Raw genomic sequence first — 72089 nt, 5'->3', positions numbered from 1 at the left:
AGAGAATACTTTTTTCTGACCCAGCTCTTCCCATCTTTTACCCAATAAAGCATTAGTTAAAATTAAATGACACTGTGTTATTCACTTGGGAAAAATAAGGTAATTTATTTACATGCCTGTATAGCAGAACAGCGTGTTAGAGGAGGTAGCTAACTGAAGGAGGACAGTTCATGTCTCTGAAAGAATAGACTGCTTATTTAAACATTAAAAGGAAGGTAAAAAAAAATCTGCATTCCCCTTTACATGCAGCTTCGAGAAAGTGGAGTATTTTATGCTTAAGAGTCATTTTGTCAGCTGGCTGGCAATGTGTTAAAGATGCTTAAATGGAGGAGAGCAGAGCTGTGGTGACTTTTCCCCTAATCAAACAGCGTGGCGGGGAGAAAAGCACAGATGTAATTCTGGGTCTTTGAAATCAACAGAGCTGTGACAACAGAGGCTGCAGTTTCACCTGTAGCTGAGAGCAAGACAAACAGTATGCTGTATTCAGTGTATCTCCCTTTTAAAAAAATTGTTATTGCAGCAGTCTAAAAGTAACACAGCCAAATGTAGGCACTGCATCTTGGGGTGTTCCTAGAGAATAGGAGATCATGTTAATTGTCAATTTTTTGAAATAAGAGACTCCTGTGCTTACACAATGAAGTCTTTAATTACTGTGAAAATCAAGTACCTGTACAGAATAGCTTGGATTTCCCACTGGACCAAGAGAGGGTAAATTTCAGAGGGAAAACAGCTGAGTTTGGGTCATAGTCTCTGTCATGGTGACTTTTTCTGTTTTTTACAACTGCACCAATGGCTTGTCTGGTTGTAAGATCAGTCTTTGGGGGAATTCTTGCCTGTGGTGTCAGAGAGAACCCCGCCCAAGCCTTTAGAAATGCCCCTCCCCAAGCTTTACCCTCTAAACTTTGAAACCTGCCCTTTAAAAATAAAATCTTTAAAACCTGAAGGTGGGCTGGGGGGAGATGAAAGGACAAAGAAAGACTCTTCTGAAATGTGTCTCCTTTGAAGTAGCAACAGAGGTAATTGGATGGATAATTATCTTTCAATTCAGTACCTTTACTTGATGACTTTGAATTCAATATAAACAAGCAGCATACCTGGGTTTGCTGAGAGCTGCCAGTATTCTCTTGGTGCATGGAAAGGACAGGAATTTTTCTTTTCATACATCATTTACAAGTAACTGCAATGACTCCACAAAGTCGGTACAACTCACTAACAAAGCAGAAAAATGTACAAAGGAAAGAAAAAGATATTTTATTGCTGTTTTTTAAATAGAAGTCTCTGTAGGCAGAGTTCAGTTGCACTGGGATGGAATCAAAGGGCCAGTATGGAGGAATTTTTTTCACCTTCTGGAATTTGGATGTCTGGCTATTGTGTCAATTATCAGTACTCTTTATTTACTGAACAATGCCTCATATGAAGATAGCAAGATAATTTGATATTTGCTTATGAAAAGCCCATTTCTAAAGCAGTGGTACTGGAATTTTTAGCAGTTTTTCACAGGGACCATTTGCCAGAACTTCAAAGAAAACTGTTCTTGAGCAAACAGTCATTTGGAATAGACCTGTGTTTTCTATAACCTGGGGAGAGGAAATTTTCACTGCGAGGTGAAAATTAGTGAAGCGAATCTTTGGACATTTGTGGACAGTCAGAGCACCATAGCTTTCTCCTTGTACCCTCTCTCACATGCAAGAGCCACATTTTCTTCTAGCAGCCAGCCCCAAAGCACTGTCATTCCTGTAGCTCAGAAATGATTTTCAGATCAGGCTGAAAGCCAGTCTTCCCACCCGTCCTCACTATTTATTTGCTGGAGTGATGACAGGTCCAGCCAGTTATGGAGTAAAAATTTAGTTACTCTTTCTATGGGAGACAACATTCATACGCACAATTTCCTGCTGTGTGGGAGGGCTCCTGTTCTTGTCCGAAATGTCTCTATTATCTCTCCTGACTGTGGCATTCCAGGCAGGCAAGAAGGCAGATGAGATAGCCTCGCATCTTTCCCAAAAGTGCCCTAGGCTTGATGCTTCATGATTGAGAGATATCAGTGAGCAGAGCTTTGTCCCTACAGCTGAGGCAATGGGCCAAGCAGATATGCAGAGTTTTGAGAGGGACCAGTCACAGAGACTGAGCAAGGGAGAGATAAGAGGTATCATGTCGGAGAGAGAATAAAAGGAGAATGAGGCAGGCAAAACTCTACATGCAACAGAGTGGAGAAGGGTTTAGAAAAAATCCTTTGTGCTTGTTAATTTTTTTTTAAATCCCAGTCTTCTTGAACATGGGCTCATCCTTCAGAGAGCAAAATGGCTGACAGAGGAAGAAGTGGTTAGCAAATTACCTTCTTACATTAATTCCCTGGATAGAAAGAAATTTACTTGTAAAGGTATATTTTTAAAGATCTGCTTATAGGTCTTATCAACTACAGCTCTACCTACAAGATTGTGGAAACTTCAAGGTTTTTTTCACTCCATACCTCTCAGTTTCATTGTCAGTTGCCCACAAAGAGCTTAAAAAGCATTTATCCATTTTTCACCAGCATGACAGACCCTGTTGCTATTCTGTTGTCCTCCAAATACTTCTGCCTTAGAAAAACTTGATCTCTTAAGTGTTGTTTTCCCTTTCTTTTTGCAGCTAGGCGAGATGGAGCGATATTACACTGTGTGACACAAATCACAAAGTGGGTGAGTCCTCCCTTTCCTATCACTGCCCCTGCATACCTCTCTTATTTCGCTACTACATTGCCACATAAGTATTAATCAAGACTGTGTGTGATGCTCACACATATGAGCTTATTATGCAACCGATATTAACAATCATTACAAAAATCAGTCTGGCTCTGGCAGTCAAGTGGTGCTAAGCTGTCTGTGATGGGCTGAATTCAAGGCCACACAATTTCTGTTCTGAATTTCTGAAAATCTTAAGGCTGGCTGTCTTAAAACCTTAACTTTGCACACCACTAATCTTGGAACAAGCTGTGCAGGCAACCTTGTCACTGTAGTTTTCCAGGTTTTCCGATTTCATCTTAGTTAAAGCTTTATTTCTGCAGCCCATCACTTTTAGCCATCAGTATGTAGTGTATCTACGCTTCCTGCATATCAAAAAGGATATGCACATAGATAAATTGCCAAGGAAAGATATGTTCAAGGAGCAGAATTTAAAAGGCATTTAGATGGTAGAGGGGCACACTGAGAGAGGAAATGATCAGAGGAATTACAAACTGACACATGTTTTGGAATTCTCGGTCTTTAAAATCTGCCCCAAGCTCCTTAATTATGGAACAGGTCCGCAAGGAAAACTGTAACCTATTTCCCTTTGTTCAACTCTTTCTGGTTGGAAGGATTTATTAAGCCAATGTCAATATTCTTCCCATCAATTTTGGAATGTCTGAGTCTTTGTTGAAACAAGCTATTAGCAGCAATAAAAAGACACAGGACTAGAATAATTTGTCTAGAGTTCTCTTGTGTGAAATATTCGCTATAGTGTGAAGAAGCCGGTAAGTAATATTATACTCACAGCTTATTTTGGCTCACAGGTGGCAGCAAAATCAGTTAACTATTTCTATCCATAGGAATTGACTTCCACCCATTTTAGAAAGAAATTCAACTTTCAGTTAGTAAAGTTACAAAACGCTGCTCTGAAGCTGTGCAGTTTTGTGATGTGCTGCAAGATGTTCTTTGTGTACTAACCACCCTGGCTCCAGGGCAATGTGCTTCATCTGGTTATTCTTTCCCAGAAGGCAGAAGCTCCACCAGTACTGAAAATCTTCCTTACTTGAGTGAGCTGCTAATCTGCGTTCTCATTTGAAGTTTCTCAAGCTACTGGTTGGCACTGCTACTTACTTCTGATTACTTTTGCACAGAACTCGAGTCAGCAAAATTTGCAATGACTAGTATGAATGTCATAATACCATGAGCAGTGGGAAAGTGTGTTTTTGCAGATAAGGCACCCCACACTACCCATTTAACTCAGTATGATCCCCACACTATGAACCTGGCACTGTCCCAGAGAACGATATGGGAGAAAGAGGCCAAGCTATCATAGCAGGTAGATCAGTACACATAAATTTAGGCAATCATTTAATGGGAGCTCAGCTAAACAAGCTGTCCCTCACCTTTTGTTCCTTTATAGATGTTTATGTTACTAATTAAGCTGTGGGTTTAGGTCTGCAAAGTAATGAGGCTCTTCCACCTGCTGATGTCAAAATATCTGTTTGTTGATACTTTAAATAAAAACAGGTAGGAGAGCTGGCTGTAGTAATTGACTGGTTGCCTGCAAGAGTTATTTCAGGGTGAACACTGGAGAGGCTGGACTAGCCTAGAAATTCACAAAGAAAGGTTGATTTTTCCAGAGGTTGCTGACTGGACTGTTTTCCTGAGAAGTCTTAGCGTTTGGTAGTGTTCCTCACTCTAGGTGTAGTATGTACTAAGCCTACATCTGGGTTTTCATAAGGGAGCAGATTGTGTGTGTCTCTCTTGTATAGTCTAATTAAAATAACTTGCATACATATGTCAGTGTTCCCACTGAGTCTTATGGTATTTAGTTAACTGGTTTTCATTTTGTTGAATGTAGACTGGGACAGATTTGTGTTTCTAAGCTTTTGTGGCTGACAAAGTTTTAATTGAATATATAATGAGTGTTGTACATAAGTAATTATTTGAACCCTATGGCAGTGACAAACTGAAATCTAGCATACTCTCGTATTTTGCTTTATATTTAAATACCTCTGTTTGCATGTTTTGAAGACCTGAAGCTATATTTTGGGCTATATATTTTGATTCTTGACTACGCTTTAGAGGGAAACATCTGAGGAGCACTCCAAGTTTACAGAGCAAAGCTGGCAATGCTATACATTGCTCTTACCCTTTTCCGCTCCTTCAGACTTCGACCCTGAAACAAAGCTGTCTTTACACTGCAGTTGATCTCCTAGCTATCCAAGATGAGTTGTAAAACCTAGGTGCTGAACACTTGTTATGAAGTTTTTCAAGGGTAAGACCATTAACCTCAATCTGCTGGCCAAATTCCAGTCTTCGTATTTAACTTATCTGAGCTCCTCTGGTAGTTTCAGTTATCATGATCTTCACCCTCTCTCATCTCTGCAGCTGCCATGTGACATTTCCCTTCTTACTTCAGCAGAAGCTGCAGATTACCCAGCTCTAGATTTAATTCAACAATGAAGCATGCATTGTGGAAGAACACATTGCTGCTAAAAGATGTTCATGTTATCTTAATCATATGTTAGGTTAAAATCTGGATCAACATGTAGGAATGAAATAATATATTTGCATTGCTGAAAGGATAACATATTTTTTTGCCAACTGCTAAATCCAATCAGGAACTGCCATATAAAACTATCTGAAATGTATGGCTGTTAACAATTAAGTTATTAAAGCACTGTGTAATAAAAAAGGATTACATGTCCTTGTATAAGAAGGTTTTCAGTAATGGGTTAATATGGTCTGTATCTACTGTTTAAAAGTAGATAAAATATCATAGCAAAAATAAGGGTGATATGATAAAAAGGTGACTACTCAATGACTTAATGTGTGAAAGAAAGTAATGAGAGTGGAGAAATCAATATCATAATATATATAGGTTAGCATAGGTTCAAGCAATAGGTGATGTAGCTTTTTCTGAATAGCTCCTCTGGTTCAAATCCAGATTACAAGGCAAATTATGCCTTGACATATATCACTTATTTAACCCCAACGACTTTGGTTAGTAGAATTTGGGCCTGCCTCAGTGATGACATAAATTCTACTGCACGCAAATGAAAAATTGAGAATGAATATGTTATCTACTCAACTTTTACTTATTTTTATAGTGACAAACTGATTAAAAACTTCCTGATTATTTTTCCTAGTCCCCTATCCAAAGAGCTTTTTCTGGGATGAAGGGAACTGTTTTTTCAGTTGTTAGCTTTTACAGTCTAATACCTGCTTCATGGCTCATGAAAAGTGAATATGAACCTACTGGATTCACTGTACATACTGAAGACTTGCCTGGACATTTTTGTAAGCTATTGCTACTTCAAGCTGCTTTAAAGGAGAGACCATCTGCATCAGGAATCTCTACAGCATTTTTGCCAAAGTTTCTTCTGGGTCTCATCACTCAGATTTTGGGTTGTGCCCAGAAACAGAAGTTTGAATTTTCCTTAAAGACTGCAAAAAGTAATATCAAAAAGTTGGTTTTGCTACTGAGATCCTGATTCAGACTAAAACTGAGTGGTCAAAAGGAATTTTATGATTTATGATCTGTTCTGAATAGGGATGTATTTAAACACAGGATTGAGTTTCAGTATCTAAGAGGGAAGAACAAAGAACAGGAAGGGATGAAGAGGAGTGAAATGTGTCATATCCATGATTGTAGGCAAGTTCTACAAAACCCGTATAAATAGCTTAGACTGTACTGTACTATTAATCTCTGGGCCAGCTATTTAGCACATTGAATCTGAGGTGTCTTCATCCTTTATAAAGATAAACTCGCCATGACAAGATTAAGACCTGTGAGGAAAAGGTTTGTATGCTTATGTCTGCTAGAGAGTTAGAAAAGGCAGGTTGAATTTAGTTTAGCCTTAAAATGACTTAAAAACCTGATCTAGTTACTGCATTTTTTCACAAATAATGCATTCTTTTAGCGTGTAAAAATGAGCTGCAGCAAAGCTGCCACACAAGCATGATACAGTAAATAGACCTTAATCAATATTTCAATCAGCCACCTGTAGGTGACTGAGAATTGCTAGTTAGGGGTCTCCCAGGCAAATAAAAAGCTACTTGTTTTCTTTCTTTGAAAGAAGAGCTGTCAGGAAGTTTGCTTCTTTGGGAATTTCTTTACTTATATAAGCAATAGTGTTCTCCAAAAAAGTGAAGTATTCAGTGAATTCAATCCTAGCTTTCAAAAAACCCAAAACCCTGTTTAATTTTGACTGCTAAAGGGAATGCTAGATATTTATGTATCAGATCCAAGCTGGTATTAAATAAGTACAGCCCCATCAATTATCATGGGGCTGAGCTGAGTGATACACACCATGTGATAATCACACCCCCACTTTTGCAGAGAAGATTGGTTTGGATATTTTTATTCTTTTGTTGTTCAGAAGTTCTTATCTGAAGAAAACAAGAAGCTATAGTTTCTTGGCGTTGACACTGCTATGACCTCATTGATTGAATGAAGGTTGCTATGGTATAACTGCAGAATCTGTTCGGTGGTGTATACGGTATCACCACTGAAAGCCCATCATCTGCCAGATACCACACAGTGATAACTGGGAGCCTGCATTTTCCCTCCCGCCTCCCACCTTCGCAAAGTGCCATATGGTAACTGTTGCAAACACTGAGCTTTAGTGGCTATAAGTGTGTCTTCAAACTCTCCTCTTTTATTTATTAAATCATTCCTTTTTTCAACTTCAGGACTTAGTTGCACACCAAACTTAATAGGATCATTTACTACTGTGGATTTCTTCCTAGAAGAATTGACTGGCTTGTCCTTTGAAATCTGCTAAAAAATAATTACAGGCACGCTGCAGTTTTCTCTTTGGGGAGGCAAGGCCTCCCCAAGGCACCCGCTGTGCCAAAATGGTGGGGTCAGAGCTGCCTACAGGCAGAGCAGGCAACGTACCCTGCTACCCGTGGCTGGGATCCTGCTGGACACAGTTGGATGGCTGTGCCTGTACGGGAGAAGTGTCTCGGCATATGGGGACTGGTCTTATTTGCTTCCAGGAATGTTGTGTTAGGCTTTTTTGCAGACAGCTGTGAGTGTGGCTCAGACCTGTAACTAAAGGGTCCCGGTGACTCAGGAAGAGTCGGGGACTGTGGGCAGGATTACTCACGCATTGTCTGTCCACCAGGGATGGGGGCAATATTAACATCACACTAACAGCAAAGCTGTGAGCACTCCATGAGGCATGAAGTGATTCAGCTAACCACAACAAAACAGTTTTATGTAGAATGTGTCAGCCTTGAGAAGTGGGGGAAAATGTGTCACAGCAATATAAAGCCACATCTCCTGTGGCACTTTACCAGGGAAGTCAAAAGCAGCACATGAGGTGAATGGCCGGGGGCTAGCATGGGGGAGGTCCATGTGTACACTGTTGTCCCAGGGCAGGAGAAGATCTTGAGCTATGCTTAGTCTGCTTCTGGATATCAGGTGAAAGAAGAGCCAGTGTGTGCTGAGCAAGGATGGGTGCATGGGTGGTTAGGAGAGGAGTGGAAAAGAGGGAGAAATGCATTTGCTTCAATACTGAGGAGAAGACAAATGCCTGTAAAGAGGAGGAATAAAAGTCTGTTTGCTCTAATACAGCTAATAGACACTAGAAATTTTCCAGCTACCCTTTACCCCCCAGTATCTGAGTTTTGCCTTTATCATTTTATTTAAAGGCCAGTAAAACATAAAAGCAAAGCTTTAATTACTTCTGGCCACATGGCACTTAAAGCTTTCTTTGCAGGTTTCTCTGTCCTCTCTGAAACTAGTAGAGATGCCATCCTTCATATCCTGGATTTGAGCTATTAAGATCAACCTGAACTGACATCAGAGAGTGTATCACCAGTGAAAAAGTCCTGAATCCCTGGGTTTAGGGTTGTCAAATCTCTGAAACGCTTTCAGCGATCTAAACAGCACAGTATTGCTCATACATACTATATCTACATTAGAGCGTTCCTCCTAAATTTCATGTGGGATTTCCACTTTTATCTAGTGACATGCCTATACAATATGTAAAGCTCTTATTCTTTTGCACTAAATACACAAAACAGGTAGAGTGGTATGAACAAAAGTAATTGTCTAGTCATTTTACTGTATCATATGCAAAAGCCAGCTGATACATTCTAAGATGCAGAACAAAGGGAAAGGAGGAGAAAGAGATTGTTTCTGAAACTCCTATTTCTCCAATGATCTGTCAGCATATTTTTTTTTCTTAAAGGAAGTTTAGTATCAGTGCTTGTCATGTCCACTACATTTTGCCTGTGAAAATGGCTGTACTGATCCTTTGATTTGAAATTAAGTAGATATATAAAGTTTTCATTATAAAATAACAAGGTTTTTTGCTGGTAAAAAATCTTGTTTTCTCTGTTCCTGCTCTGTGACAGTTGGTTGGCAGAGAAAGGAGGAATAGTAAGTTTTAATTATATCTCCCCAAACAAGCAGATTTGAAAGCAATGCAGGGATTACATGAGAATAAAATCCCTTCAAGCATTAACTGTCGCTGGTAAAAGGATGTTAGATATAATCCTATAAGGTTAGATGTCCAGACATCCTGGTTTAACCAGGACAGTCTAATTTTTAATTTAACGTTCTGTCATCCTGATTATTTTCTTCGGAAGGCTCATGTGTCATGTTTGCCTTTGTGCCATACTCAAGAGTGGCACAATCATGAAAATAACACTTTAAATCATCACGCAGCTTTTCTCCTCCAATTTCATCAACCAGCATCACATGTCAAAATGCATTGAACATCACAAGCCAGGAGAATAGGAATTGTATTATCTTCTACATTAAAAAGGAATAGATAAGCAAGAGAACAAAGGAAAAGTAATAAAGAGGAGTGGGGAAAATAACTCCAGATCTATACATGCCTTTTTTTCTTTATGAGGAAAGATGCCCATGACAATACACAATACACTTGTCACTTGCTTGTTACGTAGAGCTTGAACTAAACCGGTTCCAAAAAGCTTCAGGTCCTGTCCCCTTCAGACATTTCTTGGTTGGCAGGAAACTAGTAAGCAAATGCCAGTGGAATAGTTAAGAAGATGGAAAGATTTTTTTTTATTCCACCCATGAGCTTTCAAACTCCCTCAGACAACAGATGGGTGATCCAAATTGGGTCTAATAAAGCAAGGATAGATATTTTTTCTGAGGCTAGAAGAAGTTTGGTCAGACTTAACAGAGTGTTTATTGTGCTCTTGTAATTTTTGTTTTTAGGCTGGAAGCAGAAAGATCTACTGAAATACAGTGTAGTTTCCAGCTGAAACCAGAACAGTATTGTGAATCACATGAGAGAAGCAGATCCTTTGTGATTTCTAGGCAGAACAGGTTGAGAAAAGCATCTGAACTCCTTCAGGATTTTCTGATCATCCAAGCCTGAGGCTTTGCTTTTCTCATCCCTCTATCCTCTCTCTGAGTCTCATTGTGAGAGTCGCTGAGTGCTCCCTTTGTCCAGCTTCACTGTCAGGTAAGAACATTCATTACCTCTGAGAAGGTGCCTGTGCTTTGTCGGATGAGATCTTAAAAATACCATGGTCAAGAGGTAATGCACAAGGTTTTAATAAGCATCTGACTAAACCAACTGGTTGTTTTCTTTTCAAGCCAGATTTTCTTTTATAAATTGTTTAAGTTTCATCAATGTATTGCTCTTACGCCCACATGTTCATCGTCACCTAAGTGAAGTCAGGACTTAGGTCTGTGATTCATTTGGAATTTCCCAGGTACTCAGAGGCTCTGTGCACAAAGCTGGCATCTCAGCCTCAGGAATTTCTTGAAGGTCTAACTACTGTACAACTTACTCTCCCCTTAGGGTAGACAATAGTAAGTTTAATAGATGTCTTGTTGGATAAATAGGACATGTCATCCGTAGACTTGGGCCAGGCACTGTGCACGGGGTCTGTTGGTTGTCACGTCCTGGCTGCTTTGCAAATATGCAAGCACAGGATAATGTGCTGAAGTACAGTGAAGCATGTTAGTCATGCTGAGGGAGGGTCCTCTGGGAGCTCTCTCAGTGAAAGAAAACACTGCTGCAGGAATTAAAGATGAGGTGTGAACAAAGCATTGCCACTCTGGAGAACTAAAAAAGCCCTTTCTTAAGTAAAGAACATTCCTGACCTACTGCTAAGGAGTCAGTAGTCAGTGACACTTGGAAACCATTGATCCTCAAGCATTCATCCACCTTGGATCCAAAGGTAGAGCAGTGAGAAGGCCAGATCAGTAAAGCAGTGGAGATCTGTTCTCTCTTCACACACTTGTGAAGTTCCACCTGTGCTAACTGGAGTCCTGACTGCTTTCACGCTGTGGTACATCTACAGCAAGCTGATGCAGTAAGAAATGGAAGGAGCTCTCTCCATCTCAGCACAGCCACATGGAAGGAGTTAAGTGCTGCAGCAGAGAGGGAGAAGCCAGTTACTTGTAGCAGAAAGATAACAGTAGGAGCCCTCCTGTAAGATGTATAAGGGTGGCCCAGGATGGAGGGATGGCCAGGCCTCTTCCATCCTGTCATGTGTTCTTGCAAATGCAGTGGTAAAATATCCAGGGTGGAGCCACAGTACTATCCACCTCCAAATAGGATATAAAGCGGATAAATGGTGCTGGGAACCATTAATCTCTGTTTCTCTCCTTTTTGCATATTCTGGCAGACTCTTGATAGTTGAATTTTGCTGTCAATTTTTATCATTTTTATTTTACATCAAAGAACGGAAGAAAAGCTTTCTGCTCTGTCTGAGCAGATGAGCTCATGGGTAAATGAGTAAAACCAGACCACTGAAATCTCAGTGCTCTGAAGTTTGATGGTAGCCAAAATGACAGGGGACAATCTTCCAATTGGGCAGGACACCCCCACCACCCACTGCTAATCGTGTTATTCAAGAATATAACTCAAGATGCTTTGGACCAGATTGTGATTTGAGATACACCTATTTAAATCTGGCATCAATCTTTCCTTCTGCTTCTATATTAATTAATGTCTTGTGGGCTGTATTTCTGCAGCTAGATAGTAGGCTGCTTTGGATCCGATTTATTTCACTGGATCAGGCAATTTAGTTCTCTTTGAAGTTTTCATTGTGATTTATATTTGGATGTGCCTTTATATAACTGAGAATTAAAAATGAGTATTTATGTCTTTTTGTTATTATTACGTCTTTGTGATTAAATGCTTGTCTTTAATAGCGGGTTATAACCCAGGAAGTCCTTCCCAGTCCTGCATTCCTCTACTGAAGACAGGAGGATTCTGGGCCATGCAGCGTGACATGGATACAGAGCTCACAGTGCGGTGGCATGGAGAGGAGGAACAGATTTTTGAAGAGACCTTCAACTGAGATTCCCTGTCAGCCACTGAGGGTGTTCATTGCGGTGAGGGCAGTGCTATCAGCCCTGCTGCTGGTGACTCAGCTATTGCACTGTTGGCTGCAGTTTGGCTTCAAAACAAATGCCTCTTTTGTGCTTCCCAACTCCATGCCAGCACTGAGGCAGTGTCCTGGGGCAGAGTCAATGAGGATAGTTTTGTGAACCTTTAACTATGAAAGGTGCTATGCAGAAAACCAAAAACATATCTCCCAGCCTCAGGCTGGACTCAGGCATGATAGTTTGTATAACCACCAGCAGCTGTTCCTTTGCTGGCTGGAGCTCAATCTTCATGGAAGGCAATGGAGGGAGAAAGATTAAGTAACGCTGCAGGCACAGCTGCATCTATTTTTCCCCCCCTGTGGCATCACCACTTTACCACTTGTTAAATGAATAGCCTTTGCTGATTCCTTCTCCCTTCTGTGCAGTACAAAAGCAGGATGGACTTGGACTCTGCTCTCCACCCCAGAGCAAAACAAACAGTCTAACTTCTTAACAGCCAAGAAATTAAGCAGGCAGTTCAGGCCACAAATTAGTCTGTTTTATCAACTTACTGAACTTTGGGTTGTTAGAGCATTCAACATTTTACATGTGCAAAGAAAAGGCAGGCTTCCCTACCTCAATTCAACATGTCCAGCTCAAAGCCCTCTGTTAGTACTTTTTAAATCAGACCTGGGAGTATGTCTTCAGCATGTTGAGGAGAGCTTGGGGTACCAGACAGTGGCTGTGGCTATAACCAGGGCCAGATACCAGTCAGACATGATTCTGTGTGTTCTGAATTTGACAGTGATAAAGAAGAATCTATGGGGGATGCATGGCACACTTGGGAATTCACCCAAACAATCACATTCCCAGTTTCTTCTCCTTGTCTGCCCTCCTCCTCGTCATCACTGTTAGCCCAGCATTGCACTCAAGGGCATGGCCAGCACTGGCAGCAGCACGTTGTTCTTGAGAAGTAGTGCTAATCTTCACTGTCCCCTCTGTGTTGGTTGGGAGGTGCAAGGTCATCACTTTAACAGAAATCAGCAGTATTAATTAGGAGAAGCCCGCAGTACATTTTGTTATGTACAAAAAGAACTTGGTACAACCTTTCTCATGACAAACCTTTGGCTAAAGTAATGAAAATGTTCTGGCAATAGCTAAAAGGAGCAGTGCACGTTGGGTAAGATGATTTCTGGCTACTTAGTCAAGGTGAAGTTCTCTCTGAGTGTCTGCCCAGTGTAAGTCTCACTTTCTCTCATCCCAAAGAATCCTTTGAGATTCCTGTCCTGATACTCACATCCCAGTTCATCCTCCAGCAACCAAACAACCCAGTGAAACTGTGACACTACTGAAACCAGTAGTTCTTGTGCCTTTCCTGAGCTAGCATTTTACCTCCATGTTTTTCTAGGCCTTCCAAAACATTCGTTTTATAGATAAGAGTAGCCACTCTATCTCCCCATATAGGATGTTGTGTCTTTTGCCATCAGGCTGCCACATATGCTCATATGGTACTTCTTTATTTGCCAGTTTGTTTTACCCAGGGGTAAACCTTTTGACTGTAAGAGCTGTTGCTCTTGCTGATTTACCCCAGAGAAGGGTAAATCAGATCCACAGGTCATGAGTAATGTAGCATAAGTACCTTATCTTCTATTTACCTAGGGAATGCAGTGCTGTTTAGGTGCTAAATAATGAATATAATTAAAAAAATGCACTGCTTCGGCTGGTGGCGTGTCCCCAGGAAGAGAATTCCACCAAAGAGGCACAGAGGATTGAAAAGTACAGCACTTTGAGCATAGCAATATTTGGGATGATTAACTGGTACTGTAGAAGGTCGTGGCAGAAGCATAAAGAACAAGCTGTGGAAAACAGTGATTCTCTTCCATAAATAAAATAACATTGTGATCTTAAAGAAGCAGGACTTGGAAACAAGCAGACGATGTAAATAAGTAAGTAGCAGGGGGAATGTGAGAATATCAATCAAGAAATTAAGCCGACAGCATAAATAAGCAGGCAGCCATAGCCTGGGGGGTGGATAGAAGAACATGAAGTCAAGCAAAGATGTCAGTGGAATAGTCGAGAGAAAAGAAAATCTGTGCTATGAAGACAAATGGTGCAGTGGAAGGAGTCTGAAAAAGAACTTCACCTCAAATACCAAATTCATGATAAGCAGGGCTGGCCAACAAACAAATTAATATAAGTGAAGCATAGGTCACAGTCAAAGAGACAGGATAGGATCCTTGCCACTGATAAAACTACATTAGCCTCAAAAAGTGATTTTGTATTTAAGTCACTGGTTTTATATCTCAGAATTTTTTTTAAATACCACATACTATAGAGGCTGTAAATGTGCCTAGGGAGGAATGCATTATGGATATAAAACTGTCAGTTATTCTTTACATTTCTAAAATCCTTCACTTTGAAAACCCATAAATGAACTGTAGGAGGGCATTTTTGAAGTAGGTAGCTGTAATTTTTGTTTTTGCTTTTAAGCTGTATCATTAGCAAATACTTTTCTTTTGCAACTAATAGTCCTTGTGGGATGTATCTGAATATTAAAAAAAGGGGAGAGAAGGTCAAAAGACATGTGTGGTAAACTCAGTTTTGTCATTTGACTTATTTTCTTCCATAAACTGTCAAAGTTTCTAACTAGTTCTCTTTGGCCCAGTGAGCCCATCTTAATTCTTCTTCATTAACAAAAGCTGTAGAAAATATCACCAGTGACAAATTAGGAGGTGTTTGAAGACACGTTCTGTGTTCATGAGAAGGCATAGGTTGAGAGGACAGTTTGGTGCAAGAGCTATATATGCAGTCAAAATAAAATAAACTATTTCTTTTTAACAAAGAAAAGGTTGCTTCTTCGAATTTAATGTAAAAATTTGCTGAGAATAACATAAGATAGGATAAAGCAGGCTGGGCTGACAGAGTACTGCCATGGCCATTGAAAGCAGTGAACATGATTCCGAATTTATTGAGACCCTTTCACATCACTGAAGCACAACTTTGTGGGTTTTGGCTCATTCATTGGCACCCCCTTGCAGAAACAAGACCCTCCACCTTTCTCCAGAAGCAAATTTCAGATTTTTTTCCCCTTCAGAACCACATACCATTCACAACTACACTCAGAGACTCTAAAGAATGGGAGAATTATGTTATTTCTTTAGATTTTCCTCTTACAAATCATTATTTTCCTGCATTTGCTTTGGGAAAACCTTGATTAGGTCTAGTTTGAGCCTAAGAAATTTCATGACCTTTCAGGGCTGGGCCCCGGGGTTCTCTTGTTCAGAATACAAAGCTTGCTAATAGGTTGTGAGGGCATTTGTTATATCTTTAGTTCTTGGAGGAGTTGTGTGTGTTGGAGGACGGATGCCTTTAATCAGTGCTCTGGAGGCTCACTGCTCCAAGGCCAGCAATCTGCTTGCTGTTTACTATGTTGGGTTTCAGTTTTGTTTTTTTCCTGAAGAAAACAAAGTGAAATGATCACATTATGTGACAGTGTATTTGAGCTTTTCAAATCAGCTTCGATATACTGGTTAAGGATCTTGTTGGTCTTTACCTCATGAACTTATCTGGCATGGTTAGAAAATCTTCTATTATTCTACTTTGAATTGAGTTTCATTCTCCAGAGAGTACACATCGCAGTACTTTGTGGAGTTTGTCTGCTAGCCTGTGCAATACAACTCTATGTTTTCAGTTGCTTCGTGCAAACTGCATCCCCAAATACAGACACAGAACAAAGCAGAAGATAGAATATGACATAAATTACAGAAAACACTCGCTCAGAGATAACGTTTGGAAGGAATACGTATAAGCAATCAATCACAAAGCTCAGGGGTAAGGTCTCTGGGACGCAGCCTTTTCTGTGTTCAGAGTTGTATTCACATAACAGCAAAGCCCTTGTCCACAGTGGGATTTCTAGGCATTACTACAATACAAATAATAATAATTAAAAATAAGGTGTTTAATTCATTGCAATTCCAAACAATTCTGCAGAGAATTCTATAGCAGTAGAAGATAAGCAACTTAAAAGGAAAGGTACTGTATACTTGATTCTGCTTGCTCACAGGTGGGATAAAAGCTATTACCAATTTAGACTGGTATATCAAGAAGGAGTATCGGATATATCAATAAGTAATCGGTAAAGAAAAAACAGCACTATTAATTAGCACGTATCACTTCTGCACAGATGACTTTGTTTGCAGAAGAGGCAGCCTTAGGGCCTGGCCAAATCCTGTCCTTCATCATTTATAGTTTTTAGATACTATTTTTTTGCTTTACCTGAGTGAAGTTTTTAAAATTCAGGGGGATTTTTTTCATTACTAATCCCAGCTTTTTCCTGTTCTTTTTACCACCATGTTAGGACTGAAACGTAGGTTCTCTGTGAACATGGCTTTCCACTGAAGTGTTTGAACCAAGAAGCTTGAACAGAGACCTCTCCAGGCACCAGGACAGAGCAGGAAAGGAGTTGTCCTGTTGGCTTGCCGGAGCAGCTGCAGGCAACATGTTTATGGGTCAGGTCAGCACAGGATAAGAGTATCTGCACCCTTGTTTTCTTTAGTCCAGTGCTTTGTATCAAGTCATCAGTTTTGTGAAGACATTAACGAGCATCTTTACACTTTTGCTGAGTGAAATGATGCTTCTATGGATCTAGTCAAATAGAGAAATTTTTTTACATCTTAAATGAGCGCTTTAAGACTCCTCATTGTAGTCCAGTCACTGTAAGATATGAGCTTTTTTAATAAAAATGCAGTCAATTCTCCTTCAATGTTGCCAGCAAACAAAGATTGACTGTTTTTAATGTACATTTCAATTTACAGTGCTTTTGGAGGCCATGAGGGAAATATATAGTCCTAACCGCTTAGCTGAAAGTCGTTGTTATGTCAATACAAAATCATTATAATAAAAAACTCCTGTCGTCTCTGAACTTAAAAAATCTAGAAATAATTTGATACGTATTTTATACAAATCCATAGCTTACCTCAGTTGGAAATGGTATTATGGTTAGCTCCATTATCATTATTAGAAACTTATGATCATAATCATGGCACCCCTGCAGAAAGAGTTCTGAAAGGCTCCACAGCCCCTCACTGCTGACAGGGTAGTTTCTATGGGAGGCTTTACAGCAAGGTAATGGATCTAGTTAATGTATTGTTGAACTAGCTGGGACTGGGATGGAGCAGGCGGTCTGTATGCCTGGGCTTGCCACTACGACCCGAACATATTGACTCTTCTGTCAAAGCAGTGGGCTCTTACAGTAGTGTATGTTGGAAGGGACCTCTGGAAATCACCTGATCAAATGCCCTGCTAAAGGTGGGCCAGCTAAATCAGGTTGCTCAGGGCCCTGTCTAGTCAAGATTTGAATATCTCTTTGGATGAAGATTTCATAACCTCACAGAGTACCTTTTCCTGTGTTGGACAGGTAAATTTTTTTTTCCTAACATCAACTCAGAATTTCCCTTATTGCAACTCTTGTCCACTGCCTCTCATCCTATCATCTGTGCACCTCCAGCAACCCAGCTCTGACTTGTCTGCACCCTGCCATCAGGGTGCACCCTTCAGTTGTAGACAGCAATGAGATCCTCTCACCCTTGTCTTTTTAAGACTGGCCACACCCAGTTTTCTCAGCCTCCCGTCGTGCATCACGTACTCCAGCCCCCTAAGCGATGTGCTGGCTCTCTATTCCCTGTTCTTCTGCACTCCAGGGACCAGGATTTGGGGTGGAAATTGAGGACTCCACAAGACTTGATACCTGGCAAATGAAATAAGGATTAGTACATCTCCTCCACAGAAAAACTCACGTTTGTATCAGGGATGCTGTCAGGGCCAAAGGCCTCCTGCTTCTCGGGGTGGAGAGCTCATGCCTGCTACTCTTGGAGGTTCCTGACAGGGTGCTTAACCTCCCAAAAGAGAGTTCAGCCAGGTTTGGGAGATGATATACGGCAGGCTAGCAAGCAGTTTTCAAGCTGGCTGGATCAGGTGATGTGAGAGGAGGGTGATGATGATCTGCCAGTTAAAGAATATAACAGGAGATTTCTAATATCTTTGAAAGATGCGCAGATTGGTTTTACTTTCTAGTAAGGAGAGGCAGAAGCAGAAAGCTAGGAGAACAAAAATCCCCTGCATTGCTGAGTTCCTGGTGAAGCAGGAAACAGGTCCTTTTAGTAATGAACTCCTCAAAGAGATTAAGAAATTTTGAAGGCAGCATCTATCTATCTCTAGATTCAGCTCCACACGTGACAAATGCTTTTACTGAGAGCGAGCATCTGACCTTTTCCTTCCCATCTCTCCTGCAGCTGCAGGGCTCAGCCTGCTCATTAGCAGTGCCTAGGTATTAACCTTAGAATAATCTAAGAGAAAAGCCCAGAGAAAGCTGCAGCCTCCATTCTTAAATACTCCCTTGCAGGCCAAATGAATGGAGCAGGTACCGTATTCCTCCACCCAGGAGAGTTCCCATGCAGGTCACCCATGTTTTGGAAACTACCAATATAATCCTTTTGAAAGCACTGATGTGAATATACCAGAAATATTTTGGTTGACCCAGTAAAGTCTGTGTGATGTGTGGATTTATAGCTTTACATGTGGTATAAACAGAAAATAAAGCACATCTTCCCACCTCTTTCTTCTTTGCCATGCACAGACATATGCTTAAAACATACGAAGCACAAAGCAAGAGTTTGAAGGGAAAGGTGCTGGCAGGAGGCTGCCGACATGTCTGATGCTCTCTGACATCCCTGGACGCTGGTTCCTCACTGCGGCTGTTGCAAGCACAGCTGCTGCTTGTTCAGTTGCTGTCAACACCCCTGTGCTGCTGGTGGAGAGCCTCTAGGAAACAGAACTTTGTTTTTCTGGTAGTTGCGTTATGAAACTTCCCGAGAGCTGTGCTTAAATACAGGTTGGAGTCAGGACTGGCTCCCAGAAAATACCTGCATTTTGAATGATAATGGGAGCAGAGGTTTGCAACTCTCTCAAATGAAGGAGAGCTAGATGGTAACAGTGACTGCTTACACAGCCTCAGGAGTAATTACTTGTCATCTTGGAAGCGCTAACATACCTAAGAAATTGTTAAGTTGTAGCTAGCCAGAGTACAGACTCGTGGTCCTGTCCCCTGTTTGTTCCCAGCTTTTGCAGAAGAGCTGCTTTGTTCTCTTCCTTTAACTGTTTGGTTTGGGGGAACAATAAAATCTACTTCTAAAATAAAGACTTTTACCTGATACTCCTAAGAACATTCCCCTGCTGTTTCTAATAATCAGTAACTATATTTTAATTCATACCTCCATATTTAATTGGTAAGTTAGGAAGTCTAGTTACAAACCTACTCTGCAGGCTGTGTCAAGGTGTGCCAGCACATCACTGAAGGGAGCAAGTAGCTGGCACACCACTGCACAGCCTCCAGACATACTGATATGACTTGCAAAAGCCTCTGGATGCTAGTTTCTGTTCGTTTTACAAGGCTCTTCAATAAATGATCAAGTACTGTTCTGTACTCTCCAGTAATTTGATATTCATCTTAAGGCAGTGATATTTGTCATGAGCTACCAGTCTCACTTTTTGCAGAAACAAAGGCTAAAGAGACCAAAGAGCTGCATGGCCATTTCATCTTCTTCGTGATAAAGAAATGTTTTCTCCCATAGCTTTTCTACATTCTGCAGCCACCTTCTGCTATGATTTTGCCACCTTACACAAGGTAAGGAGGGTTAGTCCAGGTTACTCAGATGGGTGGCTTCTAAGAAATAGCTGAGCTGCTGAAGGATAATATTTTCTTCGTGATTCAATAGGTGAATAGTAGCATATCTGTGCTACTAAAGATGCAGTCTTTCAAACAACATGGAAAGCAAGCTTCTGAGTATATACTGTCATCAGGTATCTGTCTGCACTTTTGAAAGAGGTTGTCCCAGTAAATTCCCATTTAGGTAACTTCCTGTGAAGTATGATTCAGGAAAAGAAATACGCTAAAATATACATCTGGCTTTTTGTGCGATCATGTTTCCAGTGTGTTTCTCCCCTGTTTGTATTTACTGTTTTTTCTCAGACTTTTGTAGGAAGTGGAATGGAAACAATAGTAACTTATGTGATCAAATATTACTAAGCAGTAGTCATTCATTTGCCAATCTATAGAGTCAAAAAAGAAAATTAATTAATAGCAGTCTGTTAAATAAGCTGAGGTTATTTTGAATTGCCAAAATTCCACAGAAAAATTGATTTTGTACTTTCTGCACTTTTTTCCTGTACTTCCTCCTTTCATTCTTTAAATTCCCTTGTGGCTTCAAATGGAAAAGATGTTTTCTCGTTCCTGTCAGGTGAGCTTGGATAGTGCTAACATGTGCCATAGCAAAACTGCGTCATATGTGCTGGATGCATGTAAAGCAGTGCCTCCAAACTTTTGGGGAGGTTGTTCTTTATTTCTCAGGGTTACGTGAGGATGGTCAGAAGAACAGAAAACACATGTTAAATTTCTGAAGTCAACCTGAAGGAGTCATGAGGTGGTCTTGTGCCTGTTAGAATTTACATTTCTAGTAATTCTATTAAATCACCCAAGCAAGGGATGCCCAACTCCAAGGCTCAGAAGAATGCTTCAGAAATGCTATGCTATCAGTGCCTTCCAGCTATACCTAATCCTTCTCATCATTTCTCACATGAACAATCTCACTGACTTCAGCTGGGCTTCTCCCAGGCCTTAGTTCAGGAATGGCATCTAAGTGAGCCTATCAAAGCGCAGCCTCTTGCACCTTCATTTGCCACTGAGCACTTCTTCCTGCTTTAAACAGGTAAGTCCTCCTGCTCCCCCTCTCCCCACATGAAATGTAGCCCAGAGTAAGAAAGGAAGAGGAAAGAATCTCTTGTTATATTAGGAGTGGTTTGGAATAAAAGGGTACTGTAGAAATGCATGATGGAGATCATTATCACTTATTTCTTACTGCCAAACATTCTCAGCTGTCGATCCGGTTGAGTCTCTCAGTTGAACGTGTCATTGTGACTTGCTGTCCATTTGAGATCAAACCAGTCCATCCATCCAACTACTCTATATACTTTTTTTGCCTATGACAGTAAAGCAAAATCATCCTTCTGCAGCATATCTCTGTCAATAAATTGTCTGCATTTTGCATTAACAAAAACAATCCTTTGACAGTTAGGGAAGGTGATTATTACTTAGTGCCTCTTTACTCACTATTCTGCTTCTCCAAATTCAGCCACATGTGTTAATTTAAAAGAGGAAAAATAACAACAGTAAGAAGAAAGAAGACCTCATGCTATATGAGGCTCAATTTGAGGAGTTTAACTTCCTACAGGGAGTTACATAGCAAAACCCCATCTAGATGCTCACCTACACTGTTAAACTCTGCACATTTTTGCAGGTGCCTGGTTTTACATTATGTGGTCAAGCCATCCAGGTCTTTCTAGAAACATGACACTAAAGTTGGCAGAAGAGCCATTAGCTCTTAGACATAATAGACCAGCCTTTCTTAAAAATTCTTTTTTTGTAGGACCCACCAATGCAATTTTCAGAGGTGTTTTTTAGGATTTGAAAATAATAGCTGAGCTTGCTTCTTTCTGCATGGGGTATTAGAACATGAGGTCTCAGCATTCTCCTTGGAAAAGTGGCTCTTCAGCTGTGTTACCTCTATGATGCTTAGGTCTCTTAATTGTTGCTTCTTTATTTTATTGAAGACTTGACAAGATGCTTCACACTCAGGTATTAATACATGGCACCCTAGCTGTCCCTGGGCACCAGTACCTGCTGATACACTTCCACTGAGTAGACAGTTGAGCTTCCAACCAAAATGCACCTGCTCAAGGCAAATAGGCAACTATGGGTCTCAGTTCCCCCTCTAAAAGTTCATCAACACAATCAAGAACAAGCCTGAAGGGGATCTCGTTAAAAACAAATTGTAGGTTCTATAAAGGGGCAACTAGTAATTAAAGCAGAGCACAGAATGCAAAAAAATTTAAGTTATTAGAATGAGAGCTTTTTTCTCTCCTGTGAATGGTAAGGAAAGGACATAACTCCAAGATCAGAGAGCTCCTTGATCATTCCATCATGCATCAGAAAGCTCCTTGATCAACCTTGTGATTGGTACATCAGTGTTCAATTGTCATTTCTGTGAATGTTTTCTTGTTAATTTTCAATTTACCATATAGAAGAATCAGAGAGAAAACACTTACTGCAAAGGTCCACTGAGGTTAGGTGTATTAGTGTAAAGGAGAGTCAGAGCACTTGGTCATTTTGTTATGAACAAAGCTAAAGGTCTCTGAGACCTTCACCACTTGCCTTTCCAGCAGCCTTGCCAGGCTTCTCCCTTACCCCAGCTGTCTTGTGCTGGCAACTGCTCAGTGTAACACGAGGTGGAATTTGGCCTTGTACCTACCCCTGTAAAGCTGTAATTTTTTGTTGTTGTTGTCCTTTTGTACCTGAAGTGTTTGGGAAAAATGCTGATATCTTGGCAAATATCAGGACATCTTTGCTGTTAAGAGAGCAGTGATTAATGTGCTTTTTTGTTCTCTCTGATTAAATTAAAACATGTATTCTAACATGTCTTGGAGACATTTATAATTGTCCTTGTGTAGCCCAGCTTATCAGGACGCAGTAGCAGGTGTTGTCAGCTCAGCCAGCCAGGATTTTTATTCCTGTATGCCAGCCTCTCTGCTGAAGGCCAAGGCCCAGATGCCACAACCCTTTGCTCATGCTAAGCAGGATTTTCACCAGCAGTCCTGTTGCGGGGGATGGAGGCTGGGTGACTCTGAGGACCACGACAAAGCCCTCCTGCAGCCGGTGTGCTGAGCAGCAGTGCCGTACGTGCCGTCTTGCAGAGGTCTCTCCACATTAACCCGCCTGGCTGCACTGGAGATTGGGGAAGGTGGCTTTTTAGATTTCTCAAGATCTGTGAGTACTTGAAACAAACTTTACTGGCTTTATCTTAAATAGAGCTTTTTGCTAGTTTATCTCAAAGTGTGTTTCTGTGGAGAGTAGTAGCTGCTTTGATGTGGGAAGAAAACAGTTTCTGTGAACAGCCTATTCTGTGCCCTGTGAAGAGCCCTCTCCTCCTCACCTATTGATGTAACCCAGAGAAAAGTGTCCCCCTCCATCACCACCACTGCTCCTCCTGTCACAGGGTACTCGAATGTAGGGGTTTGAGGAGGTTATAACTGCTGAGGTGGCTGCCTTCCCGGTCTGCCCTAACCCCTGCCACTACGCTCATGTCATCAAGGCTACTCAGTTCTCAAGACAACAAGTTTGTCTGTCTGGTGGTCACTTTATCCAGATCTGGGATCAGCTTTGTCCTGACTAAGCTCCTTCCCTTTTTCTGGTGAATTTTAGGCAAGTGGCGTAATCTTCTTTATTTCCAGCCCCTTTTGAAGGGGCTGACACTATAGGCTAACACTATAGGAAAGCCTATCCCTTGAGAAAAAAGTTTATAGACTTGGAGGTTATCCTTCTTGTTCTAGAATAAAGTTGAAATAAGTTTCATTTGTACTTGTGCCATCTTTGTGTGAGGAATAAAAGATAAACTGATTAATAGCATTTGCAGAATTGCAGGAGTTGTACACAAAGGTTCAGGTTTTTCTGCTTCTGCCATTTTGTCATTATTTTCTCTTAAGAAAGGTTAGGTCCATGGAGGTGTTGCCACGTACTACTTGTTGAATGTCTGAAAAAATGAGTATCAAAAAGTTTAAAAGGCAGGACAGTGTTCACTGTAATGTATTCAACAGCTGGAAAGAGGAATGCATGCTTGTGATATTGTTCTGTTGTTACAACTCCTTGGCAAATTCTTCCTGCGTAGGGAAAAGAACTAACAATCCCTAAATACAATACTTAGCTAGGGGCCATTTTTGCACTTGTTCATTTGTGTCACTTAAGTTTCCTTTGCCCATCAGCACCAGAGTCATGCTAATACATCAGTTGTGTTTTGGGGATGTAAATCTATTTACTGTTCTGAAATGCCTGTAGACAGGGATCTGGTAGGAGCTCTGTTAGAGCATTCATCAAAAAACATCACATAAATGGTGTGTCTGATCACAATAACGGACACTCAGGGTTACCATTGATTTGGTAGCAGATGTGTAACAGACAACTGAGATTTTTATCAAAGGTTTTCTGGACAGTGAGTTACCATGGCAGTTGCAGTAAGATGAAACACTGTAGGATCTTTGAGAAGGAGTCTGTTATAATTTTGTAATTCTATAGGGCATATTGTCCAAGAATTCAAAGCACCCCATTAAGTTTCACTGTGCTATTGTAAGGTGGGTAAATATGATTAGATCCATTATTAGACAGTCAAAACGAGACAGAGAAGTGATATGATTCCCCCACTGTGGCATATATACACTGCTGGTGTTGACTCAGTGTTCCTCTTCTGTCATGTAAGCCTGCCACAGCCCAGCAAGGCAACTGCAGGATATCTGATGGCTCCTTTATGCAGTTTTGCAGACTCGGGTGCAGCTGTGTTTTCCCAGTGGTGTCTATTCCTGGCCTCTCAGAGATTCACCCCTGGAGTGAATATTTTACATATTTTGCTTGATGTATCTAAAAGTAGAGTTCATTAAGCAGTCCTTAAAAAAAGCCCTACCACACAGTTCATGCCTTCATTAGCGTCTGTATGCTGTCAGTGCTTTTATCAGCCCCCTCACCCACTTGAAGTGTTACCCCATTGAAATCAGCAGTCTGTGCCTTTACTCCCACACAGTGCATTTGTGGCTGAGACCATACCTTCCCCCTACCCGCATGTCCTAGACCCTTATAGCCCTGATGTTGTACTCTCCTGTGTCCCTACCACAGCTCCTTTTGATTACAGAACAGCAGCAGCTGCCCTCCTGGGAGCCTCCACACAGACAGGTACAGGCCAGAACTTCCTCCTGAGCTGGGTATTTTTATTAAAAATTACTCCCATAGGCTGATTGTTATTATTATTCTTTTTAATCCTGGTATTGTCTCCCTTAGGCCAGTCAAACTGAGAAGAGACAAACTTTAATCTGTGATTGCTTTTACACTTGCTTGTGTTTCACACATGCTGGGAGGTGCGAGGCTCCTGCATGCACTCTCCCAGTGTGCTGCTTCTTCACATTCCTGAGATTCTTTTTGCAGTTGATTTTCTCCTTTTAAAGGCAATCTGTGCTCTAAAGGAGAAATCAACTCTTTCTTAATCCTGTCTTCCTTGCTAGTGTTGCTTTACCTTTGTCAAGACATGGATTATCCAGGGCTGAATATGATTTGGGCCTTTCCATTGGTAAACATTTGGGATGGGGGAGAAAACAGAACAGACACGCTTAGCTTTAAAGACAGCCTTAAAGAGATTCAGCTTTCTCTGGGAAGGGGCCAGCTGCAGTATTTTACATTTGAGCTCATTCCAGCTCTAAGATCTTGTCTAATCTGTGGACACAGGGAGTTCAGTGTAGTTGGGAAGGCCAACAGTGGTCCTTCAAAGGAGCCTCAGTGATCTCCATTCCATGCCAGCCCACCAGGATGGCGTCTGGTAAGATGCAAATGCAAAGTGAAGCTGCAATCATGTATAACAGCAAACTTTCAGCTCAGCCCCACAATCTGCTCTCTTGGGCACGAACACATAAACTCTGGTGATGGGAATACATGTGTGAGTGCACTGTGAGCCCAGACCTTTGAGACTGCAGAGCAAGCTCTTTGCTTCATGTTCTTTCTCAGAAGAGCATGCAGAAGGGATACAAACAATAGGTCAAACAACTTTTTAGCAGTTTAATTTAAAAAATCAGCACTGTTGCTGACTTCAGTATCTAGACTTCCAAACTCCTTGTTGTTTCCTCAGTTACCAGCCCCTGTATCCTTCCAACCCTGCTGCCATGTTTGTAGTGGCATCCATCAACCAGGGATGGTCTCTGAAATTCATGGCATCCAGCAAACCAGCCCTTCCTTCTTGGTTCCTCCTGCTGTGACATCTTGTCTTATCCAGTCTGGGCTCATATAGTTATAGTTTCTTATCTCCCCTTGCTTGACTGTTTTGTGATCTCCTCAAGGCTGACTTTTTGGTCATGTTTTTAGAGCATGCTAAAAAGTCCTTGCTCAAACCTTCCTAATCTTTTCTTTCTCAGCCTTTCTTCTTACAAAGGACTCCTATGTCTTCCCTGTGCTTCATTTTATAATCGTCCATCCTGATCTCAAATATTACATGATAGTTCTTGCTGATTCACCAATTAAATTGATCAGAATAATTCTGATTGTTTTAAAAGTAATTTTTAACACACCTTAAATCAGCCCTATTGATTCTTCTCTCATGTGGCCCCTGTAGGTGTTTTCTGAGAGGGGAAAAAAAAAGCATCACTTTTACTCTTTTTTTCTGACTTTTGGCTTTTGTGGCAGCACAATATTTGACTCTCTGCTCCTTGTCTTGCTCTGAAACAGTTTATCACATCTCCTTCAACAATTACTGTCTGCTCCTCTATTATTCACTTTCACTAGCTTGATTCTTTCCTATCAATCAGCCTTCTTTTCCCTCTCCAGCCTGCATTCTGTCAGCATGAAAGTCTCCTGCCTTGAACTGCAATCCAGGGTAAATGCAGAATTTTAACCCTTCCCACAAGTGCCCAGCCCTCTATACCTTAATGCCAATACAGCAATTAATTTTCTATCACCCTAGTTCAGCTGAAGCTCTTCAAACTCTTCATCATCTGCTCACTCTTCCTCTCCATTTGTTAGTGTGGGATTTCTGAGTCAATGAAATGGTCTTCTGCAGTTTTTGCTCACCACCTCAATGACATTCCAAGTTTCATCAACATTTTGGTGGGCGCTGTAAGTTTTTAGGAAAGCAAAACCTACTGCAATACTACAGCTTCTCACTGATTTCGGTGTACTTCAAATGAATCTTTGAAAACAAAAGTTGTCCATTCATTATGACCACAGAAGTGGATTCTGCTTCATGTTCTGCTGTGGCCCACAGTGTGTTCTTATCTTCTTTACCTTTGAACCTCCCTACGTCTGCCCTCCCCCTGGTTTCACCATCCGGAGTGTCAGTATTGCTGCGTGCAGTCACCTCAGAGCCTTCATGTGTTTACATTTTAAAGACTCTCAGAGAAATAGGTTTTCATAAGTAGGAAGTAAAACTCTGGTTTTATCATAATCATTAATAAAGCAATTAATTTGGTCTGTGTGCTATAAAATTCGAAGACCTTTGGTAGGTCATGCTTAGAAGTACATGTCTTTTGTATTAGTGAAGTGATAAAATGCAAATGGAAATGAGAAATGTTTTCTGCTCTTTACATAGAATGTGGAAAAAATGTGCTAGAATTGTACTGGATTATTGAAGGAAATATGTTAGGTGACTATTCTTAATAGTCTCAGAAAAACATGAAATATTACTTTTTTTCCATGAAAAAAGTAGTTTTAAGGTAAAACACTGCTCATTTATGAAAAGTATATAATTTTGTACAACCCCAAAGCCTGTCACAAAACTGTCCTTGCAGTGGCCTGCCACCAGTGGCAGCAGTCTGCGGGTAGCAGCATAAATCTGGTGTGAGCCAGTGGAGGGACGGACACCAACACTCAGCAGGTTAGTGGCTGAACGACTTGCTCAGATGGAGGGAACTGGAAAGAGAGTAATTCTATCTGTGCTTCCTATCAGTTAGGATCAAAGCTACTTAGCTGGCTGAGATATGCTTCCTCTGAATCCTCATTTTGGGTTTCTGTCATGCTTCTCTAATGTCCTACAAAGTTACATTTCCATAAAAACATTTCCATTTTTCCTGCTTATTTTTTTTAAGTGGAATGTCTCCTTAATGATGCTTTTTGGATTCAAAACCTCCTCATCTAGGTCAGCATTTTCAGAATGCCAGTTTCCCAGTTGTTATATTGCTACGCCTCAAATCCTTAATTTTAAACAATAAAAGTCTTGGAACTGTTCTTGCTTTTCTTTAATTTCCTTCCTTCCGAGAACTGAATTTTTTCTCTCATCACAGTCTCCATCCCAGCTTCAACCCATTTATCAATTTATAAGTCTCGCTTCTTCCAGAATAGTTTTTCAGATACGTATTTTTAGATGAGAGCTGTTCCATCTTTCCAAAATGATCACTTCAACCTCAGCCACTGGAGCTCAGACATACAATATTTAAGTTATTATTTATAGTTCAGGAACATGCGGAGACTTTTATTAAAGATAAGGCATTAGGCATGTGCCTTGATGAGTAAAGGCACAGTGAATGATAGTCCCTACTCTGAGCAGTGTGCACTCTTAAGCCTGGGTGGACATGCTGGGAGAATTTAAGCAGAAATTCAACCCAGACACACATTAACACCACCCAGGGTTGAATACAGTCTCCATGTGTTGTCAGAGTTATCCAGCCCTGCCTTCCCCATCAGTACCACCCCATCTCAGCATGATATTGCTTTTGTCTCAGCACCCGGTAGGCAAGAGAGACAGCAGGACGGGATCAAACAGAGGAATAAGGGAACTGAGTGCCATGAGAGCACGACCACCCAAGGGAGATGTGAGGTGAGCACAGATGGGCGCCTCTGCCTCCACCATGCAGAGGAGTGCAGTAAAGCGATCCCCAGAGTTGCAGTTGTGGTGGTATAGCTCTAGGGCACAGTAAGGAAATACTGCCTTGAGATAACAGATTACATATACAAACATGGACAGACAACTCCAGACTCCAGCACTTTTCCAGTCATTGCTGGAGGTCCCTTTTCTCCATTGTGTCCCTAATTCTTTTGATTCCTCAGCTAGTACCAAGTCACGATCTGTCAGGCTTCTACAGAGTCTGGTGCGTTTCTGTACTGAAAGAAACCTTTCTACTTGGCTTACCATTTATAGCTCCAATTTTTTTCACTAGGTAGTGTAAATTAGTTCTGTGTGACTTGATGGATTCTATCCCTCCCCCTTGACAACAGTGATAAAAGATTGGATCCCTTTCTGGGTGTTTGTAAAACCAAACATGCAAAATCTAATTTGTTTAGGGCCAAGCTTTTAATTGGTTTACCATCACAATGTGAAACTGAAAGCTTTAGCAATCTTGGGGATTGATCGACTGACTTATAATAAGGGACTTGACCTGAGAAGGGTTATTGCCCTTAGATGTAGTAATATAAACCTTTTTGGATGGTCAGGATGTTGGTGCTGACTTCTGTGGAGCACAGATTTGGTGTACAGCTTCTGAACCCTGCTGTGGTTGTTGATGAAATGTCCTAGTAAAATGGTCTTCCAAGCTGCACTTCTTATCAGGACTGAACACTATAACAGAGAAATGAAGCTTAACAACACTGTCCAGAGTTTTTCTCTGCTCCCAGGTGTCTGAAAATCAGGCCGTGTCCCCTGACCTAACAGGGAGGAGTGAAACCCCCTGCAGGTTTGATGGGGTTGGTTTTGGTTTTTGACTGCTCAGAATTAGGGTTGCAAAGCAAAACCAATACTTATATGCAGAACATTCCTGGTCTTAAAACTACCTCTAATTAATTTAGGGCTTTTTGCCCTGGACCATAGATCATAAAGCCTTCTTTAGCCTTTCAGAGGCAGCACTGCTTTAGCCTTCTGTTTGTGCTGATTAATATCAAGTCAGAATAATTCTTTTTTCCCTAGAGAAATCCCCTGTGTTTTACTCATAAATAAAAAAGAAAAGGAAGAAACATTCTTGATGGTATTTTTACGATTTGACTTTGCCATCAGAATAGAACTGCACACATACAGCACTTGTCGTCCCTAAAACTTACATTTTGAAAGTTCTTTGAAGATGTAAATTACAGATCTTTCATATGAAAAGTTAATGAAGGACTCTAAACAAAATAAAATAGAAATGATGACATGAAAGAGCCTTCTTATGGCTTCAATAACAAGATAAACAGTTTAATATTCCACATACTGCATTAAAAATAACAGCTGGGCTCTATGGAGACGAATCCCCTAACTCAACTACATTGGTTTTCACATTAGCCAAGGACAGTTAAGGAGACTGATGACTCTCTCTTAATTGTCACCTCCTTTTGGCCCCCAGAAACACTGAAGGCAGCCAACACCTGCTAAGTTTTAGCAGACACCACAAGTACTTTAGCAAATACAGTAGTAAAGTGCCATTACCACCAACACTTCAGTAGCCTCCAAAGTGATAGACACATACTGTATTGACAGCCTAGAATTTTAATGAGCTATAGCTGTTTCAGACTGTATTGATTGTCCTTTTTTTCTCTTCCTTCGATTCAGACAAGAGGAAACAAGAACCAGCGTTTCATTAAAAGGAGACTTTGTCCAGTGATTCATATTTCATGAATACTTGTGAGCGAGCACGTCCTGTAAAATAACCAATTAATTCAGCCATGTTAAGACTCAGGCTGAAAACTGAAAACTACACCACTACATTTACAGAAGACTGGGAAGGCACAAGGTTTGAAATTTCCTACTGTATAAAAAGTTCCCAAACAAGATTTTGATCTACATCCCTTGGTTCACTTCACTTCACTTTCTACTTCTTGGCTTTCCTGACAGCTTCTCCTGTGTATGTTGTTCTGTGTGACTATCGTACCGTGCTGTTCACAGCTCAGGATGTTTCAAGATACAATGCCCATTTTTCTGTGAGTGGTTTTTGGTGGTGGTGGTTTTGACAGCATCACAGATTCTAGTTAAAAATGACCGAAAGAGCAGGGGAAGGAGTAGCCTGCAATAATGATTTGCAAATTGTGTTAATTTCATAGTGGGATCCTGCTTTTTGATAGGATTTAATGCGTAATGAGCTCCTGAGACGTTATTTTTGCTTCAAAGCTTTGCTGAGTACTAGATCCTATTAAATTCTTGCAGTGAACACACCAAAAAATACTTTGTGCTAATTTTAATAATTTTTAATTGAAGGAATATTTTTATTCCAATTTGAGTATTCAAGCTGTTTAAAAGTTAACACATTCTCAAAGTATTCATCTGTCTTTTCCTTCCATAATATCTTTTTTTAGGCAGCCTGTGGCCTTTTTTTTTTTGTCCTGGATTTGTTTTTCAGACCCAATGGAAACAAATTTAGACTTTTTTTGCTATTTATTTCTTTTAAAGTGCCTGCATGCTGCAGTTTAATCTCCACTCTTTTTATTGCTATTTTATAGTCTACCATTATTGTTTGTTTGTTTCCTTTTCTTTTTCCTAAAAGCAGAAACAAAATACAAATTTCCCTGCTAGTCCTTTCTTTGTGTGTATGTGTGTCATGCTCAGTAACATATGTATTTCGTTGTTGGTAGCATTGTTATATTATGTTAAATCTTATGAACCCCAACAGAGACTGGCATCCCAGGTTGCAAGACAGCTAGCAGGAGACCAAACAACGTCGCAATCTACATATATAAGCGAGAAATGTGTATTACTGCCATGTTTCAGGAAGGGAAAGTACATGCTGAGAGATTCAGTGACCTGGTTCAAGCCTTCCTAAAGATCTGGGATTGGTTCCCATAGCCACAAGACTGTTTCTCTGTTTGATTTATCCTCTCAACCTTATTTCTGCTCTCCAAAATCACATGGAAAGCTGGAGGACAGCGGGCAGTCATATGACAAATGAAACACAGCTGTGGAGCTTGTCTCTTATGCAACTCTGCCATTTTAAGCATGGTGGAGACTAAAAAATTGATGTTAAAGTGACAGCTGTGCTGAAGGTAAACCCTGGCCAAACAAACCCTGTGCCTGAGGCCCTCCTACATGATGACTGCTCAAGCTATGGCAGGCGTGAAGCAGTCCCGAGTCCCACACCTGCCACAGGATTTGGGGCTAGCAGAGGTGAATGATGGTGAAGCCGACGTGCGTGATCCCAGCTTGCCTACCATTTCCTTACAGGTGTCAGCAAGGGCTGTGCAGCCAGACACTTTGGTGACAGACGTGTAAGGTAGCCATGGGCTTAGTTTGGTGAGGACCAAAGGCTTTTGGTTTGGTGCTGTGGCTGCCCAGGGCTCTGCTCCTGGTGCAGCTGGCACAGGTGTTTTTTTTGTGGTAAATGAGAGTGACCCTAATGAGTGAGTCATTCTTTCTCTCTCCATCTCCATGTTAATTCTTAGGAATCACAGACAGATGGTTAAGAGCTTTGAGATGTTTGGGGTGACCTTGGGGAGGCTCTAACTACAACGCAAAATTGCAAATGGTAAATGCAGTAAGCAGATTAAGAGTCTGGCACTCCAGTAAATCTCAAGACCTAGTCTTATGTTGCTATTTTTCCCCCATGGCAAACTTACAGATTTCAGAAGACTTTGCTGTAACAGTGACTTGAAAATTATAGTGAGTGAGTGTTCCCTTTTAAATAATGGATTATGAGGCAAAGATTAATTTTTGCTCAATTTTCACACTAATTCAGTGCCTTGCTGCCAGCAGAAGCACAAAGAAGGACATGAATTCAGAGTGGCTTTCTTTTCTTTCAAAGTCTTAACATGGTTTTATTGGATGGGACTGTTTGTAATAAAGTCCCATCATTCACATCTGGCTGCCTACCTAACCACAGGACTTTGACATTTCTGGAACATCCTTTGGTTAATGTCATCAGTGAAGATAGTCAAACCACTTCTCAGCTTGCTCAACGCCCGTCTAAAGGAAACCAGTCCTCTTCTACTACAGACAGAAGGTCATATACCAACAATCCCTATGACAGCCAACACTCTGCAGCTGCCAGGCGCTGCTTATTTTTAGGCCAACTGAAAAAGGGAGGAAGATGAGAGAGAGAAGGAAAGAGTGAAAGGCAGACCGCTGGGAAGAGGTGAAACCAGAAATGCTATGTCCCAGAGGCATTTATCAGCCCAAATTAAATGGAAATGGTGAAAGGGAAACACTGCTTTGCTTTTCTCAAAATTGTATTTCCAGTTGAATGAGTTGAAAAGAAAATATCCTTTCCTTTTCCTGTGATTTTGAGAGATCTGTTTGCTAAGTCTGGAGGCTTAATAGGAGAGACAAGGAGTATTTATTTTCCGTATACGTTGGTAATTTATGAGGTTGCTATAAATGCAGAGTTTATGGAAGTAAAATCAGGCCATGAAATAAAAAGGATTTTATTCAAATATCCCAGCTTATTAATTCTTTCTAATTCTTCACAGAGAAGGAGATGAGTGAGGATGCACAGAAGGTTTACTGAATTTTAAGAGGGAGAAGATCCAGTAAAAGTAGCAAATGCAGGTGTATTTTAAAAATAGAAAAAGGGGAAAGATAAGAGAATCTTATTAGGGTTTGAAATGTAATTGAATTTTCCTTTTCCTATTTTGCCATCAAAGATGTCAAAAAGAAGTTTACTGTTCTGGGAAAGGGTCTTGCATTGCTAACTAACTTACCTAAAGTGGCTTCACCTTCTTGTGCAGCAGGGTGTGACTGACGGGATGTAAATGCAGCTCTTATCTATGACACATGAATGGGTGGAGAGGAGATTTAGAGCCTTGAGCAAGAAATAAGATGCCACAATTGCTTTCACTGGGAATTAGTGTTCCACCAGGAGCAGAAATGGGACAAGCATATTGTTCTTTATGAGTAGTATTAACTACCAGTTCCACTGAGTGCCTGTCAGTATGCATGGCTGTGTGTTGTATTATTGTTCTGCCTTGACTTCCAGAAGCCTCCAATAGGTTGAAGGGGTGACGAAGGATCCTATTTACATGATGTGCTGTAAGAAACATAGAAAGATAGAGATGCTGCTAAAGTGTCACAAAGTCTAAGGCTAAGATGCTGTACCTGAGAGCCTCAAAAGCTTTCAGAAATCTATCCTTTTAAAATGCTTTTTGGAAGAAAAGAGTCAGCATAGCATGAACCTTCAGTATCTGCTGGCTTCATGTCAGCAGGCTCTCCCTAGGCATGACACACTTCCCAGTGGCTGCTTTACTCTGGTATTTGGATCTGGAAAGGGAGAACACATGGGAGTGAGGGTGTATTGAATGCTGTAGCTAATATGTCAGCTGATATTGATCTCACAGAGCCATTGTTTGGAGGACTTCTCCAAATCAAGTCCTTTCTATTAGCTAACTTTGGAAAAATGCAAATGTCCCAAGACATAATTCCTTTCTTGGCAGACCCAAAGGCCCTGCACTGCCTTCTCCCACCCCTTACTCTCAAATTTTGTAACGTCTGAGTATGTTTATTATCCCAGCTGTCTTTAAGGTATCTGTTAGCTTTTCCCCCCCAGACTGATACTCCACATGGTTTTGGACGTGAGGGATGGGGGTGCAAATAAATCCCTTATTCTTCATAGCTCAACTGTTTTCCTGGCTAAGAGGAGCAGCTAAGCCCCAGAATGTCAGAGCAGCTGGTGACAGCAGTCACCACACAGCTCACTGGGCTAAATGAGATGGGGAGGACAGAAGCTGAGATCTGTTTCCTTGAATTAAACTGATTAGGGCTCTGTAGTTGAGGCAAATGGCATAGAATGAGGAAAAAAGGTCATTGCAGTGGCTCTGAGTGGAAGCATAAGCCTCCTTCCCATCTTGGCATCTCCTGACCTTGTGTGTCTGCCTCAGCTACTCATCTCTGCAGGGGTTAGCTGTGATCCCCAGTGCTCCCGTGAATGCAGCTCTGGCAGAAGGTACATTAAAGCTGGTAGTGTGTGGTAGAGGAGCAGCACTGCTCCTGGAGTGTCAGCTGGCTGGATGACACAGAGCAGTTTCACAAGGCAGGAATAGACTGGAAGTCTGTGATGAGACCGTGGGACAGAGGGGTTTAAAGACAGACTGGCTCTGGAGTTCCTAGTCCAGCAGTACCCCACAGGGGGCTGTGGCTGGGGCTGTGATGGCGAGATGAGGTGGGCTGCCGTTTGTGTAGTGCAGTAGTGCACTAGTAGTATCACAGTTCGTGATACTTTGGTGTCTTTTTTTGGAATGCTTTTGATAGTAGAAGTGGCATATGACCTTCTGCATCTGAGATCTGACGGCTCAGGAGTCTCCAGCTATACTATTGGCCATCAGTCCCTATTCTTGTATACAGAACTATCGCCAAGCTAAGAAAAGCCTTAGAGAAAGCTGGCTTTTCTAAGAAGCAATTCCCATTGTTACATTCACTAAGACTTCTGGACCCCTGAGGTATACAAGGGAGTGTCTGAGTTGTAAGTATCAAAAGAAATTAATTATTCTATATTATAATTAAGACTTTTTTAATTAGTTGAATAATTAGAATTTTTCTTGCGTTACGGTGCAGCTTTTCACATAGCCAGATAATCTGTAACTTTAGAACTATTTACCTGAGTAAAAGAAATTTCTAGCATCAACAATTCTCTTTCTGTAATAAAAAGTAGTAAATAACAGCTCTACTGTGGCTGCAAGAAAGGCAGCTCTCTTTAAAAGAATTCTGTCAAGTCAAACTTGTCCCTCAAAATGTATGTTTTGTAAAAGCCTTCAGAAAATGTTGGGTCGAACTGTTTTAGTGTTATTGTGAGGAAATCAATATTTCCCTGCAGCCTTTGCAACCCCCAAATTGTAGCATGGTTTTTGTGCAGAAGAAGCTGAAAGTGAAACTGTCTAAAAATGAGAGTGAAGTAAACCAGTCTGTTTCTATAATTTGCCCTAAAAGCACCCAAGGTAAACAAAATGGCGCACTTGAGCAGTCAAAAATGAAAAATTCTCCTAATGTGAATAGCTGAAATGGGAGGGCATTGGTGGGGTTTTGAGAGGGGTTTTTTCCTTTTCTTTCAGCTTTTGTCCCTCTTCCCTCATCCTTCTCATCTCCTTCAATACCCTGTTACTCAGATGCTGTGCTAGATATTACCATGGAGCGTGTCTTCCAGGCTTTGTCCTCCAGTGAAAGCATCAAGGAAATCATGCAAGATCCCCACATGCTTCAACAGAGGAATTAGTTAATTGCCTGCAGCGGCTCCCCCACCACTGGAGAAGAGAAAACCTTTTCATATTGCTCTGAAATTCCAGCAGTGTGCATCAAACACAGGTGGGAGCAACAGCTCCATCAGATGTCGTCATGCTTTTGGGACCCTTGAGCTAAGCAAAGACATGGACAGCACTTCCGTGTATTCCTGATCGCCCGCTGTGAATTCTGCCAGATGACATGGCCACGGGTCAAAGGCTCTGTAGGGCTGGGGTCTGGTCAGGTGATGCCAGGAGGAACAGGGTTTATGGTCTTGGATACTGTGGCTGTAGATGGGTATTTTAAGCTGCTGAAACTGAGTTCAGAAAGGAAGCACATTGGTTTGGGGAGCTTGGCTGAGATGTCTGTCAAGAAAATGAAAAGGGAAAGTGTGGGAGACACGTAACTTGCTCAGAGATACACTGGTGTGGATGCAGCAGCTTTACAATGTCATATGTTCACCTGCATCAGACAAGAAAAAAAGGTTAAAACAGGTTGTGGGAGCAGGAGGGCAGAGAGCAAAGGACCAGAGGAAAGAAAATGCTGTGCTGACTGGTAAAGAGACTGCTCTCTTTGTGCTCTTTGTGCTTAGACTGAAACATCTTCACAGGATTTTTTTTCCTCTAATCTGGAAATAATTCTGATTTATTTTAAGCCTTCTATTAAGACAAGTCACGCAGCACTGCCTGGCTGGCAGCAGGAGGCTGTGTGTGTGTGCATGTGTGCGCGAATGTGTGTGTGTATTTCCAAGGGTGCTGCCTGCCTTCTTTAGTTGACACTGCAGTCAATTATTGTGTTTTCAATTATATATAAAAGGCAATGATGGAGTTTTTCAGCTTTTATAGCACCACAAATCACAGGGTCCTTCACTGTAGAAGCAGCATTGCTACCACAGTGTAGCCTGGCAGATCACAACTTTCATGTGCAGACTTGCAGAGGTATCAGTGCCATCAGGGACCCCCAAACTGCAAGAGGACCACCATGGGGCAGGCAAGCTCTTGCAGGCAGCTGCTCCTCCACACGGTCCTTCAGCCGCCAGACTCTGTCTGACAGACAAGGAAGGACAATGTGCTCCTTGGGCTATGCCGTGGAAGGGCAGGAAGACCTACTTGCTGCGTGCTTCGTATGTTCAGCAACAGGTTTTTGAAGGAGCTGTGCAGCTTGGATGTGCAAGGAAGGGTTACAAAGGCTAGATGAGAAGGTCATTCACGGGAAGTGTCATGATACAGAGAATGACATTGTCTACAGCACAACTTACCATGAAAACTTTAGCCACACAATGGGTCTCTTGCCAGCCCAAAGTAACTTGGTAGATCTGAAGTGAGTAGGCTGGAAAACTGTTGGAAACTATGGTCTGTTTCACAGAGTGATCATTTAGTTGTACATAATATAGTCACATACTCACTGCTGTATTTGCAAAGCTAACCTTGGAAAAAGGGGGTTTAGACAGGCAGGTCAGGGGTGTTTTCCCTTGAAACTAGGCTATATAAGGAAAAACCTGAGAATGTAATAGTGCACGGGCACCACAGTCCTCACCAGTAGCCAGAAGATGCCACCTACCATCCAGGGATCTGAGCAAGGTCTCGGCACTGTCAGCTTTGGTCTTCCCTCAGCTTTGGCATTTGGGCATGTTGATGCGCATGTAAACACCCCAAAATTGTCTGGTACAAGGGCAGCACTAGCAATTGTCAGCTTCTCTTGTTTAGTAAAAGAGATATTAGCCAAGCCATTTTTATTCTGCTCTGTGCTGGCAAGGAACGGCGTGTCTGAATGCATCATCAGACTGCATTTTACTTGTGGCATATTGGTGGTAACCCAGCAGTCAAGTCCATGAGAGTGAGGCTGTGAGAGTCTGAGCGGAGCAGGGATAGAAATCAAATCATTGCCACATAGGGCGAACAAGAACACTTGAATTCTGAGACTCCAGTAAGCAAGTAAGTGAGAAAAATAAACAGAAGTTGTCAGCTATACTGGATATATTGACTGCAGTAGAAACTGCAGGAGGAGTAGTGACCCTGATGACGGGGATGGAGACATTTAGAATGATCCCATTTCACACAGGCCATACCCTGGAAACATGTGCTCCTTCGCATAATGAGCTACAAGCATACAGGCAAGGAAGATCCCATCGTGGTAAAGAATACTGTTAATTCAAGGAGACAGGGACCAGTATGAGAGAGAGACCACTGAAAGACTCAAACGGAGTTGGTTACCACTCAAAGCTGAGCTTTCACTATGGAATTGGGACTTTAAATAGGGATATTCGTGTGGAGTGGATTGTGGCTTTAGGCAAACAGCCCGGTTAGACCAATTCTGATGAGAATCCTGGAGCTAAAGCTGGCTGAATGCCCACTGACTGGACTTTGCATGACACTGAGCTCCACGAGCCTGCAGTGGGAAGAGAGAATAGGCTACGGCTGTTGTGATGAATGTCAAGATTTTGAACTGGTTTGGCATCTAAGCTGGAAGAAAAAGAAAAAATGAGATGAGGGATTAGAGTCATGTATTGCTAGAAAACTACTAGTAGGATAGCTGCTGCATTATTGCTGGGGGAGACTGAGGTCCTATAGATAATGAACTGGGATTCAGAATTGCAATGCTAGAGGTGAGGCATGACTGCGGGACCTGGGAACTCTGCTAACATAAACGAGGGGCACGGATGGAAGGACATGCTGGGAGGGCTGGAAGGATTTTCTGGAAAGAAATGAAACCAGAAAGAAATCTAGTCAAAGCATTTGGTACCGGTAGTAATCACTTTCACTAATCAGCATCCTGAGGACAAACAAACCCAAAGCTCTGGAGGATGAGAGGGACCTTTTGCAGTCCTGTAATATGTGGCACTCTGCCCATGGGAAGGCAGAGGGTATTTTGTCTGGACTGGTTAAGTCTTGGAAATGGCATTTGAAGATATGAAACGGGGATTGGAAGGAACTAGAGAGCCTGGGAGAAGATATGGCGAGGTGGAATATAAAACCCATTAGTGTCTTAATGCATAAATTGGCAGAACTGTACAATAACAATGAAAAGCAAGATACTAGGAACCCAAACTGTTATTGGATTCTGGTGCCTCAGTGACTACTGAGATTACTATTTTGCATGAGTGTGGGTGCCTACAAGGTACACTATACGGACACGAGTGCACAGAGGTCTTCCATGGTGCATGGAGTGTATCAGCTCTGCTGCTACACCCATTTTCAGTGCAAACTGCTTACTGGAGGGTGTGATTGAGTTTTCTTGTATTCAGTATCATATTCAGAATTAAAAATGGTCTTTTCAGCAGCCTGTTCCTTAAACAAAATAGGTTACTTTAGATCTGACTAACTGTGGAAGGATAACGCAGAAATAGAAAGACTCATAATTATCTTACCTACAAAATGATATACTCCCATAAAGGCTCCTGAAATAGTCAGAACACCTCAGGATGAGGGTGAGTTACTTTCTACAAGTATAAGCTTGAGATAAGTTGGAGTATGGAAAGATTAATGCCTTTGCTTTAATAACAGGGCTTGATCCAAGACTGCAGAAACGATGTAAGTACCCAAGCGAAGCCCAGAAAGGATTGTTGTCCACTATTAATAGCCTGATGGATCAAGGAGTGCCAGTGCAATGACCCAGTGTGTGTAATTCCCCTGTGTGGCTGGTATTAAAGGGAGATAGAAAGATGCATCTGACTGTGGATTTCAGAGCATTAAATGCTGTAACTTCACAAACATCACCTCTTGTTAAAATGCCAGAAATTACGGCTGCAATACTACAAGGAGCTAAGTGGTTTTCAGTCGTAGATCTAGAAAATGCATTTTTTCTTTAGCCCTTTAGCAGAGAAATGTTGGTAAAAGTTTGTTTTACATTGCAGGAGAAACAAAATTGTTTCACATGAGTTCCTCAAGGATTTCACAAGCTCATGTGATTTGTCACATACACACCACCCGAATGTGATAGAAATTAGCCTGCAGGTCCAGGAAGCATGTAACATCATATGTGGATTGCACCTGAATTGGGGAATTCTGAAGAACAAGCGTGTCTGCAGACAGGAAGTTTTGGCTGCAGTCCAGGAGGAAGGATTGAAAGTCAACAGACAAAAGGTTCAATTAGTGCAACAAGAGGTAAAATATTTAGGAGCAATACTAGGTATTGAAGGCCAGACTCCTGATAAACAGAGTGTGGAATTAATTCAAAAGCTACCCAGCCCCACTGCTCTTCCTAGCTAACAGCACTGTAAGGCACATCTAATTGTATGCAGGATTTTATTCTGATGTTCACTGAAGTGAGTCGTCCTCCAGCTAAGCTTTTAGAGAAAACTAGGCAGTGGGAGCAGGGTACAGAAAAGCAGGCAGCATGGTCGAGCTGAAGCCAGCCCTAGCCCAAGCTGTGGTGGTGGGCTATCTGGACCCAGGAAACCTCTTCATGTGTGGTTTGCCCCTCTGTTAGCCAGGAAGGAAGTGCCAGTTTGGCACAAAAGAAAGATACTGTGTTACAGGCTACTGCCTGTGCATTTCAAATCTTATTGACACCACTACTCCTTGTCAAAAGGAATGAGTATCTTTAGTCTGGAAATCAGAAAAATTGGATTATATCATTGGAGGAAGGCCAGTGGCACAACACACCAGTCATGCTTCTTTGAAATACATTGCGTTCAGTTAAGCACAAGATGGTACATATCTAGCTCTAGGTTGGCAAAATGGACCCTCATGTAATGAGTCAGGGAGTCAGGCCTGGAAAAGGACACGGGACACAGGCACCTCCATGCCTTAATGGTGGAGGGTGCTGAGCATGAGTGTCAGATATTGCAACCTCCTGATGTGCAGCGGCCTGGGCAGGTTTAATTTCCTTTGTCAAAATACATCTGCATAAACCAGAAATCTGCTTTACAGGTCATTCAAGTTCCCATAGGATAAGACTTGCACAAGATTTGCTCCAGTCCGTGTAAAGAAGAGCAGGAGGTAGTGGGTCAGGTCTCACCTCACTCAGTACAACTGGCAGAAATCCCAGCTGCATTGTCAGGTGTGCTTCCCAGCGGCATGAGCAAACAAGGGTGAAGGATTTCATTTTACTGAACAAGTTTTTTGCCCAGCTAGGTATAAAGCAGCAACTACACATAACAGAATACCCACAAACCTCAGGATATGAAGAATTTGGCTTCTAAAGGAAGCTTTAAGGAAGTTAGTAAAGGTGAATGGCAAAAATTAGGATGTGGTGTTCTCGTCTAAATGGCTCCGCAAATTACTACAGCCAGCCATTATTATATTCCTTTTAAGACCATGATATGAAGGGAGATGTGACTGACAGTATCGGTGGTTAAAAACTTCCATATCAGATGAATAGCAACTGAAAGGTCTCACAGATTAATGGATAAAAGGATCTGACAAACTGCAGCAGGATAATCAACAAATAGCTGAGCAATTAGGGAAAAATGTTCATAGAATAGATAAAAAGTATAAAATGGTAAATAACCAGCATGAAGAATGGCAAGTAAGGGGTCAGGTAGTTTATCACGGGTTTCCTGGAAAGAAGCACAACTTTTGCTGTAAGTGGGATGGATCTGGCACCAGCACAGATAAAGGCATTTCCATTGTTTATTAGTTCAAGTAAGTTCTGACAATGTGAGGCAGTTTCATCAATCACAGCCAAAGCTCTGGAGAGGAGAAAAAGACTAAGCTTTATGAAAAGTTGTCTTTATTTTTCAGGGTCACATAAAGGGAGTGAGTGTTAACCAGTCACCAGACCTGGATCAGCACAGAAACATGGATTTGCTGTGGTGTGTAAGAATAGCTCTTCCAGCTGTTGTACAGGGCATCAATGTTATCAAAGTTAGGAACATGGTTGAACAGTGTCGGGTTCTTTCTGTTGTGCCTTCTCTATCAGGACAAGGTCTGCATGCAGCCCTGGTGTTGCCTGTGTTTTGCAGTAGGGTGAACAGGAGTGGAAGGAGCAGAGCTGTCAGGGATGCTGCCTAAGATAGCTGCATCCATCTCCTTGCTGGTTTGCACCCTCTCTGTCTGAGCAGAACACTTTCCGTGGTCAGTATGGGCAGTCAGTGTGATAAAACCATTGTACAGGCCTTGATACACTAGATGCTAGACAGCAGCATGGCCTGCAGACAGAGCTCTCTAGCCTGTATCTCTGAGACGTCCAAGTTCCCTGATCATCCACAACTGGATGCGTGCAGGGATGCCTTAAAGCTGCATTAGTCCCATTTTTCTGGAGCTAGTCATGCTTTGGTGTGGTTGTTAGAAGAACACAGTCTCACCTGACAGTGTGAAAGTCCTCACGTTTTTTTTCCTTTGCTCTTCCCTCTATTTTACAGAGTCCCATCCACTTTATTTTAAAAGTATTGTATTTAACAGGAGACATCCCTCTTTCCTGAGAGGCCAGCAAGCTGCTAACAAGTAATGTAGTCATAGCCACACACTATTGTTCCTGTCATCTCTAATCACTCAGTGATCACCATCACGCTAAATCCCTTCTTCCATCTGAATTATGTGAAATACTCCCTCACCCTTCAGTGCAGCCTGAGATTCTCTTTGCTTTCTCCATCTTTGGCCCTCCCCAAGCTGTGCAAGCAATCCAGTGGCTCCAAACAGGAAAACTGTCTCATTATGGTGGAGGGTCTCTAACTCACTACATTTTCCTGTCGGAGAGAGTAGTTTCTTCTGCCATGAACTAGAATCCCTTGAGAGAAAGCAAGTTTAAAAAGTCTTTCAGCAGCCTTTTCTGTTCTGCCCTCCTGGTGCAGGTTGAAAATAAGAAGAAAAGGGGGGAAAGATTAAAAAAAAAAAAAAGAAAGAAAGCAAAAATCTTCAAAAAGGAAGACTTTCCCAGAGCCCAAGCAATCAATCGGACAATAGGAGATAATGATTCCACCTCTGCGCCCTCCTCCTGCCGGACAGGAATTTTAAACCCTGCGTCTGCCAGAGATGGTAAAAGACCTAAGTGATCCGCCTTGGCTCTGAACGTGGCACCTTGGTGACGAGCTGAAAAGCTTGTTGCTCACTTTGCAAACAGACTTAGCAGAGGGCAGAGGTAAAACCAACTGGGACCTGGCCTTCTAATCAGGCCCATGCTGTGAGCTCATAGTATTAATCCGACAGCCAGTGACATCAAGGCAGGAGGCCTGCATGACCCCGAGCCTGTCCAACGGTGGCTTACACTACCCAGTACTGCATGTTCCGTTTAATAAACTCCATTGATATATTTAATAAAGACACCTCGTACTTCCACAGTTTCATGTGTGACCTCTCTGTGGTTGCTACCAAAAACACAAAGTAAGAGAGTCAAGGATCATTAGCTGACGAGGCAAAACTGCCCCTTCCCTTGCTCTTCTATTTTTCTTGTGAATATCAACTGCTTGGGAGGCAGCGATAGCTTGTAATCCTTCCTGTCTCCATTATAGAAGGGACAGGTTTCTGTGAGAGCTTGGGAAAAAATTACAACATAATTGTCTGCAGTTTGGGCAGCTCGCAGTCCCGCTCACTGCCTTCAGACTCCTCATGCCAGCAGTCATCTTCTGCCCAGAGGCTGTGTTGATGGGCTCCTGAGAGCCTGCAGGGATTGGGTGCTACTGTCACCCCATCTCCTCCCAATTTTGTGGTGAGAGAGGAGCATCTGCAGACACCAGGGGCCAGAGGAAATCCATTAGCAACCCCCAAGCACCTCTCTGAGGGCCCCTGGCTGCGCTGCACAAGCCAGGGGACTTTGGCTTCTGGTAAAGGTCATCTTCCTCAGCAGGGGACGATGGACATGTACGTTTGTAATTTTTTTCTAGACAGACTAATGAAAACCTTGTAGGAAAAATGTCTGGTTTAAAACCTAAAGAGAAAAGGGTTTGTTTGGTAGATTTTCCGTTAAGTTTTTGGCTTACTGTTTTTTGGTTTCTTTTTTTTAATTACTGCATTTGGTAGTTGGTTTTTTGCATTAAAAATAGTGTCAGTTGTCAAACAAGACTCCTGATTGATTTGGTTTTTTATGTCTAGCTTTCAACATCCTCAAAGGCATCTGATTGTTCAGGACATACTGAGTATCTGCACTTACAGAAATCAAGCCTCAAGTGGAACTCCCCTGAAAGCAAGGCACCGGGAAGCCAAGATTAGTTTTCAGAAAGTAAGTGGTTTTCATTTTTCGGTTTCTCAAGGACTCTCTCAAGGGCCAAGCAGATGGCTGGGAGATCCACAGAATGGAAACCTGCAGTTCTAATGGGGACAGAAAAGTGTGTGTGGAGGGGGTTGTTTGTTTGGGGTTTCTTTTAGCTAAAATCGTCTTTTTGTTTGACAGCAATTTATGCTATTTATGCAGCTGAAATGCCAGTGCATTTTTTGTGTGGACTCTTCCTTTTCAACAAAGCACTGAGGAAATTGCCACACTAATTCTCTGAGCTTCCTAGCAGCTCTCAAGCATAACGAGAAGAGCAATTTCCAACTTAAAAATACAAAGGCAAACAAAAGAATAAAAGCACACACAGACCGGTTCAGTTCAGAAGCCTCTTGAAAACTTTAGGCAGCTATGGCTATATTCTCATTGCATTTTGAGTGGAGACTTGGGCCTGTGCTGAAGACCAAGCCAGCCTTAGCTGCCCTGTGGGTTTCTCAGGAACACTTAGGGTTGTGTTAGTCTTTTGGCCAGCCCAGAGTAACCATCAGCCTGCTGTGCAGCTGGACGGGCTGCCTCCATGCCCTGGCAGCAACGACATGCTTTGGAGAGGCTCTAAACCCTCGCCACTGCAAGGCGTGATGGCTGCAGGCAGGCAGAGCTTCGGAGAGGCTCTGAACCCTTGCCACTACAAGGTGTGATGGCTGCAGAGCGCGTGGGATGGGCAGCACAAGCCACAGGCATCCCCACGGCACCCAGCCCTGAGCCTGGCCAGCCGAGATATGGCACTGCTGCACCCCGAGGTCCCGGCAAAGCTTTGTACCCTGGTAAGTGGAAACAAAACTAAAAGCTGGCACATTAACTCTTATCTAGTGCACGCCATCTGGACCTACCAAAATGCCTTGTTACATTAGAAAAATAATGCAGATCTTGCATCTGCGAATGGGAAAACTGAGTCTTAGGATAGGGGTGGTCCCTCTCCATGGGGAGCCCCATGCATTCTTGGGGATCCTGCGCCCACCAAGCATGGGCTTCTCTGGAAAAGTGCACACACACCCCCTCTCTGTGTCTATGTTTGCATGTATTTGCTATATAGCTGTCCCACACGTTTTCCTTGCTAGCCTGTCATAACCATTACTAAAATATGCTTATCTCATATATGCAAATAGCAGGATATTTATAAGGTTCTTTGAAATTTCCATAATTGTGTAAAAAAAAAATCTCTTTGCTTATCTTACAAAGTGTTGTAACCACAATGTTACTTTTATTGAAATCCAAAAATCACTCAGCAAAATAAGAATAGTTAAAAAACTGACAGTTTTTTTATATTTTTGAAATAGAAGGGAAAGAAAGTAAGCAAACCAGGCTTTATTATTTTAAATTAGAAAGTTTAATGCTCACCAAAAAGGATATAAACTGTAAATGTATTTTAGCAGTTCCTAGAGAAAAAGGGAGAGGTTTTAATAATAACACTGTGTGCTCCTATATCATTTTCATTAGAAAAATTTCAGAGCACTTTCTGCTTATTAAAGAATGGAATGCCTCAGAAGACTCTTGGGAGGTACTATAGAAAAGTAAGGTAACAAATATAAATCCACATTATGCTCCATACTGTGATTACCTGGAACTTCCTAAGCATCTTGGGGATATACATGTCCCTGCTATGGCTCAGGATTATAAATCTGCCCTCCACGGCACAGCCTCACCCAACTGTGACAGTAGCTGGCTGTGGCAACTCAAGGGGCTTCGCTGCACGTATCTGCTCATTTCCTGGGTGAGTGAACCAACGCCTGGAAGGTTTTTCCCAAGCTCAAAGGTGAGGAACCAAAATGAGCAACAGGGCTAGGCCAAGCACCTTGCTGTGCTCATTGTGGGCTCCTGTCACCTTGTATCCTGCCCTGTGGGGACATGCAAGGAGCTCTGTGGGGATCTCAGGGAATCCTGGCCGGTCTCTGCCCTCACTCGAGTAGGTTCCCTCACGGTGTACAGGAACATTGCCAGGCAGACTCCGACCATTCACCTTGGGAATGATCTGGAGAGGACAGAAAAATAAGATATTAGCCTAAAATTAGCAAGAGTCACAAAATGTTTACTGGAACAACAAAAGGAGGAAGAGAGGCTGTAAAGGTAGAGGATATTCCCTGGGCTGATGAAGAAAATAATATTAAAAAATCCCTGGTGTTTAATTTCAGAAAACGCAATAGACTGAGTGCCCAGAAGAGGAACAGCATGTTAACATATCTTAGATAAACAGGAGCCAAACTGTTAGCCTGACAGAAAAACGAGAAAGCCCATCAATGCAATGGGGGAAAATAATAAATTAAAAAACAGATGGTTCAAAGATGTGATTGCATCTTCAGCTTCAGTGAAAGGAAAGAAGGGGAATACATATGTATTACAGGCAGGCCGGGAACACAATAGCTGGAAAAACATACACGAACAGAAGAGGCAGACTCATCATAATGAAGTTAATTAAAATAGCAGGACCTCAAGTTATTTTAGGTCCCGGTGGTAGAAATCCCAGAATTCCAAGCCCCATTCTTCATTAATACAAAAAGTTTCCTATTTCGTCCATGCTCAGAAAAGGGACCTCTTCCTTTCTGCGCTAGATAGTGAGTCAAGGCAGATGGGAATTATTCTGAGCTTAGAGAAAACAAAGGAACACAAATTAATGGCTTACTGGCAGAAAGGCAGTTTAAAACACTTTGCCAAGGCACATTTTATTCCTACACTTACATACATATTTTTTTCTTTAATTCTGTTTAGATCAGAAGTGCATGACCAAGCAGAGATACGTATCTGTGTTGTGTGTATAGGCTGGAGTGGGCATTAAAACAAACAAGCAAACAAACAAAAAGCAGACAAAAGAAAGGGGAAAAAAAATCTATAATGGCTGGTGCAACAACTTAACAACTTGCTTCATGTTACTCAGCACACAGAAAATAGAACAGCCCCATCTTGCCAGCTTGAACTCATAATTTCTGTGTGGGTTTATATGCATCTGTACTTCTGTCACACATATATACAAATGTGTATGTGCACACCCATATATTGCTGTTTCATATGAAGAAGTACTGATTGTTTGCAGGGGGTCCTCATGGCCATAGGGACACTGGCCAGGATCCTTATTCTACCATAATAAGCAGTTTTGCCTTTGGCTTCCAAAGCGGCAGGGTTTCACTCCAGCTTCCTTTGCAGCAGTAAAACTTTAAATCTGTAGCTAGACTTTCTCTGCCCAGGACTGTACTTCAACCACCTCTGTGAGAAATCTGGAAATGGTTTAACTGTGCAAATTAATCATGCATAAACAATTTAAGATATGATACCAATATTATTTCAGTCATAATTTGGCAAGATGATGGAGGCAGAAACTCAAACTGTACTTGTGTCTGAATAGTGTTGATTCTTTTGTAACTATTAACTCTCACAACTTCAATTTTTTATCCCTTGGGAACAGATTCTGTCTGTATTTAGGGGCTTAGAAACAGGAGATCAGGAGATGTAGGTTCAGTTCTTGTTACATGACTTTTAACTACTTTCTTAACTTCCTGACACCTTTTTTTTTTCCCTTGTGTAAAATTAGGATAATGACATTTCTTCATATGACAGCAGCTTAATGCATTTATGTCAAAAATGCTCAGGTGAAAGTTGCTATACATTTCAGAGATTTATTGTTTGTTACCACAATTGTTATTACTGATATTTCTGAGAGTTTCACTCTCACATATATAATAAGGGCAAAATATTATTAACATTTTGCCTTATTTTGAACTTAACACCAGTTTTGTTCTGAATTAATTCCTTTGAATAGAATTATTCCTGAACTACATCAACTGGGGACCAGCTGCTGACCCCAAGTGTTTAAGAACTACAGATAATCATGGATGAAAAGAGACAAAAATACATTTTATCTAAGAAGTGACTACTGTTGTGATAGAGGCTGAAATTAAAGTATAATCCAGAGAGAGGAGGGAGAGAGAGTATTCTTTAATTAAAATCAGCTACCTCAAAAGATGGATATTCTCAGGAGTGAAATTTGCACTGTGCTGAAGGCTTTCCACTTAAACCCTTGATGATGCAAAGAATAAGAATTCTCAAGGAGTAATATTGGCATTAGCAGATAGCCACTTGCCACTGCACAATAAGGCAAAATTTGCAGCAAAAAAATATGAGGACAATAGAATGGAAAGATGGACAAAATAGGAAGCTATCTGAAACACAAACCCATGATTTTCCAGCAACAAATGAATACTTTGTCAAAGAAAGAGACTGAAGATAGAGACTTGGAGATAGAGAAAGAAAAATTAAACCAGAAGCAGCAGAGATCAATGAAAACAATCAGCACTTTCTGCCAGGAGATATGTTAAAAAGTCTGAAACAGAGGTTTTAGATAACGTGTTCAAAATGATCCATTGTCCCACACACCATCTTCATAGCAATTAATGGTCCCAGCCAAGGAAAAATTATGGTACAAGCCATGAAGATTGTATGGATCTCCCATGAAAGGCAGCAGGTGAAAGGCAGAACATCCATTTGGGGTAGTTCTGGGGCTTGTGGTGATAATGCCTTCCTCACCTTCGGAGAGATGCTGCTTCTGGCAACGTGGGATCCACAGAGTGTGCGCTTGAGGGGAGTACTTGTGACGAGCATTTCATAGTGAATCCTGTTCTGTTCTCATTTTAGTTACCATCACAGATGGCTTCCTGCAATACAGAGAAGGCTCCTGGCAAGGCAGTTTGCTGGATAACGTTAGAATTGGATGTGATGGAAGTATTACCTCACAGAAACACCCATTCACCAGCATTTATTTCATTGTGTTCAGCACAGTAGATTTGAGCAGCTACTTCGCTCTGGCACTGGCTTCCTCGCACTGCGCTCACATACAAATCTCTCTTGCATGAATCTTGCCTAGCAGTAATCTGTAACCAGGTGGTCTCTGTGAGAAGTGGCTATGCTGCTGTGAGGAAAAATGTATCCTTTTTTTTTTTTTCCTTCCTGTTAAAAAAAGTATTTCAGCAATAAATTGGAGGAGCTGCTGCAGTGGTATCAGAGGCTCTCTGGCTATGTCTCTGGGGACTGTGGGCAGCAGCAGAACACCCTCCCTGGGCTCTGGGCACCTTATTGCTAGGGAGACCATGCATGTAGCTTCAGTGCCTATAAATACCTTGTAGCTTTGCTGTATGTGATGCAAATGTTTTTCTAGAAAGAGCCCAAAACCAAATTGTTAGTCTGATATTGGCCACACGATACTGCAGCCAGGAAGGATGGGATATGTAGTAGGTGACTTTTTTAATGCATCAGATTTAAAAAACCTGTGGAAATCTTGGCTGAGTCCATGTTCCCAGAGAGTCGTTGTGGATACAGGACAAATTTCAGTTCAAGCAGAAGGGTTGGCTAATCATTAAAATACATCATACAGATAATCTGGCTCTTAGTCCCAGACCTTTAAAAGTATTTTAATACCCATAGTATTTTAAGTGCTAAAATGGCTTGACCAAACTTGGCATTAGTTACCAGCATCTCTTGAAAGGAAAAAAGAATTCATGGCAGTAAAAGAGTGAGGCCTTCTTGGTGATGTTGTTTACATTGGAAATTGGTGGATCACACTGAGCTGAGTTACAAGTTCTCAAAGTTATGGTTTTTCATAGCAACTGTCCTCACTCCTCATTTGCCAGTTCTACCAGTCTTGCTCGCACAGATGCCACAGTCCTGTAGAGCCCCTCTGAGCACACAGGGCTGGGTGTTTCATGGGAGAAGAAAAGTACTGAAAGTCCAGCAATGGTCGTACATGCTGGCGAGCAGTATTCACATATTAACAGATTTCCACTCAAACTGGCAAATAGGAATGTCTATGTTAGAAATGCTGTGTGAAAGCCAAGGCAACAAAAGTCAAAATGTGCATATGAGAATATGTGGTACACACAGTATATGTCACAATGTTTACCATCACTTCAAAACATGCACCCGCCCACAGTTCTTCACTAGCAGCATCCTGGAACTTCTCCAATTGGGATTTGCTATATGAAGCAAAAGTCAATTAAAATCAGCCATTATTGTACAGATCATGAGATCCATAGTACAAGATACCATACTCATCCCAGATGCTCATTAATAGCAGTGTGTTGCAAACAAGTCCAGGACAATTGTATGGGTTTGTATACTTTTCTGATTGCTGTGTTTGCTCAGTTAGCACATAACACTTTCAAATGGGTTGGCTTAAAGATTTTAGCAAATAGCAAATTCCCCAGAAATGCAGTTCTGTTGCATTCCGGAACTATTGCAAATGTAGGTCAGAGTCAGTAAGTAGGTTTAGCTAATGAAAACAGAGGGGGGGAGAAAGATTTTGGGAAAAGGAAATTATGTCCATCCAGCTTGATGAGGAAGACCTGTTAGCCCCAGCTCACCCACCTTCTTTTACCAAAGAGCCTGCTGCTGTATGAGGTGTGGTGACTCATCTTTGCATCACACTAATCCTACATTTTTAGCCTGGAAAGTAACCACCTGCTAAAAGCGTGGTATGCTTGGTTGGGTTCCCTCAGTCGCTTGTGGAGCTCTTCCATGTAGTCAAGAAAATGTGATTTTTCAGGGAGGTAAACTGTGTAGTCTCATGTTCAGGAGCTCACATAATTGCACATCTCTAAAAGCCCAGTTCCTGCCACACTTTTATTTGTGAGGAAGCAGCATTTAGTGGCCCAGTTCTGAGAAACCCGCACAAAAACACTCTTGAGCTGAGATGGGTGGAGGCTTCCAGTCCTTCAGGCAGAGCTGAGCACTAACATACAGCTCCCAGCTCACAGGTTAGGCCTCACCAGAATTACAGACCAGCAGTGAATCTGGTCCTTCATTTCCTGCTTGGAAGCAAAACACTGACAGTTTTTTTAATTGAATAAAACATTCACTCAATAGGAAACAAACATCTTTGTTTTGGAAAAAGATTCACCCACCCCTGCACACACACAAATGCACATGCTAATTTTTAGGGCTGATTTATAAACCAAAAAATCTGTAATTAGCACAATTTTATTTGTAATTAGCAGGGATAAGTTGTTTGCTTTAGTGCCAATATTAGTAGCAATGGAAGTGCACTCACTGTTTTGTTTTTAATTCTTTCACTGCCTCTTTGCATTTAGTTTCAAGGTGGGATCAGTATGTGGAAACATGATGTAATTTATGCTGTAACCATCTCATGAACTTCGGCAAATCCACTCCCAATAATGTATTATAATTATACAGATGATCAGAATTGGATTTGAAAATGCATGAAGGCTGGCGTCAACTGCTGCTGTGTGTCTGACCAGACCAGAAAATGAAAACAACAGTTACTGGCATTTATTGTCAGAGGAGCTCCTACTCAAATTTGCAGACAGATATGGACTGCAAAAATTAAATGGCTATCCACTTCATATATATACCTAATTTCTGTGGGTTTTGAGACTCATGTCCTAATCTCTGTTATGCTTGTTCCCATTTTCTTCTTCCAACAGTACCCCTTTAAGAGAAGCTTCCCTACTTTAAAGCCAAATGCAGTGCTCCCTGCTGTGATGGATTCCTTCTTTTTCCTTCCTAATTGGAGCCATTTCATCAGATCGAATTTTGACAAAGATAGTAATTGTCATCCAATTTTAAGGCAATGACAAGATCAATATGAATTCTCAGATGACAAGTATTATTACTGGGTGAGCACAAAGAAACAAAGAAAATGAAAAATCCATGTTCTACGGATCAAAACAGTTAGAGGCGCATGCTTGCCTTGATCCACGTGTGTGTGAATCCTGTTGACAACAATAGACGCTGTGCATGTGGATGGATGGGGTAGAACAGATGGCCTTTGCCAGTCAAATAGCGAAGGAAAACGAGCACCCAGTGCTTTAGTACATTGCAGTTTCGGTAATATGGGAATCAATTAACTTACCACCAAACAGACTTACAGGGAAAATTACCCACAGCCCCATCTCAGAGAATTCTGCTTCTCCTTAACGTTTTGTACTCCTTCTGTTTCCTGAATGTCAGGAGTAAATACCCAAGAAAATCCTGGTTCTTTAAGGTAGATACATTCAACATATATTTATGTAGGCAGAAGTACTTGATTATTTTTATAACATTGTTTAAATGAGATGATCTGATTAGTTAATGGTCCAAAGAGTTCAGCTAGGGTTCAAATAAGGATTTAAAATGTGTTGCAACATCTTTAGATGTTTTCCCAACAACAGTGGTTTTGGGACAGATTCTGCCATGTATGCGTAACTGTTGCCAAATACTGTCATTTTATTTTAGTGGGTTTACCCTGCAACAAGACACTTCTTCTAGGCGTTTGACCCTCAGAGCTCAGCTCTTGTTCCACATTTGCTACTCAGTGTGCATTCAAGTTACCTCTGCAGGACTGCTATGCACACATTCATCTTGCTATTAAACCAGGCATCCTGCTTTCCCACCCCCAAAATGTTAAATCCAAAGAAACAGACACTGTTTTTTTTCTTTTGCAGTATTTATATTCAGAATACAGTTTAACTGAGGAAAGGGATTTTGGCAAAATAATACATGATTGTCATACTAATTGGCAGCTGCAATGATAACAACCATGACAAGTTTTAGCTCTGTCCACTTCAACCCAGCCAAGTCATTAAAGGTTTCCAAGCAGAGGATTGTGTTATGAAGCCTAATATACACTGGTAGCTACACTGGTATCACTGGATTGCTAACCACATTTTTAACCACCCGAATGCAGGTCCAGCAGGATTTTGATCCATGGAGGAAGGTCTCAGCCAAGCACTGAAAAGATGTTTGTTAGCCTCCAAAATATAAATAAAATATTTACAAAGAGAATAATTGACTTTTGATGTTTACTTCAGGCTATGGTTAAGCAGGCAGTGTCTGTACTAAGCAATGCAGTGACCACCTGCCACAAATGCTGTGATATTTGACAGATCCCTTTCTGCCAAGAACTATAATTCCTATTTAAATCTAAATAGAGGAGCCATGAATGCAGATTTCTCATCACAAAGACGCTGATGTTAATCCCCAGTACAGAAAAATAAGAAAAGCCAGAACGTTTTATTGGATTTTATATGGAAGATAATTAAACAGTATTTCTTCTTTACTTGTTATACAGCATCCCATCAACATTCCTGCTGAAATTTGTTTATAAGAAAGCCAGAAAGTTTTATTACATTTTTATGTAAAAGAAAATTAGCATTTTGTATATTTGAACTTACATTAGAATAACAAAAAGCAGGTAAACAAAAAATGACCAAAGAATGATGAAAATAAATAGAAAAGAAATGTAAGGAAAGCATAACACTGTTCTCATACACACAATTTTATATTCTAAGCATGCAAAGAAAATAAATGTTTATGTGCATATGTATGTATTGTATATATTCACGTACCAAGCAGTTCTGAAAAACTAAGCTCCCAAAAGTTAGGAAATGCTAGAATTAGATACGCTTGCACGCCCTTAATTTGGCCTTTTTTGAATGTATACACACGGACGTATGCTATTTTTTTTCCACAAGCACACACCCCCCATACAAAATGGTGCAGTGTAGGCAGAAAATTGGCTGGGAGAATGATATAATCTCTGAGAGAGCTGCTTTGCAGAAGCCTGTTTCTTTTCTGCCCACAACGCAGTTTGGTATTTTGGATGTACCCAAGGAAGTTATCTTAGTATGTTTCCCAGCAGGTGGGTGCTGCCAATCTGAGTCTGTAAGAGAATGTGTCTAAGTGTGCATTTAAAGCGTGCTTATTAATAGAGGGGAGGCGGGGGGCAGGGGGAGCTGTATCCAAGGTTGCATCCTCGGCATTTAAAAATGTTTCAGTTCAGCCTGGTCTGCCATTTACTGCATTATGTGATGCATGTGGATTTTCCAAACAAAAGATGTTTATAAGGAGAGTATATTTTAAGATCCTTTTCATGACTGTACAGACCCCTCTCCAAGCAGATGGCCTGACAGTTGCAAGAAAACTATTCACAAGCCAAAAGTAGCATTTAAAATTCTTTTTAAAAGACAGTTTGTTCTCCATATACATGTACATTTTAAGCAGGTACTAATTCTGTTCGCAGCAGCACCTTCCCTGCTTTCCAGCGCATTCCAGATCTGACAGCACAAACTGAAGACGCGCAGGCTGCGGGGAGCGCAGCCTCCAGCAGCACCAGCAGCGCGGCACAGGACTGCCATGTCGCATCAGCACCCTGAGCCGCTGTCTCCGAGGCTACTTTCAGCAGTGGTTGATGCAGAGAACACCATTAAAATTCAGACTCCACTCACTGCTAACTTGGAGTAATATTGGAGGTACAACAGTTTCTCTTTTGTACTCAAAATAGGCTATATCCACAGTGGAAATATTTACTTAGTGTTTACAAGTGCATAGAAACAAGCAGCATTAGCAAAGAACTTTCCAAGGACATGAATATATTTCATTCCATTTTCATTCACAGCCTTGACTGTTACTTAGGTGTAGTTGAAGTTCATTGGGGAGAATAACCAGCTGAGAACAAAGTAACTAAACCTGAGCCACTTGACCAGTACTAAGTTTATGTATTCTGGGAGAAATCTATTGGCAATGACTTCATACCCTGCATTTACTGACCCTTTTAATTGCCTTCTACAGAACCTCCTGCTTGAAGGAAGCAGGCACTCCCATATCATGCACTTGATAAATAAATAATGCCGTCCCTCTGGAGACAAAAATTCCATCTCTAACCAATCTAAGCACAAGGACAGGACTAACTGTCCTTACGGATTGGGGGGATTGTTTGTTTTTGCTTTTCCTTCACCTAGGTAACTGAGGCTTATTATTTGTAGTGTCTAATGCATTTAGAAATATTTCCGAAAAATTTGCCTAATATCCTGCAGCAATGAGTTGCAGGGTTGATTATACACTGCACAAATGTTTTCAGAATTTTTCCTTCACCTTTCCATGCATATTTGTTCTTGAGAGAAAAGAGAATAGTCCCTTCTCCCTGCTTCTGTTATATCATCTTTTACTCTTGTGTTTTGCAAACTAAATAATGCTAGTCTTTTTAATCACCTTTTAGATGGAAGCCTCTTTCCTCATGTGTTTAATCACTTTTGCTGCACTTTTTTTACTGCAGAAGTACATACATGTGAGAATATACACCCCTGGAGCAATCAAAAAGTCTACTAAGAACAGGTTTTAAGGCTTAGCGGAGGTTTGCTCTTTGCTCCCAAAACAATCCCTCTTCATCTCATTCTAAATTCACTTTTAGAAACAGGGTCCCCCGGTGCAGGTGCTGAGATGTGTGGGCGGATGTGCAAGTTTAAAAGTGAGGAACAGGACAGAGAGGGCAGGAAGGCTTCATATCGCATTCAGCAGTGCGGTCACCAGGCCAGTCCTGACTTGCTGCAGGAATGGAGCCAGAGACTGGTGCAAGGTAAGAAATTGTTTCTTCTGTATGAGGATGAGCTTTATTAAGCCCATACTTTTCAGACATGATAATCTGTAGATGATGCTCTGTTTCGTCTTCCCGAGGCTCACCTTTACTCCAGTCTGCCTTTGTCCTTCACTCGCACTTTGCGGCACAGAATCTCTCTTTGAACAGTGATAGTAAGTTCAGGTCTGGTGTTACAGCTCCACTCAGTCCAAAAGGGAACATGAAGGAGAAATGAGATGCTGGTGAAAAGCCTCTTGAGGGACAAATGTGCTCTCCAGGTGGGACCAGCATCTTCGTAAAGGTGCAGTCAAAGCAGTTGTTACTTCTCTTTTGGCAGCCTTGTGTTCTCTGTTTCAGTCCTACGGAAGATTTTTTCTCATTGCTTTCTGGATCCAAAATGCTGTGTGTCTTATAAAGGCCAAAACTTTTGCTCGGGGAAACCAGCATGCATTCCATCAAGGGGAATAGTCTAGGTGTACGTAGATTAGCTGAAAACCAGGCCCAAAAATATTTTGGGTGGGATTACCCTGGTTTAATTTTAGCCTTCTGAAGTTTGATTATCTAGTCCAAGCTTGTTGCTTAATCTTCTCCTGCAGTCAACAGAGAGAGGAGTTGATTCACCTCATTACAAAATAGGGGTCTGAGAAGGGATGGCTTCCTGCCCTGAAAGTACCTCCCCCTCCTTTGGCACAAAATTGTTAAGGTGGTGAACTAGGTGTTTCCCTTTATAGGCTGTAGAGCTGCATAACTAAAAACTATCCAAAAGTGCTTGCTCACAGATCCTACTCCTAGAGCCAGTTAAGTTGCTGTTATTGATCTTGGTATGAGCACTGGAGAACTCTGGGGTACAGGAGGCTCATACAGACTCAGGCTGTCTTACAGCAGTGGCTGGAAAGAGTGATTATGGGCAATGCTGTTACAGACCTATTGCCAATTGTGCTACATCGATAAGCAGTTAGATTTGTATTTACGATGGTGATATATGGTTACTAAATAAACTTTGCAATATTCAAATCGGTGTTTGGGGGAGAGGAAGGGAGCATTGGTTTTTTCCCCCATCTAGTTATAGCTTCTCTGTCTAAACCTCTTTTGAAAAAAAAAAAAAAAGTTAAGGCACTGAACTTTCCTTTCGGTCTTCAAATCAAATCAAATCAAATATATCTTGTCCTTGGAAAGTTCTTTGTTAATCCTGTTTGTATTTTTTAAATGCTATGCAAACATTTTCATTGTGGATTAATGTGCTGTTTCAAAGCAGTTGAGATTTTAAGATTGTCATTAATTCAGAGAAAGAGACTTCTGTTACTATTCCAGTTCTTTTGGAAACTAATTTCATTCAACGCCCTTTTTGAGGCTTTGCACTAGAGTGCTAACCGAATACTATCAAAGGCCATATTAAAGAGGATTGTATATAGTTGACCAGGGTTTATATCAGTGACTAGTTTTAGATAGTGTCTTACATTGAAAATATGATTCTTCAATTATACCTCCTATTGCAAAAATGAAATTACCTTGAATGCTTGGTCTAGTAGGCTTATTTCTTAGAATACAATAGTAAATGGTCAAATTCTTCCTCACACTAAAACATATCTGATTAAAAAATGAAAGAGAGAGAGAGAAATGTGAAAAGCAAAGTCAGTCATAAGAGCCCTGAGATCAGTAAAAGGACAACTTACACACTGGCTCTCCGTTTGAGTAGCCCAAATAATTCCAGGACTGCCTGAATGCTTCAGGTAGGAGTGTCTAAAGTGCCTAATGTTCTGCCAGCTGATTTAGGACGCTGCGAAGAGGGGTTAGAAGGCCAAAGCAAATGTGCAGAAGCTCTTAAACACATTCATACTATTCAGAGATAGTAATCAAAGCGATTTGCAAATACATCTTCTTAGCAAAACTTAACATCTTTGAGATCACAATCATAAAAAATAATTGATACAATTAGGGGACTGAAGCTACATTTGGTGTGACTGCAGCAATTCACACATTATGTTTCTAAGTGTTTTCTTGTCTGCTTTCCCGAGTCATAATGTACATCTGATTTATTTGGAGAATAATAGTGATTTGCAGTAGTTCCCTGTTCTTTTTTTCTCTTGTGATCTGTGCAGATGTTTTAGGCGTGACTTCACTGTGCAGAGGGTCTGACCCTGTGAGGACACACCAGGCCTTGGCCAGACAGCTCTGGCTGGCAATGCTGGCAGGTTGGTCTTGGTGTGTATTGAATTGAGCACCTCCTGCTGCTGAATGTACACGCAACCTCAAGGCTACCTACTGTGGTGTTTCTAAACACTCTGCTTTTCTAATTCCAGGATTACAGTGCTTAAAGGCACATAAGGATGATGAACAAGTGGAAAGGATCTTATGTCCTTACATCCGCAGGGAGTTTTGTGCCTCTGTCCTGTTGGCATTAGTCATGTAAGCCTCTCATTCATCTACCTTGGGAAGACTGATCTGCTCAGCCTTTGGTGTTTTCATCTGGTTTTGATGTGCTAGCTGAACTAACTCAATGATTGCTTATGTGTATGATAATTAATTATAATTTTTTACTATACAAAGCAATCTTGTGGACTCATGCTTCATTAGTAGTCTGATCAGTTAGCCACTGCAATGTTAACTGACTTAATTTGCACTGCAGATACTATAGCTAGAAGGCAGTGGACATTTGTGTGGAAGATGGGAGGTGGAGTTTCATCAACTCTTTGCATTAAATTCTTAGTATCCTCCTCTTACCTGGGCAGCATATAATGAGAGGACAGCACAAGACTAAACGTTGTGCTCCCTGCTGAAAACTTGTCTTTGATAAAGAATCCATTGGTTTGGTTCACTGGAGAAAGTAAGCTACTCAGGCCGCAGGGGTCCAGCTTGCTGAGCATGGACACACACCTTGAGACTCTTGTGCTCTCACTTTCTTCAGAGCCATGGTAAGAAGTTCCAAGAGCTATTGTTGAAAAACCTAACACAAGAGTGAAGTGGTTATTTTCTCTTCCTTATCTTATTTGTAAAATGATCAAAATGATCCTTAGGAATATACAAAGCATTTTGAGACCCTGAGCCACCACCTGCAGGAATCTTATTGTTTGCTAGAACAGAATCATTTTTGTTTTCCAAAAAAGCCTGGAAGAGGACAAAGAAACATTTTTCTATGTTGTATGCATTAGTAAGAAGAATTAGACAGGCTGTAATCTTGGTCAGTCTGACTTCTACAATCATGGAAAATTACAAAGATTGATGTTAGTTGCAATTTATCTTATTGCACAAACTCATACAGGATGAATCTTCTCTTTTGAAATACATATTTCACTAAAACTGGCATATATATGAAGTGATTTCTTTTTCTTTCATTTCCCCATCAGACTGATAATAGACTGTGTAGGAAAGTGCTGAAAAACACAAAAAGAAAAAGTTGGAGCAATTCGAATTGTCATGGCAATATCCTAGATTCTTCAAGAAGTTTGGTTCTGTTTAGCTAGTCACTTTAATTTTCCTTTGCTAACTTGTCTCCATTCTCTGCCTTAATGATAATTCTTTATATGACTGTCAGCCCTTTGCATTGTGACAGCTTAAATTAATGTTTTGATATTTCTTCCTTTGTAAGAATACAACAAAGACGACAACTGCCAAGGATAGGACAGAAACTGTATGAATGTAAAACAGACATTGTGCACCAATAAAGCCAGAAGGAATAATTTTCATTTTATTGCCTGGTTAATAAGTCTTTGCAACAACTAATCCTGGAGACTTTAGGTTCTATAGGCTAGTGTGGCCCTTCTGCTTTATCTGGATTGCAGTAAACTTCTTACTGAGGAGCTTGGATGCTTCTGGGAATACTTCAGCCCATTTAGGTCAGGGAGGTTTAATACCGAAGGCAGGCTGATTCAGCCCCTAATACTACACTAACTGTACATCTAAGCTTTGGTGGATTAGCTTGTTTTAAAGCCATAATCATAATAGCACTTGTTCACAGTTGAAACTCTTTTGCAAACTAACGTATGTTCATCTCATTTTTACGTACCACCTTGACAAAAGTTAAGAGGATCAATAATAAGAATTACAAAAGGAAGATGCAGGAGGAAGGATTTGATTTGGCATTTATGAAAAAAAATGGTGGAACAGAATTGTCTTAAGATTTTGTTGAGGTTTACACCAGTCCTTATCTAATGTTCAAGGCCTTTAGCAGCATCATTTCTGTTCTTAATGTATGCTTCGAAAATCTCAACCACATCTGGCATTGCCTTAAATGAAGCTTGACTTCAATGAGGATAGTGTTTTTCGATGTTCTTTAAAAAACACTTTTAAAAAGATCTAAGATATTTAGATGCAGTTTAATGTTTCAGTATAGTTGAGGATTTCATTACTACCTTTTCTCATTTTTATCATTTTCCGTCTGTTTTTCCTCTCATATGTTCCTTCAGGACCTGGCCTCACCTGAGAGATGAGGAATTTAAATGAAAGTAGGGAAAAAAAAAATCAATTAATCTATTCTTTGTGGCAGAAGCCACCAGATGATGCTGTTACTCTTACAGCTTCTTAACATGTGAGCAAGATTTCAGTTTTTGAAGGAATACTGCATTGTTATTAGTTTAGTTTTACAGTAATCCTCTGAGAGAAGCTAGCAGCAGAGTGTGTTTTCTGCTTCATTCTCCTATATTAGGATGCAGTTCTTGGGACAAATTACTTTCCTTGGAGTTAAATTTCCCAGCTGGAAAATAGTGCTTTCTGGAAGTAGTAGGAACTTTTGCGATGACTGCAGATAACACTGTCACAGGTAAAAAAAAAAAAAAAAAAAAAAAAAAAGGGGGGTTCACTTAGGAGAAAGTTCACATTACTTTCTGTTCCATCAACAGATTGGTACCAAACCTCCAAATTCTGTCACTATACAGAAAGGAGTGATAGTCGTCACAGACAGAAGACACTGAAGAAGTAAAGGACACTTATCACCGTGGATGTGCTGGGCTATATAAAGAAAGCCATAAGGAGAGCAGTGTTTGGATCTCAAACCATTCTTGTGACCTGTACCTCTCCCTCTTTAACAGAGTGCTGGTCCCAGAGAGCTTCAAAGAATAGATCAAAAGTGTGAGACATACTATTTATCTTAATGGACCACAAGTGCTGAAAGCTAGGGATGAAAAATTTAACATCAGATTTGTCAAATATTTCACTGCTGATGGGATCATTTTAGCAGAAATGACCAATGACAGTGCTTATCCATCAAATTGAAGGTTTAATATAAAAAATAAATAACACAGAAGATAGGGCTTTTAATGGATGATTCATTTATGCATTTCAATTAAAAATCTTGATTGTTTAAATGCAAATGAAGCAAACACAGAAATGCCAGTGCGTTGCATCAGCATGCTTAAAATCACAGCACCATCAGAGATTTGGTTCAGTAAGATATAATGATAGGATCCCGAGTGAAACATATGAGAAAGTTTTACTGTATCTGCAGAAGATATTGCCATCGGCTGTTCCTTACTCTGCTTCTACCAGCAGAAACAACCCCCACAGCAGTCATCTGAAGAAAATGAGAGCTCATGCCCCAGCCAAGCTGTTACTGGACAGTGATCTGTTAAACTAGGAAGTTTTCCTGAAGGGCACATGTCAATGCTCAAACATTTCCAGATCTGAACAAGGCAAGATTAAACTATTCAGTTTATGCTAGGAGGACAGAAGTGACATGCATATACCCGAGATTATCTTTGCCCTGGAATTTCTAAGCTTAACTGCCATTTTACGTAAAATAATTTTTGTTTACTTTTTATAGATCTTACAAGAAAGAATAAGCAAGTACGTACAGAAATCAAGAAAGCATGTTACAGAGCTAATGCATCCAGGCTTTGCAAAGCCAGTTAAGCAATCAAATCAAGGTCACAGCTGAGGTGGACTCAATAGATCAATGAGATTGAATGGCCAAAATTAATATACTAGGAAATTAAAATCAAAAGGATAAAGCTGAGACTGAATTTGTTTTGGTTGGTCTTGGGCTGGGTATATTTAAGGGGAAGCTGTTTTCTTTTCAGTCTAAAGCCACAGCCAGTACTCAAAGAGCGTGCGTCTGGCCAGAAAAAGATACAAATCCTCAAAGGATGTTTGTATCCATCAGGTGCAAGGTCTGTGTTGGTCCTTCCCAAGAGACACCCTCTAAAGCAAAGGGTGTGATCCTGACCTGTTTCATTTAAAGAGGAGGTGCAACAACCATAGTGCTGTCAGCAGCTCGCCTTCATTATTTTCTTCCTTAAATCTCACAGTTGTAACAAGTTACTAGCTTGCTGTTCTCTTTTTTCCCTTTCTAACACAGAGAAAATCTTTCCATAGAAGTGACACAGATGACAGCCAAATCAAGCAGTAACAGCTTTGGGGAAAAAATAATAAATCCAGAAGAATCTGCCTAATTATATGCAAGATTTGCAGAATTTGGTGTTTACTTTTAGGGACCTGTATGTAGTGCTGTTTCTCCATTATAGAGTGCAAATATGCAAGTGTGTGTTTGAGATAAGGCAGTATCGTCCCTGTATAATGAAAAGGAAATGAAAAGAAAGAGTTCAAAATGCTTTATATTTTGGTATCCTTCACTTGTGGTGTTGACAGCAGCTGTAACAAAGTTTCAGGTTGAACACAACTTACAATTCATGTCGAACATCTCAGTGGCATTAGCACAGTCAGTAACAAGTTCTTCACCTCTTTTCCTGTGAATTGTACAGTCACAAGAGGGAAAAGTTTTCTGTCCAGAAGCTGTCCATGCTGGCTGGAAATGAATGTGCTTCTTCCCATCAAGATCCTCACCCCTTTAAGAGTCCTACTCGTGGTGATTAGGACAAGACCTTGCTATAGATGATGTTGCCTAGTGGACATGTGTTCATGAGGGTGAGTGTGCACTGTCATGCAATATCTGCTGGTCTAATTGCAGGCTGCTTGTCAAAAAAAGAGATATGGAGGGCAGGCTGTGAAACTTATGTTTAATTTCTGGCTTAACAAAAAATAGCAAGTGGACAGTACAGTAAAATACTTCAACAGTAAATACAATGTGAGCTCTTTCATGGCAGTTACTTCCTCACCCTACCTTGGGCAGTTAATGCAGGTAAATTCATATCTTTCCCCAAAGAAAAATTATTCATTTTTTTTCTCCATCAGGCTAAATTTCACTCGTAATTAGAGTTTTTCTAGGTCCAGTTCAAACTGATTGCAAGGAACAAGCACAGGTGTGATGGGGAGCAGCTGAGGGAACTGGAGGGGTTTAGACTGGAGAAGAGGATGCTGAGGGGAGACCTCATCGCCCTCTACAACTCACTGAAAGGAGGATGCAGAGAGGTGGGGGTGAGTCTCTTGACCCAAGGAACAAGCGATAGGACAAGAGGGAATGACCTCAAGCTGCGCCAGGACAGGGTTAGACTGGCTATTAGGAAGTATTTCTTTACAGAAGGGGTTGTTGGGCGTTGGAATGGGCTGCCCAGGGCAGGGGGGGAGTCCCCATCCCTGGAGGGGTTGAAGAGTCGGGTTGACACAGCGCTGAGGGATCTGGTGGAGTTGAGAACAGTCAGTGTGAGGTTAATGGTTGGACTGGAGGATCTTCAAGGTCTTTTTCCAACTGAGATGGTTATGTGATTCTGATTCTGTGATTCTGTGAAACTTTGTTCTAAAGGAACAGATTTCCCTTTGAACATGGGCTGGACAACCCTGAGTCCAGGGAACTGGGCTGCAAGGCCTGTGTCTGCCATTACCCTTGGGCTGGAGTGAAGCCCTGCATGGGGGCATGTGGAGCCTCTCCTCCCCTCGCCACATGCTTCATCAGCAGGAAGCAATTAGCCACTCACCAGGTCTCACCAGCCATTTGCCCCAGAACAGCCACATCAGTCATGATGGAAGGGCACATCCAAGAGCTGGGATTTTGATGGGAGGTGGGAGAGGGAGAGAAAAATGAGTCTTCTTGCTGGTTGGCTTGAACATCCCCATGGACTTGTAAAGCCCGGAGCTTGGTTGCTGCCTGTCTGTGTTACAGGTCTGCGCAGAGCATGCCAATGGCTGCTGAGGCAACTTCTGTGAGCAACTATTACCCAGCATGAGGGGCGGGCTGCAGAGCCAGGCCTTCTGTTTGGGCAAAACCCAACAACACTGCTGAATTAAAGATGTAATTGAGGTTTTGGCAAAATTGCAACACAGCTGCCCAAGGTCATCTCCAGTGAAAGTAGCTGAGGAGGTTTACACAGAAGATGTTAATTGGATTTTCGTTTTCTCTTTAGAAAGGTTTAGAGCTATCGGATCTCACCACACTACAAGCGGCATGAATATGTCCAATGATATTGTGAGCTGATTATTGTTCATTCTTAACGGCTTTCCATCTCCGTAACAACGGTATTAGCATTAATATTGTGCCCAGGGCTCTGAATATGGATACTAATGGAACTCAATCAGCTCTTAAAGAACAAAGGATCCCTTTTACATGGCACCCTGTGACAGTCAGAGGATTGGATTAGCAACTTGTCAATCCTCCGGTTTGCAGACCTTTTTTGATGCGCTCTTGAATGCTTGGATAGTATGTAGAATTACATTATCTGAAAAATTAATACAAAACATTAAATGAAAGCTATGTGCTATTCCCTCCTGACCTGATTATTCTAGATTATTTAACTAAGTAGCCAGCATACCCCCTAATTTAAGTGTTGAATTTCTACAACACAAAACGCTATCTTTTCTCATAAAAGAAGCCCACGAAAGAGCAAGCTCAATTGCCAATTATGCTTCTTCCATGAAATCTCTTCTATCCCCTTCAGGATAGGTTTGGGTAAAAATATAATTGCAGTGGATAAGGAAGCTTAAGAAAAGATGTAAATGAAAAATGTTATGTGTTGGCATCTGATTGATCCATTTGAAAGGAAGAGAAGGAGAATTTGACGAGATGGTAAGGAGCTCATAGTTTGTTTCGAAGGAACCCAGCATTTTTAACCTGTACAGGGTGCTGAGCTATAATTAAGAATGGCAAGTCAGTGAAAAATCTATTTAAACTCCTGACAGCTTCTCTAGATTAGCATTTTTGACATCTACATTCACTCTGGCAAATCACTAATGGGATTTTTTTTTAAATTATATTTTTATTAGCTTTCTGCATATAACAAAGTAAAAATGATGTTACAGCCTGGACAGGTCTTTAACTTAAAAGCTCAATACTTACAATGTGCTTAATTAGCTGCCTGATTATTGTTTTACTCTGAAAGAAGTTTTGTAAATGTGTTTTCATCTATAAAGCATCTTTAAAGTGAAAGCAACTGATTCTACTAGTTGGTGAAAACTATAGCAAACCCTAGATAACAAAGCACCGTGAGTAATTGATGTCAAGATATTCATCTCTGCTTTTTTTTTTTTTTCCTGAGACGATTGAAGTACTGAATAACAAAACAAATATTTGGGTGAACTCTTAAGTTATGTAAGTCTTCCCCATTAATAATTATTCTGCAGGGAAAGAATATGGCTCAAGCCTGGTAACTCGGGTATAGGTATAATATTTTAAAACACATCAACAATCTTGTTCAAACTGTGAAGAACTTGCAATAACATTTAAGTCACATGCACTGTGAATGTGTTGGTTTTAATTTGATAGCAAAGAAATACCATCATTAATTAGAATGCTTTCAGATTAGTGTTTGTCTTGCATAATTCAACATTTGCCAAAGTTCAGGGAAGATATGCACTAAATAGAAATTATTACTTTGATAATGCTGCTACATTTCCTCTCCTTAGTTTTAATATGGCTTTTTAATTTGGGTAATGAGTATATATCACTAATCATTTTGAAAGCCTATTACCAACACCAACCAATCCGTCAACTTGAGTTAATAGTTTACTTTATTATAAAAATTGGAACTGGACACAGCTGTGGAGAACTGAAGGAAAGAAAAAAATGCCTCCTTAGCAGATAACCTATTTTCCTCTGTGCACAAAATGCCCCTTGTTCTGTCGGGACTTGTTTTCCCACTGCTGGAACTCCATTGGTAGCCATTAAGCTCCTGCTCGAGACACATTCCACTGCAGGGCATTTGGAAATTAAATGCTCAAGGAATTAGAAGATGACGGTCTTCTCCCATACTTAATTTTCCTGTGTATTATTAGTAGCTGCCTCTGCACTGCTAATGCCCTTCTCCCACTGTGTAGGCATGAGCTGGCAAGGTCATTTATTTTTGAACGTGTTTACTGGAAAAATGCGGTGGCATCTGAATGATTGTTTTGGGAAAAATAAAAATCTTTGGATGAGTCATAAGTGAAGAAAAAAAGGTCATTTGAGAAGATTTCAGTAAGAGAAGAAATTGATAAAGAATATGGAAATGCATTCTAATTAGAATGAAAAGTTTGAAGACTGCACCCTGTAGTGAAATTAGTGTCTGAAGCAGACAATGCTCCTCATTAACAAATCGGGACCTCACTTTTATTACACTTAAACCAAGATTCTTCACTGTGTCCTACCACTTAAAAATATGCATCAGTGACCACAACACTTGCGCCTGTGGTTATTCTTAACCCTCTACATTCATGAGCAAAGAGAAACTTTGAAAGAAGCACTAGTTGAATGAGGGATGCTACAGAGATATGTAGTGTATTATGCTGAAATTGAATCTTCCTTTGAATGGTGGAAGAATAATAAGGACCCTGCCTACTGAATCATGTTAAACTGCAGCATTTATTTATTTTTAGTACAGTTTCATCTGGTGACAATGCAGTCATCATAGCCTTTTTTTGTTAAGGTGTGTGTATATTTCTATTTGAAAACCTTAGCATAAGAAAGGCATGAACCGTAAAGCTTTTAAAATCAACCCCCTCCAAACAGTAAGAACTCCAGTTCCCCCAAGTTTTGATGTTTTGTCATTACTGTGTGTTGTTATATAGGAAGGAGAGGAAGAAAAAAAATTAAATGAGCAAATATTCAGAAAAATTTTAATTAGAAGTCTTTTCTTTAGTAAGATCTTGCTTTGACATTAATCCTTATCTGTAGCTGAGGTGTCATTGGCCTTTGCCAGAATCATGGTCCCATTCTTCCCCACATCTTCTGCACCCTGTAGTCCCCTTCCATCATTCTCCAAACCCAGCCTCTGCAAGGCCAACAACATGCCCCTGGAAACGGAGAACTGCTCACAGAAAATGCCAACAGTCCAGATGAGTGTGAAAGGAAATACAGACCAAACCTGACATGTTCCAAGCCAATGAAATACCTTTTCAGGTTTCCTAGTGGAATATTCCACCAAAAATCTACTATCTGCACACAGAGAGTTTAAGAGTTTTCCATTTCCTGATGGAAAAGAATTTCCCTGAAATATGGTGAATGGCATTTTATTGCTGCATCCAGCCCACATGCTTAGAAAGCAGAAGCCGCATCTCCAACAGCTGAACCAGCTCCATCTGGCCCAGCGGCTGCCCGTGCCCCTCAGCTCGCCTGCCCGTCCCTGTGCCTCGTTGGCCAGCACCAGGCCTGGCCCCGCTGTGCCAGGAGCCAGGACCTGCTCTGCCAAGAGCCTCACCGGTGTTTTCCCCCAGCAGTTCATTGTGCAGCTCCAAGCTGCGGCAGAGGTGCTGGGTACCCAAGCGGATCCATGGCCTCAGCTCCCCATGCTCTATGGCCAAAGCTCGGGGGTGTCTTGTGTCCGCTCTCTTTCCTCTGGAGACCAAGAGGCATCGTCTGAAAAATGCTGCCAGCAGCGTGCCGGCCCTGGCAGGTGCCGCTTTGATCGCAGGGGTACGCTGGAGGTGGCTGCCTCTGGCCTCGCACTGCACGGTGCTGGTGCGAGGTTTCAGCAGGGCTCTCGTGCTGGCAGGAGGCTTGATTTCCCCGGAGCGCCTGTGTTTCAACCCACCTGCAGCTTGCAGTGAGCACAACATGTCTCTAACAGAGATAAAACCTGACTAGCATATCAAGGGAAGGCTACTTTTATTTACTTCAGTCTTGTGAAAGAAGAGGGGTGTGAGGGTGTAGATAAAGGTAATAACTCCAAGCTCTGGTAGCATTTGAAATTATTCTGCTGTTTATGGTTTCTTTTGGCTGCAAGTAATTCTGTATCTGTTAAATAGCCAGTAGGGCCTTCCTACTGATAGGACCGAATCCCAGCGCAGAGCCAAAGCCACAGGCAGGGGATGACAAACAGGAGGCACACCAGGTACAAAGCAGGCATCCGTCTTAAATTCACTTGACTTGTCTGCTGTTTTATGGGCCTTGTTCTCCTTGCTCGCACACTTGTATTCCACTGGTGTCAGTACAGCAACTTCAGTGAAGTCCTCCTGTGTAAGAGCACTTCAGACCCTCCAGACACAGAATAGAAAGGCTTTTCATGCCGTGGCAGCGCCTGACTTCACACACACCACCCCCCTACACCCCCCCAGCCTCACAGCTCTCAGGTTTATTCTCCACTCTCCAGCGTTCTTGCTGTGCAGCACTGCTAAGCCATTTGGGTAAATGTTTTTTTAAAAAACTAGTTATTTTTGTTATCTACTTTGTCATGGGAGCTGCAAGAGCTCACCTTGCTGAAGTGCTTAGGGACCCTGCCGCCACCGAGCAGCACGGCTGGGGGAGGCGTGCCTGGGCAGGGAGCTGGGGATCACGCCTGCGCCGTGGGGACGGTGCTGGGGGGGGCGGGATGCTGGAGAGCTGCAGCTAATTACAGTCAAAAATCATAACTTTAGACAACTCTAATGTTTGCAGCTGGAAAGACTTAAAAGCTATTTGCCTCTAATCTCCCTCTGACAATCAATGAATTGAACAGTAAATGTTATTAGACTAATTTACTGTTCATCAAGAGTAAGAAATGAATAGAATAATTTACTATTCATACATCCAACTGTGTGACATGTGTACAGATCAGTTTGAAAGAAAAAGCAACATTAGGGTTCCAATTCTCCTCCCATACCTTTTTTTATTCCAATTTATCTCCATTCTTATCTGTAAAGCTGCTCTGGCTTTGCCCCAGTGACAGAATGACCACATCTGTTTGGGTACACATCTGCTTTGGTATGTGGAGTAATTTGCTACCTACCTAACCATCTCAGTATTTTTCACTGGGGGAAGCAGTCACAAACCGTACAACTATAAAGGAAGCCCCTGCTAATTCTCAGTTCTTTGTGGGAGACAATTACCTCCAGTTTTTGGGCAACTCCCATGAGGATGCTACAGTTGTGCTGCATCTTGAACATCTCATCCTTCTGCTGTGGTTATCCTCGTTATTTGGGAGTTTGGAACATGCAAGGAATAAATAGTATTATTTGCCCTTTCTAGGCCAAAACCAGGATAGTGTTAGGCATTTAGAAATGCTGAAAAACCTGCATTTCTTATAGAACTCGGCAATATTAATGTGTGGAAAAACCCCCAAAAAACAGGCCCACAGCCTCCCTGATCAAATAGTCTCTGAATATTTTAGATATTAAAGAGAGAATATGAGAGCATATCAGTCACTTTTTGGATGCCACAGATCTGAACACAAGGAAAGCACAAGGATAAGTGTGGTCTAAAATGACTGGAAATGAGGTTCTCATTGGGGTTCATATTACCTGCTGGTGGAAATGGCCTTCCAACCCTCAGTGATGGTTTCTGGGGTCAAAACTCTGGGCTTCCTGACTATGGTAAGAGGTATGACAGCCCTGGTGACCTTATCTCCCAACCCAGCACAGGACCAATGTCCTCCCTATTAATTCCCCTTGGCTAAATTAATTTTTTCCACAAGTTGCACCAAACAGAAGCAGTTTTTTAGCTCAGAGGAAATAGCTGGTAAGTGCACACAGACAAATTCTCACTTCAGCTGTATAGTTTTTCCAGCATCTCAAGAGATGCCACAGTTTTTGTTTTGATAAACAAGATGCCACCTACCATCTGCCATCTCCCATTGCCTCTGTCAGGAAGTGCGGGTTGGAGAATTCTTCCGACTGGAAGAGTCTCAGCTGTCTCTGCACTTCAACACTACCCTTTCGTGTAATCTTTAAAGGTCTGTCCACAAGCTCTGAAATGCTAGTATTGAAAAGAAAATCTGACAAAACCAAAGATTCAACCTTGAAGATTTAGGATCGATTTTGCTTTTAAAACTATTAAAAAAAAATTAGCAACAAAGCAGAAAGAACAGTTTTACGTTTTTTTCCTACTTCTGAGCTGCATGCTTTTTCCCAGGACCCGACAGTCAGGCTCAATTTTGTCCTCCCCATGCGCTAGCACCAGTAAGAGAGATCCCACCAGCCAAATGCCACTTCAAGACTCCCAAGCAACTTTTTCCTCAGAATGTCTCCTTTCTCACATATGAAGCATAAGAAGAGCTCAGTGAGGTTCCTCAGGATGAAAGCTTTCCTCCCAAGTTCTTACCGATGAAGATGAGCCCCAGAGCCAGTGATGGTCCAGTGGAATTTAACCTTTTCTGACTAGCAAAAGGGATGTGATGCTTCCTCTGGAACATGCCACAACAAGTTCAGGTTCATCTGGGGCCATGTGTCTTGCAGGACTGTTCACCCAGCTGACCCCCATGTAGACAAGTTGCAGATGCTGAGCCAGGTGAGATAATTTGCAGTGCAGTTTTAGCTGGTGGCAGCACAGTCATTATGAGAGTGCCATTACTGTTACAGCGTTAGCAAGAAATTGTGCCAAAGGCTGGCTGTGATCATGTAAATAGTTCATGGAGGAATGCAGGGATTATGATTAGCTTGTGCTGGAGGTGGGGAAGACACCTGAGAAAAGATGTTCATGCCCGTGTGGGAGCACAATTGTTGCCAGCAGAGACACAGGGGATGGGCACAGCTCCTGCCCTGGAAGGCAGAAATGTTGGACTGTTTGGGGCAGAGCTGACGGCTAGCTGATCTGCAGCCAGCTCTGGTTTCTGTGCTAGGCAATGTTTAAAAAATAGAATCAACACATCAAATGATGTGTCATGTAAGTTTTCCATGTCAAGGAAAATAGCCCGAGGCCCTTCTTCCCACATTTGCTGCTACAACAGCCAGACAACCTGGCCCCAAAATTTATTCTGGTCTTTAATCAGGCAAAATCCCTGTGATCTCCGAGGTTGGGCTTCACGGTTTTGGAAAGAGATTATACAGTTTACTAGAAGAAAGGCACTTGCCCACTGTTCTTGAGGTCTGTGGTCACCGTGAGAGTCACGCATGTTGTGCACTGCCTGCTGAAAAAGTGGAAATGTTCTCATTTGCCCCAGTCATCTCTGTGCAATAAACATCCAGCGTAGCTGCTTCAGAGCCATTACTCATGCTATGTTTCCTTCTGTATACACAAAAGCAGATGCTATCCAGCACCCAGATGACCCTGAGTGCTGCTTTCATCCTGTGCTAGTTTTGCTTTATTATTTTTTTCCATGCTCTTTGTGCTGACGTTTACCCTTCCCCACAACTATGTTGCCCTAAGGACAAAGCTGGTCCTCCATAGACCAGGCATAGTGAGGGTGCACAGGATGCAAGGTCACTTCTACTCTTGAATTTTTGTTCCCCAATTTAGGACACAAATACAATTTTCAAGTGGCCGTGGTGAGATTTCCCCTCCATGCACACATCATGCTTCCCTTTCTGCTTCAAGTAGTTATTTCACAGGTTTCTTTTTACTTGGGGTATTGTGAGATGCCAATATTGCCTTTAGGAGAGAACAGCAACCTGAATGTGAGTTCAGCTGACGCAGACTCCGGCCACCACCAGCTCCAGGTGGAGCAGGACCATCACAGTGCTCACGAAAGTCTCCATTTCAGGTTCTCAGGACACTGAATCATTCAGGACTCTAAAACAAACACACTTTCAGGAGAGAAAGGCCATAAAACTAGATATGAGCCTGGGTTTAAAAAGAACAAGCCCTAAACAGGCTTGTAGGCCAATATGCAATTTCTCTGGCAGGCAATATGGTTTTCTTGTATATATAATAAACCTCAGTAATCAGTATTGCTCTGAGCTGCCACAACCCACTCTCTCCCGTGGTGCAACCCTGGTCGCTCTCACTGATGTGTGCTATTTCTGAACTAAAGCATAAGGTTTATCATCCCTGCTGTTCTACCCTGCATGCAGGAGTAAAGAAAGGTCGACTACTGTGTTCAGGCAGCATCAAATTACTGTAAAACAAGTGAGATACTGCAGGGATATACGGGGAATCTCAGCATCTTCACTTCTCTTTCAGGTTTTTAGTATAAATGGGTCACAAACTGTTGCATTCTTAACAGAAATATGAGCCATCAACTCACACATCTCTTCCAAACTAACGTGCAGTATGGATTTGCAAATGAAACCTTTATGTACCTGGACATCTCTGAAATGCACTGATGATGACTTCCTCCTCCAAGTGATAGAGGAGACAACGAGGAGAGGTGCTATGCTGGATCTTGTTCTCACCAACAAGGAGGGGCTGGTGGGGATATGAAGCTCAAGGGCAGCCTTGGCTGCAGGGATCATGAAATGGTGGAGTTCCAGATCCTTAGGGCAGCAAGGAGGGTGCACAGCAAGCTCACTACTCTGGACTTCAGGAGAGCAGACTTTGGCCTCTTCAGGGATCTGCTTGACAGAGTAGCATGGGATAAAGTCTTGGAGGGAAGAGGGGCCCAAGAAAGCTGGATGATATTCAAGGATCACCTCCTCCAAGCTCAGGACCGATGCATCCAGACAAAGAGGAAGTTAGGCAAAAACACCAGGAGGCCTGCGTGGATGAACAAGGAGCTCTGGCCAAGGTCAAACACAAAAAGAAAGCCTACAGAGGGTGGAGCAAGGACAGGTAGCCTGGGAGGAATACAGCGAAACTGTCTGAGCAGCCTGGGATCAGGTTTGGAAAGCTAAAGCCCTGATCGAATTAAATCTGACCAGGGACGTCAGGGACAACAAGAAAAGCTTCTACAGGTACGTCAGTGATAAAAGGAAGACTAAGGAAACTGTGGGCCCTCTCCAGAAGGAAATGG

The sequence above is a fragment of the Strix aluco genome, chromosome 10 (genome assembly GCF_031877795.1).
Source record: "Strix aluco isolate bStrAlu1 chromosome 10, bStrAlu1.hap1, whole genome shotgun sequence".
Lineage (NCBI taxonomy): Eukaryota > Metazoa > Chordata > Aves > Strigiformes > Strigidae > Strix > Strix aluco.
Note: the sequence above shows the minus strand (reverse complement) of the source record.